The 72089-nt window shown below is 43.6% G+C and overlaps 1 protein-coding gene across 1 annotated transcript; it reads right to left on the reverse strand.

Annotated features, from left to right (window-relative positions):
* Positions 1-8564: 8564 nt before the first annotated feature.
* On the reverse strand, positions 8565-40037 carry Apcdd1 (APC down-regulated 1). The gene is made up of 5 exons (XM_027402768.2): positions 39605-40037; positions 27733-27916; positions 24339-24870; positions 12310-12631; positions 8565-10791 (listed from the first exon to the last, which is right to left on the reverse strand). Exons 1-5 carry the CDS (start codon positions 39660-39662, stop codon positions 10346-10348), a joined length of 1542 nt encoding a protein of 513 aa, XP_027258569.1. The 5' UTR covers positions 39663-40037; the 3' UTR covers positions 8565-10345.
* Between the last annotated feature and the right edge of the window lie 32052 nt (positions 40038-72089).

The raw sequence follows: 72089 nt of genomic DNA on the forward strand, positions 1-72089 counted from the left end.
GATAGCAAACATCTTTCCTTGCCATCTAGTTCTTCCACTATAGTAAGTACCTTCTGTGAACTTCCATAAGGGCTGAGCCTTCCAAAGGTAATACAGTTTAGTAAATGCCATCATGAAGTGTGCTCTTATTTTGTGGATTATGAACAATGCATCCCACAGATGGTAGGCACGAAGAGAAAAACTGGCATTGTCTTCAAGTAGCTGTCACAGCTACATATATGACATCATAACTACATGCATGACTTTTTTCCTTATTCAAAAAGATGGAAACTTCCCAAATTCTTTTTAAGCAAGGAGTGGGGATATGGATTTGCTGGGATGGAATGTAAAACTTTGTACATGCTATGTGCGCATTCTGCCACTGAGCCACCTCCCTAGCTGAACCTTCTCAGTTTTATACTGAGGGCAAACCCTCACATTTCTATATCATGTTGCATCAAAAAGACAGCCCCACTCTTGAAGCATTAAGGAAAAACGATTTCAAAATGTAATGTCTTGTTTTGGAAGCAGCCACTTTTTATTCCAGTTATTATTCAGAATTGATCCAGTTCAGGAAAAATGTGTGTGTGGATCAGCTTCCTATTACTCCAACTGACATAACCAACTTAGAAAGAGAATTTTCTGTTGCTTACAGCTTTCAAGATTTCAGCCCATGGTCAGTGGCCTGTTGCTTTGGCCCTGCAGCAATCCAGCATTAGCAATGGCACCTGGTTCAACTTGCTAATTTGCCATCAGGGGGCAAAAGAGATAGAGGAATATCCTGGGTCCCCCCACCAAGCCTGTCCTTTAAGAACTCTGATGACCTAGCTTTGCTCCTACTCATCCCCATTCCTCAAGATTCTACCACCTCCAAATAGCTTCCCCCTGAGGACCAAGGCTTTGCTACACAGACTTTTGGGTTATACTTAACAACTGGACTATACAGGGAAGCAGCGTTGCCAGTCTACAGTTTTTAAACTGCCTCCTGCACAGTAATGGTGGGTCATGCGGCAATGTCAGAGAAAACTGGAACTTTAGTGAAAAACACAAACGGAGCAGGGATTTGAAGCACTGGTGTGCAGGCAGGATTGGGAAAGCATGAAAGAATGCTGAAGCTCCACTTTCAAAAGGATGGGAATGGGGAGGACAGTCAGTTACTTGAAAGCTAACCAAGTGGAAGAAGAGGCTAATATTTGGACAGAACTAGGGCCATGGGTAAAAACAAACTGATTTCAGCCCATGAGAAGAAAGAATTTCTTAATAACCCCAAGTTTCTAAGTGGAATAAGATGCCTTAGAGAGTTGAGTAATGTCCCTGGAAGTTTTCAGCTGGCACTGGCCACCCTTCATCAGTTACAGTGTCAGAGAATCACTACATTAGGTATCGGTAGAAACTGATGGAATCCGAGCTTTCTTTGCATGTACCATCCTTTTTTGTTCCTACACATCTTCTGCCCTTTGGAAGTGAAAGGGTTAAGCCTCCTTGATCAGGTTACTTCACATTGGTCCTATAAAAATGAGTGAATAATTGCCAGGATAGATGTTTAAACTTTAGAATATTTGGCTTAAGTCTCGGCATCTGGGACTCACTTACCTGAACCTTAGTATGTCCTCTGGTAAAACGCCAGCTGGATGACAGCATGAAGGAAAACAGTGGGATCTCACAGACTTAACAGGTAAGGAGGGAAAAGGAGTAGCTGCTTTTGCACTTGTGTGTTAAGAAAGTTTTGAAATGAGTATTCCCCACAGAGCTGTGGAACAAAGTTGTAGATTTGCAGCTTGTGACAACATGTTCCTTCCCATGTATCAAAAGTAATCTAATGACCATAAAGAGTGGTGCTCTGTTCCCAGAAGTTGTCATTTTGTGACAGATAAACTGACAGAATATGATCAAGTAGAATTAATTAAAGAAAAAGATCCTAAAATTCATTCAAACCCCAAAACTCAAGTTTTTAAGACTGGGTTAAGTGGGCGAGGCACCCAAGGATATTCATAAACAGAGGGAACAGACCACACTTCTGCACATGTAATGAAATGTTTACGAAAATTAATTCAGAGGGTTAGCAAGGCCTCAAGTTTCAGGCCAAGGTAGTTTCTGCATCAGGGATTTTTTTCTGAGATCAACCCAAGTTTTGTTATTCCATACAAAAGAGGATAAGAGTTCTAGACAAGATGAAATAATCTAAAACAGGCAAATTCAGAGACAGAAGGCAGATTGGTGGTTGCTGATTTGCGTGTGTGTGTGTGTGTGTGTGTGTGTGTGTGTGTGTGTGTGTGTGTGTGTGTGTGTGTTAACACCATTGTACTTCACAGGAGCCAGTAGGTTCTCTCTTTCTACCATGAAGGTAGGGGAGTAGAACTCAGGAAGGTTGACAGGCTCAACTGCAAGTGTCTTAACTAGTTGGCCCAAGCTTGCCTCTACTTCTTGTCTAAAAGCTAAATGTACTGAGCATGAAAGATGCACTACATAAATAGAGGAAATGGGCCCACCTCCTCCAGATCTTTACAGAGACCAGCCAGGGGAAAACCATTTCCAGGGCAAGGCCTGGGATGCTCCTTCCTCCTTATACATCGTGAGTTCAGCGGAAGACAGGCGCCTTCTGTTGTCCTTAGATGTATTGTCTTGGGCTCCCAACTTTCAATTTCAGTCCTAATTATTTCAATCACTACCCTTTCCTCAAAAATCCTGGTGTTTCTCAAGTGAATTGAAACTGAAAAGCTAAAATATTGGCTCACCGTGGTCTGAAAAAATGACCAGAAACAAAGACCATTTAAGAGAAAAATTTGGACTAGTGTAAGGCCTAATTTTTGTCTGTTGTTGTTCCCTTGGAGAGAGCTTGCTTGGGAGCAGGAAGGATTGCTGGGTTTAAATTTGGCTGATCATTTAAATTCATATGCCCTGCTAATTTATGCCGAAAATGCACACAACTTCCTTGGATTTTTGGCTCAAAATTCACTTTGATGTTTTATTTATTGATGCCAAAAAACCCTGCTTGCCTTTCAAGTGTGTTATCTCTCATTTCAATGGAATTTTTCAAAGTATTAAGAAATGAACTTCACAGTTCTGTCTACTCAGTTTTAAACTGGCACGAGATTCTGAAGTGTTATTGGTGCCCCTGGGTGTTTCCTGCCATTTAGTTTCAGGCTAATAAGGAAACACAGAGGTTGGCAAACTTTGCTATGAACACTGGAGTGTGCTGGAATACACTCAAGACAGCTCTTTTGAGAATGCATTTTATCATACCAGGGACTTTGTTTTCTTGGCTATTGAAAGTCCTTGGATGAAAAATCAGAATGATCTCTCATCTTTCAGCAAATCTGTCATGGAGTCTAAACTTCCATGTTTATAAAAACCCTCTGTGACATCATTAAGTGGTTTTCATGATAAATAAATAATAGTCAGGGAAGGGACCAATATAAAATGGCATATATTTTGGAAAGAAAAGACTTTAAAAAGTCCTTTATTTATTTTTCTATTATTTGTGCCTTTTACTGAGCTCCAAGACATCCCTATTTGTTTGTATAATCCAGAATCCGTTACTGCTGCTGAGTAACTCAGATCAACTCATTTCTGTCTACATGGTTCTTTTTTCAGAAACAGAGACATCATCCAAAGCATTTTAGTATCTCCTTGTCTTTAAGTGCTTCGGCTTGCTGAATCAGATGCTGACTTTTAAACAAGTTCAAGATAATTTCTTTGAAGGAGTCATTCTTCCTTTTGGGCTAGAGGAACAGAGCAAGCAACACCTGTCCCCCTCTAAACCCTGGGCAGGGGTGTACTTTTCACCCAGGAAATTTCAGATTTCAACAATGGAGCCCAGAGTCATGCTCTTGACTGTGGTCCAGGACTGGCTACACAGAGCACACACATAAAAAAGGAACAGTAGTCGATTCCTTTCCATTTTCCCACTAGCCTCCTTTTCTTTCTGAGGAGATGGTGTTTTGGTCTCTGTCCCTGATCCGAGGGAAATTTCTGTTATACCACTCTCAGCCTGTGAGCGTCTGACCTGCTTGCTTAGAAGATGAGAAGACAATTTGTAAAGAAACACTAGGCCTACACCTGTTCACCACAACTTTGGTTTTCTGAAGACCCACGTTTAATTGTCTTACTCATTTTGTCCCATTACCTGCAGAAAGACGAGGCCTTCTGTGCCTAAAGTCTTTGGAAAATACAAATTCCTGGTTAACTCTGTCATTGACTTGAAAATAAGTATTACTTTTATTACTTCTTGTGTGTGGGGGGTGTGCATAACTTGGAACATGTGTGGAGGTCATTTGGTTCTCTCCTTCTACCATGTGGGTCCCAGGATCAAATTCAGGTCATTAGGCTTGGAAGCAGGCCCCTTATAACTAAGCCATCTCCCTGGTCCCTCAAGTATTGCCAATGCACCCTCAACTTAATGGGCGCCACTGGATTTATTTTTCCTGCTACTGGGGATTGAACCCAGAAGGACTTTATACATGCTGGTCAAGCACACTGCTACTGAGCTAGATCCCTCAACAATTCTTTCCCTTCCCTTCCCTTCCCTTCCCTTCCCTTCCCTTCCCTTCCCTTCCCTTCCCTTCCCTTCCCTTCCCTTTCCCTTCCCTTCCCTTCCCTTCCTCCCTTCCCTTCCCTTCCCCTCCCTTCCCTTCCCTTCCCTCCCTCCCACCCCCTCTCTTGTTTATTGTTTTTGATTTTCAAGACAAGGTTTCTTGTGTAGTCCTGACTGTTCTGGAACTTGCTCTGCAGACCAGATTGACCTCAAACTCATAGAAACCTACCTGCCTCTGCCTCCCAAGTGCACGGATTAAAGGCGTGCGCCACCACTGTCTGCTGCTTTATTCCTTGACTGGATAAGAAGAAATCTGAAGAAATTTCCTATTTGTTGGCATGGGCAAAAGTGTCCACAGCCCCTACAGTTCAGGAAGTGAATGCTAAGCTGGTGTAGTGGGTGGCAAAGCCAGGGAAGCCAGGATGCCCTCTGCTCACAAACTCCCTTGGGGCCAAATCATACTTCTGTGGCTTAACATAAGGGGTCAAAATCCCCCCAGTGGTGTTTCACAGAGTGTAGGGCTATGGAGTCCATGTACAATAGAGATCAGAAACAGAGACTAGACAGAGTCATGGAAACTGTAGGTTTGATTTGGGAAAGAGAAGCCAGTAGCCAGGTCCTCCAACCGCTTTTAAAGAAAAGAACAGATTGGAGAACAGATGTGCAGGTGTGTGTGCTGCATAGCTTTATGGCAACTTGACATAAGCTAAAGTCATCCGAGACACATAATCCTCAATTGAGAAAATGTCTCCATAGTATTGACTGGAGGCAAACCAGTTAGTTATTGATAGGGAAGGTAGCGCATGGTGGGTAGTGACATCCCTGAGCTAGTGGTCCTGGGTTCTATAAGAAAGCAGGCTGAGCAAGCCAGTAAGAAAGCATCCCTCCATGGTTCCTGCATCAGCTCCTACATCCATGTTCCTTTCCTATTTGAGTTCCTCTCCTGACTTCCTTCAGTGATGAACAGCAACATGGAAGTGTAAGCCAAATAAGCCCTTTCGTCCCCGACTTGCTTTTTAGTCTTGGTGTTTCATCCCAGCAATAGACGCCATAAATAAAACAGTGTGTCCGGGTCTCTGCCTTTGGTGGTACCCCACATCCTCTATTAGGTTCTTTGGAATTGAACTCAGTATAAAATGCCAATCTGATCACATCCCAGTGATGGAGAAGTCAGAAGCCACAGTTTCCCTTATGTTTTTTCTTTCTAAGATAGTATTATTTCTTCCAGATGAAGCTTCAAGTAAGAGGATAATGAGTGAAAAAGGAGCTACCCTTATAATCAGTGACAGACCTGCAAGCCAGCTACACTCTTAGCCCCCTGCAGGGGTTTTTGGACATGTGGTTTTATAGGTAAAGAAAGAATGCTCCTGAATTTCCTCTAGAATCTAGATGTGTGTAGGTAGCATTTGCCCAAACTGCCTTCATTTGTCTTGGTTCCCACCTAGTCTTATGGGAGCTGTTTGGATTTGTGAAAGCTCGGGTGTCTACCTAAAGGCTGGGGGTCCTACATGGGCTCTGCTCCCTCTGTCTCCATCCAACCCTCCTCTCCATTTTCCTTTGGGATGGCTCCCTACGTCTGACTAGATTCCTTTGTGGTTTTCTGAGTCCCAGTGCTATGTGCCTAGAAACTTGTAGGGATTTGATGTATAATTCAAAATAAAAACATTGCAAGGTCCGTGTGGACTACCATGATTCATGCATTCAGGATATGATGAAAGAGATGATGCGGTACCAGCCGTTTCTTTAACTGAAGCTTCTCCCTCAACCAGAAGCCACACCGGCTGTTTCTGCAGGCCATCATGGACATTCAGGAATGCCAACAAGACTAGTTGTATCTCTTTATGTTGGCCCCTGCTGAGTTGCCCCATGTCTGAGAAAACAGACCCTTCGATCTGTGGTGCATGAAAGGGAGACTCCAACAGTTTCCTTTTTGAGCTGGGGTGGGGGCAATTTAAATTTTAGAGTTTGAAATCTTGATTACATCCAAATTATACTGTCAACTCAAGGGGCTGTTTTCTGACACTTCCCAGCATGCTCCACAGTAAGCAAAAAAGCCTGGTGCCATGCTTGGATTGTGTCTTGCTGAATTTATGATTGGCAACCCCAATTCCTCAGTGTGGCAGGGTTGGGGTGTAGGGGTCAACGGTGGAGACATAATGAATGGACTGACCCTGTTTTTGTCAGGTCTCAATCTCATGGAACCGGATTTGTTGCTAGGAGAACAGGTTGGATAAAGCAAGCCCACCCTCATGCTTTGTCTTGAATGCTGCTTGCTGCCAAGTTGGAGCTGCAGGGGGCCCTCTAAGATTCAGCTGTCTGATCTCAGACTTCCCATTCCCCGGAAAGGCAAGCCAAAATAAACCTGCATTCTTTGCAAATCATCCAATCTCGTGTTCTATTACAGCAATGGCCTAAAGCCTAGTTGCAGCTGACCAGTGAGGTCTGCAAGAACCTTCCATGATTTATGACTTTCCCCAGATCTAGAATTTACAAGCAGAATTACCCGACACTGACTGAGAGGGAGACTTGCCAGGTCCTGAACACTTATCTATGGTGTACTTCAAACTTGCTATATAAATGGAATATTCTAGAGTCAGGTCATACCTTCCTCAGAAGGCATCTTGTTTGAAGCCAGGCACAACAGAACTGGCCTGTCATCCCAGCACTTAGAGGATGGAGGCTGAAGGAGCATGAATTCAAGGACAACCTGGGATACATAGTATGGCCCTGTCTTAAACGAAATGGAAGCTGGAGGATAAAACCACAGCTCCAGGGAATCTCTCCACACTCTGCGGGCACCTGTACTCACATGCACACATATCTACCTGCTCCATCACATATACATTATTAAAACAAGGCAAAATCTAATAAAGAAGCAAACAGATGACCTTGGTCTTGACTTGTTATTTCTGACCCTTAAGCCTGGATGCCCTAGAAATCCATTACGGATTCAAGGTCACCGGAAATGGCATCAAGATCACTGTGGTCTGATAAGACACAGGGAGTTATTTCATTTTTTTTTTTTTTTTGTACCTGTTGAGGTTTGCTATGTTGCCAAGTATGTGGTTGATTTTATAGAAAGTTCCATGTGGTTCTGAGAAGAAGGTAAATTGTTTTGTATTTGGATGGAATGTTCTATAGATATCTGTTAAGTCTAATTGCGCCATAACTTCTATTAGTTCCCTTGTTTCTTTGTTAAGTTTCTGTCTTTGTTTAATGTCTGGAGATCTACACAGATGACACCTGCTAACAATCTAAGCAACAGAGGAGAGGCTACCTTAAATGCTCTCCCCCAATAATGAGATTGATGACTGACTTATATGCCACCCGATAGCCCTCATCCAGCAGCTGGTGGAAGTAGAAGCAGACACCCACAACTAATCATGGAACTGAACTGGAATCCAGTTGCAGAGAAGAATGAGTGATGGGCAAAGGGGTCCAGACCAGGCTGGTGAAACCCACAGAAACAGCTGACCTGAACATCAGAGAGTTCTTTGTCCCCAGATTGATAGCTGAGATACCAGCATGGGACTGATTCAGACCCCAGGAATATGGGTTTCAGTGAGGAAACCTTGGAAATCTACAGGACCTCCAGTAGTGGTTCAGTACTTATCCCTAGCAAAGGTGTGGACCTTGGGAGCCCAATCAACATAGAGGGATACTCCCTGAGCCAAAACACATGGGTGTGGGCCTAGGCCCAATCCCAAAGGATACTATAGACTCTGATGACACCCTATGGAAGGCCTCCCTGGGGAGAAGAAAGGATATGTGATAGGTAGGATGTTATTTGAGGGGGGTAGTAGGGGAGGAGGGGAGGGAGTGGGAACTGGGATTGACATGTAAAACAATCTTGTTTCTAATTCAAATTTAAAAAAAAAAGGAAAAAGAAAAAGATCACTGTGGATCACATACCTTAGTCTAGAGATACTATTGAAGCGAATATGATATAACCAATCTGAGATAAATGCACATGGGAAACATAGCGACACACTTTAGTGTGCTGGTGAATCATGAATAAATGGCTATTATTTCTCTGTAAAGATTATATTACATCAGAAAGTGATCACACAAACTTCATCATGAGTACACTGCATATGTGCTAATATCTATGCATCTGGGGTGGTATATGGAGCATACTGTTAAGAAGTAGAAATAGGTTGGGTCTAGAAGGAAGGCAATGAACCAAATGGCTGTAAACCCAAACCCTGGTCAATCCGTCAAGTGTGTCTTAGAGTCAGTACAGGTTTTCACTTTGAGAACAGTATCAATATTAATTAAATCAACAAATAAGACATATTTCTTCGCGGGATTCCTTCCAAATTCTTTGTTTATTAAACTTAGTAGACATTAAGTTAGTATTTTCCTTTTGGATAACCCCCCTCAAGTATGCACCATGACTTAAAATATAATCTAATTATAAAGCACTCTGGTACTCCATGCCATCACTATAACTTAACACCACACGGAACATTACTGCTTCATAAACTGGATTCTTAAATACATGACAGGTGCTTCTCCTGGATTGTGGTCTCTGTGTCTGCTTTCAGTCACAACTAGGTTTCTTGTTTCTCACGGCTTGCCTGCATGGGTCTGTGAGAGCAAGAGCATGTGGTGTTTCTAACACCGGTTGCAAGAACACAAAGGAATGGGCAGCCATCCCCTCCTCCTTCCTAAGGACTGTGAAGCAGCTAGCCCTGAATAAGATGGCTCTGGAACTCACAGCTGGGGCAGAACCAAGTAAATGCAGAGAGGAAGCCACATCAAGCCAGTATCACAGAGTGACTTCTCACAAGGACTCTGTTGCACGGAGATGGCCTCTAGCAGAGTGGGTCCCCAGTGTGCATGAGTCCCACCCAGGCCTCTCTCACCAGGAAGCCACTGGAGCACTGAAAAGCTCTGTCTCTGTGTATATGAAGATGGCAGGGTAGAGGTGGGGTTCTTCTCCCCACCCCAACCACAGTGTGAGCCAGGACACGGGTGCCTCACGTGGAGAAAACTGCCACAGATCTCCTTATCGCTCCTGTAGCTCTTACCACACCATAGCTGCCGTCAGCACTGCTGCTCCTGACTGCCTAGAATAACAGGCCTTTCTGAATTTCCCAACTGGACCAGTCAACTCTGAGGGTTAAGCAGTAGGCTATAACCTGTATCACCAAACCAAGTATACAGCACACATCTTTGCTCAACAAGTGAAAACCAGTGCTAGGAAACCCAATTTAAATTTCTTTGAGGCATTACAGATACACCTTTCAACCCAACATTTCTGAAAGTGTGGATTGGCATTAAGGCGGGAACAATGACTTAGCTGAACCTTGCGTCTTCTCTTAGGTACATATCAATACCCATATCATTTCTGTATTAATATACTACAGGGTCTTGATGGTGGTCCCAAGCCAACTCTTCACTGGATTCCAGTGTGGAAAACTTGGGGTACGAAAGGGGTTTGGAGAAATAAGAGAAGTGATGGCAGAGAAAGCTGGAGCTTGACATTTTTATCTTCAAAGCTCAGCCCAGAGATACATACAGGACTGGGAGGACAGAGGTAAGAAGCCAGCTGCCACCCTTGCTGCCACCCCTAAAGCCACTAGCTCCAACTCTCTGCAGACTTAAAGTGCAATCACTGCTATGAAGTTCTCAGGCCAGGGATCAGGCTGGAAGAAATTCAAAGCTGAAACTTCAAACACACTGCTCATGACTCAGAGGCTGGAAGAGGGGACAAGGGAAAGGCAATGGCAGATGTCAGGCATTCAAGTGCATCAAAAGAATCAATGTCCTTTCTCTGTGGGAAGAAGAGTCATAAATGGTAAAGAGTCTTGGTTTAGCAAATGTCTTCTATCGGAGGATACTCCAATGTGGTAGAGTCCAAAGGCAGGCAAAGGCAGTAAGCAATAGGGGCCCAGCTGTCCTCCCTGCTGCCCTGCCAAACAGATGGGCTCGACTGTCTTCCAAGTCTTCAGCTCTTGGTGAGGAAGAGGCACACTGGACCAAGGGCATCTGGTAGGATGTTGCCCTCTTCTCAGGCCTGTCTGGGCTGGAGCCATCACTGGGCCTCTGGCCATTGAACAGTAGGTAGCGGCCCCGGGCATCTTGCTCCATTTTGAAGATCTCATATTCCGTGTGAGGTAGTTTGATGCCCAGAGCCACACAGCCATTGGTGTGTGTCACGTCCTGTTGGATCCCCACTTGCCAGGAGCCCTCAGCCCCACACTCGTTCCCACTGAAGACATTGAGGAGGGAAGCTGTGGCAGCATCCATGGGAGTGACCTTCATGTGATTCACTGTGGAAAAAAGAGATGTCCATGACTCTAGGGAGACAACTTGGGGGAGGGGACAGAAACTTCCAGCAAACAAAGCTTTCTTTTTAAAACACAACCTGATTGCTTGCCTAGCTGACCACAGTAATCACAAGAACAGGCTCTGGTAGGAAGTTTCATATGCTGATCTGAATGGTGGTCATACTGAATAGAGCCAGTCAGCTCATGGTATCACACATTCTGCAGCCACAACTTAACTACACATCTTCATGGTCCTACACTAGGTATCAGGAGTGATCTAGAAATGGTGTAAAGTACAAGGAGTGTGTACACAGGTTTTGTCATCATTTTACAGAAAGGGCTAGAGCAACTTTGGATTTTGGTGTCTTCAAGGAGTCCTGGAATTAATTCCCCATGAATACGAAGTGATGGCAGTATACTGCAGTTGTGGTCAGAAAACATGGGTGACATTTGGTGAGCCCAGTTTGCAGCTGATCACATCCGTGAGTGTGAAATACAACTATCCCAGCTTTCCTCCAAAGTGCTCTTTGGGACAAATGACTCCCCTAAAATGTTCAATAAAACTCAAATTTTATTTTTATGAAAAAGATCTTGAAGTACCCAAAAGATTTCACATCAAATATGTATATGAATTAACATTTTCACAGATTAATATGGGTCTATCAGCTGGGCATCTAAATGCAATTAGGTTAATTAGGTTGCAAACAAAAAAAATATGAAGAAAATACAAGCCCCAGACTTGGGGGATCCTTGGGGTCCTCCTAAAGTCTACACTTTGCATATAACAAGGTGGAATTTGGGGTCAGCAGATGGAATTTTCTTGGTTAAGTTTACAAGGCCCATGTATAAGAGCATAGTTCCTTAGTCAAAGGAGGGTGGCTATGATCAGGGCTTCCTTGAGGCAAACACAGACATCTCATACTAACTGAACTCCAATGCTACACTGGAGTGGCCAACCAGTGACCCAGCTACTCTCATTATTTGGTATTATTTGGTATTACACAGGGTTGATAACCACCTACTGACATTCAAGCTCCAGATCCCAGCTTCTTTACTTGGGTGAGTGGTGCACAGCATGAACTTTCCCCCATGATGCTCTTGGATTTAAGCCTGGGGCAAGCTCTTGTGTGCAGCCCCAGCTCATATTGTAAGTAACAACTCTGAGCATCAGGAGATAATCAGACACCTGCTCCATATTCCTTGTTTACGAAAAATAACCAGTACACAGTAAGCCTGATGCTACTAGAGAGGTTAGGTTTCATTGCAGTAGCATTCTTGACTTACATTACAGTGCCCATGTGATGCCTTGGTCCCATTGTTCCTGAGTGTCATATGGATGGCAGGTACTAGCCTGTTCTGAGCAGAAAGGAGCTCAAATGTTATTTACAAGGATGCTTTGAGGAAGTCCTAATTCTAACTTCATCCCCAGCATCTCAAGCAGTCTCTGAGGTTCTGCCCTAACTGAAATGTTCCAGAGATGCTCTTGAGCTGTGCTGTGAAAAGTAGAGGCAGTAGACTTACCTTTAAACACAAACTCCGTGCCACCCATGACCCTTGAGGAGAGCACACCGCGGCTGTAGCGGCCTCGAGCATAGATGGTGAATGTCGGGTGTTTGCAGACAGGGTCCGAGTAGTGGTAGTAGTGCCCTTCCCAGGTGTTGTTGTTGTCATGGAAGATGAAGTGGCGGGTGAGAAAGAGGACTTCGGGGCGTACCTCACAGCGCTGGCTCACCCATTCCCCATGTAGGCCAATGGTCAGGTCAGCCTTGGGGGGCAGGATAGGAGGGTGGTGTTCGTCGGAGCGATAAATGATCCGGCAGGCTATGCAGGCATGGTTGTGGTTCTGAAGCAAAGAAACAACGACATTTGGAGACTTTAGTTTTCCCATGAGCTCAGTATGCATGTATATCCCTCAAAATGGGAGGTTCACCAAGGTTAGACTGGACACTCAGGACACCATCACTTAACCCCCAAAACAAATGGAGCCAGAGAGTGGAGCATGGGGTGTATCCGAATATATACTCACCCCAGTCCAGCTGTCATAGGACAGCCTGCCTTAATGTCTGTTATGGCATGGACTCTTTAGATCCTGTTTGGGTTTCAGACCATAGGCTGGTGCTCAATTTTGAAAAGGAAGGAAGGTAATGCCTCACATTCCAGAGGATTTGTGTGGGTGAGGATGTGGAGAAACCCCAATTATTTACCCTGTCTGCAGGAATGGTACAGTCTTCATTGACAAAGTGGTTTGGTTCCTCAAAAGCTTAAACCTAGTATTGCTGTGTGAATCCAGCTTTTGCCATGCTAAATACACATCCAGAAGAATTCAAAGCAAGGGCTTTGACCCACAATAGCCAAAAGGAAAGCAATCTGACTGCACAGCCACAAATGAATGGTGAAGCATATATGATGGCAGAAAATTCGGCTTTGAGAGAGAGGGTGCTGTGCACAGAATACAACACGATGAACCTTGAGGACATGGTGCTAAATGAAAGAAGCCAGTCATGCAGACATACACAGTGTTCAATTCCATTCACTTGGGAGACATGGACTAGTGAAATCTAGAGACGGGAGGTAGCAGGGTGACTTTGAGGGACGAGAAGGGAGGTAGAGATGGAGAGGCCAGGTATAATCGGCAGAACTTCAGTTTTTTTATAGTCTAGCATTCTAGATATGAACAGTGGTGAAGGCTGTTCAATATTATGCATGTTACTCATGCAATTTAACTGTACCCTTAAAATGGGTACCCATGAAGCAGATTTATGAGTATATTTCAGCACAATTATATTTTTAAATAATTTTAAAACATTTTTATTTATTGATATTTTATCTCTGAGGGCTCTGCATGTAGGCCTGCATGCCAGAAGAGGACATCAGATCCTATTGTAGATGGTTGTGAGCCACCACGTGTGTTTGCTGGGAATTGAACTCAGGACCTCTGGAAGAGCAGCCAGTGCTCTTAACCACTGAGCCATCTCTCCAACCCCACAATTAAAATTTTAAAGGAAGAAACTGCAAAATACACTAAGGAAAACAGAGCTGTGACTGTAGATGAGAGGAATCGCTGGGTCCCTTTGATAAAGTGAATGCAGGAGGTAGAGGAAGCAGATAGAAGGGGGTGGGGAGAACTCTGGGGTGTGTGCACAGGCTGTCCATGAGTGCCCAGAACCCAAGGTTCAGAGATTCTTAGCTCTTGAAATGCTTTCTTTTCCAACTTTCTGCAGCCTGAGGTCCACAGTAAAGCATGCTCTTACTTTCAGGAGGCACACCTTGTGGAGTGTTTTTGCTTGGTGCCCATATCATAGATGTCAACTCTGATTACCCTGCTTGTCTTTAGAGCTGGCAACCAAAACCTCTGGTTGTCAGTCAGTATTGGCCCTAGGCACAGCACCATGAGCCTGGCACCTACTGACCCACAGGATAACTTTAACCCAGGGTCTTCTCCATGTTTGTATTCCTCCAAGTCAGTACAAGGCCCAAGGGGTGAACAGAGCATGGACTACAGCCTTTGATCTCAGCCCTCTAATCATGGAGGCACACCTCACTAGGACCTGCAGCCCCACTCTCCCAGCCTATATGTGTCCTGGTCCACAGTCACACCTTCACCCCTCCCAGGGAAGGGAAATACTTCTCAGCATTTTTCTTGAAGTCAAAAATTCACCTCCTTCACCAACGTATGCTTGTTGCCCTCATACAAGTGACTTGGCAATGGTGACAAGCTTGCCTTTCTGGAAGACTGTGGTAAGGGTTGGAGGCCAGGTGGCTGCCACCTGCCTCTTCCACATCCCCATTAAGGGAGAACCCTGTCTTCACTTGATCCTCTTTAACCATTAATGACCTTAGTTACAACTTATAGTAGAGAATGCTTACTTTGTCCCTGTGATGTGTGGCTTGTACATCGTGAGATAACTAGGGGTGCAGAGTTAAGGAGAAGGCCAAGTGGTCCCTGACTCAGGGTCCAGGTGCATTTGCTGGCCTGGGCTTCCTGCAGAGGACCTTTAGGCACACGGGAGAATACAAACTGAGTTCCAGCCTGTGACCAGCTGACCAGAGGGAGACAACAAGTAAGTACACAGCCCATTGGAACCAGTGTTGATTTAGAGCAGATAAGGGCGGCTCTCACCAGATCCTGAAGGCTTAAGCCAGCCCCACTGCCTGCCTCACAGCTGGTGGCCATGACAAGTTACTCATTTCCCTCTGCTTCAACTTCCTCACTTATATAGTGGTCACTGTTGTACACACTTGCATAACTGCTGCAGGAGAGAACTGGTAGAGCAAGGCGGTTCCCACTCAGTGCCCACACTTGAGGAGACCAAGGCAATTATGTCTCCCTGCATGTGACACAGTCCTCTGGTAGGGAGGAAAGTACAAACTGAAGTGAAGGAGAAACCCCGTCCTGATCTCTGACAGGCTGTGTCCTCTCAGTAAGCTGCCAGTAGGTAAAGGTTCCACAGCTTTCACCCTCATTGGGTTGTTCTAATTTTTAAAGGCCAGGATGGAATGTTCACTTGGTGTCTATAACAAGGTACACCCTGGGGCTCCTACACAGAGCAGAGTATGCTAGAATTAGCATGAAGCTGATTCGTAATAATACCGAGGCCCTGTCCAAGCATGATGGTCCAAAGCACCTGCAGGTGGCCTGCCACATTCCAGAAAGAGGAGGAATCAGAAGCTGATGTTCAGTCAGGGTCAGAATACGGACCCACAGTGTCCTCAGTGGTCCACAGGGAGCTGGGTCCCCTCCCTGCTGACAACTCCACAGCAAAGGTGCTCGCTGCTGTGGAGGTCCTACAAGGTTCTGAATCACTGTCTTTCATCCATCCCAACCTCCACTGCTTCTCCATCCCACCTTGCACAACATGAATTTCTATATCTACTGGAAATTTAGGAACATCCACTGTGCCTCCTTTCATTTCTGGCCTTTCTAGGAAGTTAAGTCTCAATCTCCGAAAAGATACGCTTTCTGCTTCGGCAGCAGTGTTGGTTCAGGGAAAGCACAATGCTGATTGAAAAATATTAAAGACCAATGCTTTTTAGTTCAAAAGGAAAAGGCTGGGTGAGAGGAGGGCACAGCTGTCACCCAGGCTGTTCCATTGTGGCGCCATAAGTGGTAGGTTGGATGTTAATGAGGAGCACTTCTTTAAGAAGAGGAGGCAGGAGTCCAGAACTCCAAAAGGATTCAGCTGGCCTATGGTCCCTCAGATGAATGGTGCCTCTGAGATAAAGGGTTTCAATTAGGCAGAAGGAAAAAGCAGGCTGTGCAAGCGGGCCTATGGGATCCAGGTTCATATGCAGTGACTGGAAGGAACCTGGCTCTTAGGCACTAGTATTACCAACTTCGTATACTGGTTGTTTTTGTTTGATTGTGCCTTTTTTAAAAAGGCTACAGAACCAATCATCCTAGTAAATTTTAAGTGCAAAGTTCTGCGGCATTAAGTCACATGGTTAGGTGGCCATTACCACTGTCTATCTCTAGAACCTTCTCATCTGCCCTAACTGAAATGAACTTCCATCTACACTCCCTCCTTTCTTAGTCCCTGGCAATCATCCTTCTACTCTCTGTCTTTGAGTATGACTAAGAACCTCCTAGAAGGAGACTCATGCACTATTTGCCATTTTGTGACATTAGCAAATGTAATCTAGGTCCACCCATGTTGTAGCATGTTTCAGAAAGCCCTTCCGTTTTAAGGCCTAATAACTTCATTCAGAGACACACTCTGCAGATCAGTTACTCTGTTTGTAGACACTTAGACTGCTTCCCACCTTTTCACTGCTGGGAATAATGCCATGAGCAAGGCTGAATGACAATGTATTTGCATTTCTCTTCCAATATTTTCGAGTATACACCTAGATGTAAAATAGCTCCAGCATTTGGTGATCCAGTGTTTACTTTTCGGAGGAACAAGCCTGTGTCCCACAGTAGTTGCACCATGGACATTTCTATCAGCAAACTACAAGAGTTCCAATTCCCCACATCCTTGCCAACATTTATTTTCCACTTTTTACCCCCCTTTGCTAACAGCTGTCCCAATGGACGATTTGGTATCCTATTGTGGTTTAAATTTATACTTCCTTAAGGATTTGAAAAAGTGCATACCTGTTATTTGTATGATTTCTTTAGAGGAAGGTCTGTTTTGCCCACCCCCATCCTTTTTGGAACAACTTTGCAGTTACCATTAAGCAACCAAAGATGTCATAAGCAGAGGGTGTTTTTGGCCTCCGTAGACAAGGTCAACAAGGTGCCAGTGTTAGTCATGGGTGTGTTAGGAGATACTCCTGTTTGTGAATTAAGCTTTAAAACTTGTTTTCTTACATTCTTATACTCTTTGGAATGACTAAAAATTAGAGGGACCTATAGCAATAACTTCACAGAATCAGGGCACAAAGCCTGCATGTTGTATTGCTCTACAGCTCCTTTTCTAGGGCAGTTTAATGAGAGAGCTTTTATAGATGAGCGGATGAGAACTGCATATGGAGATTTTCCAATGAAAGTTGATTTGCTCCACTGAATAGCATTTGCTCTACACTTGACAAATGTCCTCTCCTCAGCTCACCAACTGGGCTGTGTACAGCTCCATTTCCCTCCATGTTAGAAAGGGCTATTTAAAGTCAGGGTTTCTGGATACACGTGATTTGAAGGTTTAAATCAGAGGAGCCAGGAGGTGTTTACTTGCTGCAGTTCTTTACACCCACTATAAAAAGCTTTAATCTGGGGATCCAGGGTGCAGTGGAGAGGCAGAGTACTTGTCTGGCATGTAAGTGACTCTGGGTTCCACTCTGTATCAGGCCTGGGGTATAGACTTAGCTCAAGAGCATTGGAGCTAGAAATAAGCATCATACAAGTGTCCTCTGAAGAGAAGAACTGGTGTTAAAAATGGAAATTGACCTTGCAGTTCCCAAGTACACAAACACAGCATTGCTGTTAGGGAGGGAGCAGGATGTGCCTGGTCAGCACACTGTTCCTGGGCAGCAGGTTCAAGAACTGCAGCAGCCCTTAAGGAGATGGGATTCGGAGGCCTTCAAGCACATCTTCTTAAGCTTTCTACCCTCCCAGTGAGAACATCGGCATAGCTCCCAGCCTAGGTAACCAAGGTGCAGAGAGGAAATAACCTAGGCCAAATGACCTTACGAACTTGGGCCTCTAATTTGGTTGTGAGGCTTGTGGAATGCTGCCTTCATCTTCTCTTAGGCTTAAGCTTCTGCAAGCAGCAAATGTCCCCTCAACAAGGACTACAACCCCATGGAAAAGGGCTCTAGGGCTGATGACTGATAGGGGCTCTTCAGGCTTCTCCTGTTTCCTGCCAACATTTATTTCGGGAGGGTTGGTCAACAGCATCTGCTGACAGTGCCCACTTGTTTCCATGGACTTCCCAGAATGGAAGAAATTACTTGAGAAGATCTTGTGAAAGATCAATTAAAGTAGCAGACTGGACAAAGCACAAGTCTTCAAAGCAGCAGTTTGGCTAAATGTTTTGTTCAACGAGAGAAATGGGAGTAGATGATGGAAACTTCCTTTCCTAGGGCTCTGCTCCATTGGATAAAAGAAAAAAGTATTCATGGTTCTCATACAGAATAGCCATAAATAAGCCACAGTAGCCATAAGCCTACGATTCTGCTAACAATGGCAATTTGCAGTGTGCTGGGTAACATTTCTGTTGCAGACAAGAGAATGTGAGCATCTGTCCAGGCATTAGTCCTTTCAGGCCAAGGCCAGAGAGCTCCCCCTCACCCAGCAGAATACTACTGGGCCTGATAAGGCTCCCGATGGACAGACTGATAGACAAAGCTGTCACAAGATATGTAAGGAGCTGAATAATGGAAGTCACATTTATCCATGTGGAGAGATGCTACCTGTGTGTGTGTGTGTGTGGGGGCATTTGTAATATGCTTCCTGGGTCTAGATTAAGAGTCAGGGATATGATATGGTCAGGTGATAAGGACACTTACCACCCAGCTCTGAAATTCTGTATGTGTGCACACACATGAAATAAATAAATGTAAGGAATAAATTTAGATCCAGACTCAGGTAACATAAGTCCCCTGGTTCGTTTCGATCCCTTAAAGGGGCCAAGATGAAGCCATTGTCCACAGAGGAAGCTTCTTCGCCTGCTCCCCCTCCTCTCTCTCTTAGCTGCTCAGACATACTTTTCAAATGGCCAATTTCCTGCTTCTTGGGGGTTTCACTCTGGCCTCTCTGTGTTCTTGCCTTTTAAGGGATGAAATGTTTACCGCTTGCATTGTCCCTGACAACAAATCTTTCCTAGCCTGCTAACTCCTTAAATAACGCAACAACCCTGCATGCCTGTTTGTCTGCCAAAAATCTTCCGGAGGAGTCAAGAAATAACAAGATCATATCGGCAATCGGGGCACAGCAACCGTGCTGCAGCACAGCCACGGTGTGACATGTCAAACCAAGCAAGGAACCCCAACGGCCAGCTCTCTGTCTGCATATCCCATGAAGCATCTGCTGCCTAGTGAACACCTTGGCCCAGCAGTGGGAAGAACTTTCTTTAGGAAAATCTACCTAAGAATGGCCTGGGGAACTATCTCAGGTCATGATTCTCCAAATCTGAGGCCTTGTACCACCACATCCATCTCCCATCATCCCTGCGATGCCCTTCCCTTTCCTTTTCCAACTCTGGCAGAAGAGAAAGCACACTGGGTCCCCTTCCACAAGCACCTGGCTCCTTCGCTGAGCCAGTGTCCTGTCTTCTTACCCAGGAATCTCACAGCATATATTCAAGGAGCTTACAACCAACCTAGCCTGCAGCAGCAATGGGCCGAAAAAGCCTACTGCCCACAGAGCATGCTCTGGGCCCTCTGATGTCATCAATACCAGGAAGTTCCACAGACCACCTACCTGTCCTTTTCACACACAGTCAGCTCACTCCATGCATGGGCTTTTATCTGAGGATCCATCCAAATACTGACCAAAATACCGATGGGGGAAACACTGCACTCGCACTAAACTTACAAGTGTGTCTGCTTGCTGAATCCAGAGGGATACAGCTTACCATCCGTTTACAAAGAATCACATTGTCTCAGATACTATAAGTCCGATAGTGATGGTTTCAAAGCTTCCATGCACACACTACACCATGTCACAGGATTTGAGCTGTCTTCTGATGTCTGTGGGGGGGTCTTGAAACCAATGCCATGTAGACAAAAGCCAACACCTTGTAGAAAGCCACTATTCTCGAATGAAGCTGAATTACAAACAGATACTGTTTTCCCAGTCTGGTTTCTGTAGAACTGGAGAGTGTGTCAGGGATCTGGCCTTTTTCTTCTACTGTGGGGGTCAGGTGTTGTGAAGGCCTGATGTTGTCCTCCCTCCCACCCCCAGGCAGCAGTGTGGTCAGAATATTTAAGACACACAATGCCTGTGGGTTGCTTTTAGACAGCCCCTTAGATTTACAATCCTGTGGATGAATCATGGAGGATTCTGGAGAATGATCAATCCCACCTGCTTCAAACTCTTACCATTTCTAAGGCTTCTGGTGATTATTTGCTTTTAATAACCACATGAGTCTATCAATGCACTTGAACTTGGGTGTACACACCAACTACATGGCTCTAGTGAGTCAAGGCAGAGGGTGGCGCTGTGCTGGGGTTAAACTCCCACTCAGAGCATCTTTGTAGGGGTTATTTTAGGCCATCTTGATTTTTCTTAATGAAGAGTAGCCAATTTCCAGCTGAAAGAACTCCCCGCACACCTGAGTCTGCAAACAGCACTTATTTGCCAGAGGACTCAGAGCCTCACAGCAAAGCTGTTTAAAGCCTAGAAAAACAAGTTGACTTGAAGTTTCTATTTTTACATGGTATCCTGTTTCCACAGGGGCTAAGACTAGTGGTTTCAAACTCAATTTAGCATTAAACTAATTTTCAGGCAGGTCTCCATGGACCAGCAATTAGGGGGAGGCAAAGAGTTCAAAGCTAGAGATTCTAGGCCCCCCTGCATAGACATGTGTATACTCTTTGAAGACACTCATTCCGGGTTGCTTCCTGTCCTGGGCCAGACAGCCACAACCAGCCCAGACAACCTGCTGCTGGAATGTCCCTTGGGCACAAGCAACTGGGCTTTACCATGTCCAGCGTCTAGAAAGATTCTGGCCAAGTCCATTCACTCTTTCTCCTAGCTGTCTTAGGGAAGGATGTAAAAACTTCCTGAGGGGCATCTCACTGTGCACAGAGGCCAAGAGGCCCAAGGCAAGAGACAACAAGAGAAGAATGGGTCCTTTCAGCAGCTCAAGCCTGAGGCTTTTCACAGCCTTGCAACCTTCCTTACAGCCACAGTGGTCCCACAGCATATAAGTCTCTGGGCCCAGGGAAGCCTAAGCCTTCCCTCTCAGTGCACTACAGCTTTATCCACAACTTCACCACTCCTGAGACTCCTAGCAGGGCTTTATCTTGAATTATAATTTTGTGTGGCAATGGTGTTTAGGTTCTACAAGACCATGGTACAAATTACAGAAGGCACCTAAAGGAAACCTCAGTCTCAACACCTCCATCTTTCTTCAGAATTCATTGCTATTTTCCCCTAACTCACACCCTCTGCTCCTCCCTTTCTCCAATTATGAGTCTCATACAAATGAGATGACCTTAAACATGCCAGTTTCCTCCTTCCTTAGCCCTTTTATGAAGTATATTCTGGATAAACATCACTTCCTCAATTCTTTCCACCCTTCATGTTTCTAGAATCTTGGACCCAGACCTGGGGTTTGGAGAGTCTGATTCTTGAGAATTTGGACAAATTCTCTCACAACTGCCTCATCAGAGAAGAGAGGAGAAGACAGGAGGAAACATCTCATGGCAGGCATCAGAGAGTGCTTATACATTCTCAGGCCTGGCCAGCAATCCTAATTTCTCCAGGAGCTGTCAGCCAGCAGGACTCCTTTCTCCAGCCCAAGGAGACAGGATAGACAGCATCCTTACAGTTCCTCCACTGCACAGGAGAGAAGTGTCAGGGCTCTAAGGGGTCAGGTAAAGCGTGCTTGACCCCAGCTGATGCCAGCAAGACAGCTGTGTTCTAGGACTGACTCCCATTTCCAAATTCCACATGCTTGCCAACTTATCCAGAGTTCAAGAAAAATCTTTTAACTCTTTAGAAATAAAGACTCCCCTAGAGAAGGTCAGTATCATGCCTGTCATTCTGAAATCCCATGCCAGGGCTGGATACCTGCTCTGAAGACACTCCTCCCCACCCCACTCCCAGGAGCCACAAGCCAGACAAGCCCTGACCAGGGAGGAGCACTGATTGAGGGAAGAGTCCTCTCCCAGCCTAGACTGTGGCCAGTAGGTAAGAGATTCATCCAGAGACTCCCACATGCTCTAGGCACAGCAGAGAAGGTAGGGGGAAGAGATTCAGGTAAGAAAGGTGGGGGAGGGGGACAGGAAACAAGAAACAATTCTCCTTCTTCTGGCATTTAAAAGGAGCTTAAGACATCAAAGAGCCTAAGTGGGCACATGCTGGCAAGGAAACAGAAGCGGGCCCTGGGCGTGCAAACAGTGGCATGAAGTCAGATGGGGGGCAGACACTCTACCCCTGATTCTACTCCTCACTACAGATGGGATAGGCTTTGTTCTTTGCGTCTGTCATTGTAAACTCATGTAATGGACCTTTATTGAATAATCATCTTTACAGAAACTGAAAAATCTGCCCTGGGTGCAAGGTGATGTCTTCTGGTGGGTCAGAGTCCCCAAGCCCATGTTTGGATTTCTATCATTCTCAAGATAATGCCTTATACTGTAGCTTAGGCTGGCCCTGGTACTCACTATCTGGCCACATAGCTGAGGAAGATCTCTCAGCTATCCTACCTCAGCCTCTTGAGGGCTAGGATTAGTCATGAGCCTACACATTCAGCACACAGCTGTTTTTCTGCTCATTGGTAAGTCCATGGAAGGGATGAAAAGGGTAACAATGGCTCTGCCTGCTTGGCAGATTGCCATTATGGTTTGGGGTAACAGAACGGGCACATGTTCCTGGTTAAGGTGGTGTTATGGACAACCAGGACCACTTACAGTCATGATAAATGGAAAGCCAGTTAGTTTTCACTCAAAGGACACCTCACATGTAGGTGTGAAATCCCCTTCCCTGCCTCCATGTCTGATCCAATTCTAAGCAAGATGCTGAGGACCTGTGACACTCAGTGCAGAGTATAGGTGATGCTACCAGCCAGCCAGGACTCAGAACTGGAAGCCGGCAGCTTCACTTTTCTAAAAGACCTACTGAAGCCTGGCCTAGAAGCATACACTCAGCAGCAGGCAATGTCTTTACTACAGTGGCTCCAACACACTGAAGGAAAGGGCAGAGCTTCAGGCCCCTTGCTCATCACACTAAGAGGATAGCAACCTTTCCTCAACTGCAGGCTTCCCTTACCTCTTGGGTGCTTCTGAACACTAAGGGTGGAGCACAATGGAGCAGTCTCCTCTTCTGTATGGGAAGGAAGCTCAGGAAACCTGCTGAATCCTGCCAGTAAGTTGTCCATGCCAGTGTAGCATGACCTCCTGGACTTGGGGGCTCTGGTCCTCCCTGAGGCATCACCTTGCTCACAGGGCAGAGTGCTCAGTTTCAGTAAAGATGATTATTTAATAAAAGTCCATTATATGAGCTTACAATGACAGGTGAGAAGAAAGGTGGCACTGTGCCACCTCCAGCAGAGAAGTACCTGACACTTGATTAGTGATGAGTAAACTCAAATGAGTGCTATCAAGAAGACTTTAAACAATGAATAAAAATCAACTGGAGCTCAGTGTTTAGACCCACTGTTCCTTGCTCTGCCCCACCAAGGCCAACTGGCATGGCTGGCAGACACTTTAGAGTAAATCCCCTGACCACTCCAACAGGCTTGAATCTGTCTGCTCCTCCCAGCTCAGAGCTTCACAAATGTCTGAGTGGAAATGAATGAGTTATACACTGACTGACATGATTTGGAGCTTGGGGGAGGAGATACTTGTGAATTCCAAATATTACTAGAATATAACTCTAATAAAGAATGTTCTAAGGTTTAATTGCTGCATGCCCTCCTCAACCCCTCTTCTAATAACAGTGGCTTTCCAAGTCATTTAAGAAAATAGTAAGAACTCAGGTCTGGAAGGAAGAGATTTGGATTGAGTGTTGGCATTAAAACCATCAAGTGTATGGTGAAGGTACCTGTCTCCTGAGAACATTAGAGGGTCATGATGGCATGTCACAGGAGGTTTCCAGTGTGCTGCTGATGGGAGTCAGTTCCCAGCATGGTTGTCACGGTACCCCTTATGTTCCTCATGCTGTCCTCTAAGTTGTGAGGAGTTTCTGAGATGTGGGGAGTTATTTTTCACCAGCACTACAACTATTCCCCAGAACACAAAACAAGGGGGTGGCAACCCCAATTCCCAGCTACATGTCACTTCCCAGCTTTCCACACTTCTTTTGCTTTCCAGAAACACCTCCTCTATGAGGTAGAACTCTACATTCCTCAGGTCCCCTGGGATCTCTCTGACATGCCTCATGGGCCACCTGGTTTAGTTAAACAAGGAGATGCAGACTCTGTAAGACTCTGTGGCTAGGTGGGTACCTTAGCATTCTGCAGGGGAGGCTGGTAACTGGATGGCCGGTAGAACACCCTCTGGGTAGCATCAGTGTGGATGTCGCCCAGGAAGAGCTCCTCTACTAGATGGTCCAGGCTGTGGTGGGGATATTGCTTCTCTACACGGATGAGCTGCAGTTCATGCATGGCAAAGTTCACAGCCTTGGTACACTCATGGCTACTCTCCTCTTGCCACAGGTCATAGGCTATGTCCTGTACCCAGAGACTACCAGGAGCCAGGAAGCCTGGGCAAGTTCGATTCACCAGTCGGCTGAGTTGTTCAGCCACTGTCTCTGTATGGCAGATGACTTGGACGCCATGAAGCTGGTAGTCGGCCTCTGTGCCCCCACGGATGATCCAGGATGCTTGGCGCAGGCGGATCTTGCCTCGGATAATAAGTGTGTAGGTGGGATTTGTACAGCGGTTGCTGCCATAGTAAAACTGGTAGGCCTTGAAGGTGTTATTGTTGTAGAATCTATAAGATCTTGTGATGAACTCTGGCCCCGACCTCACTTCACAACTGTTGAAGAAAAGAGCAGGTAAATCTTGAGTGAATTCAATGGCATGTGGAAGAGAGTAAGGGTATGAAAAGTCATTGCAGTAAGAAGAACAATGCTGACCATGTCCTTTACAACTGTTCATCTATTGAAAGTTCACAACCTAGGCATCATGTATGATGACGATCCACATCTGACAAAACTGAGGCACAAGAAACACATACAAGTTACCAAAAGAAGCAAGTTCTAGAGCTTAACCATGAATCTAGGCTATGTAGCCTCCCCAACTGGCCTTAATAAATCTAATCTAAGACTTTGTCACTCTTTGTATGTGAGGAGAAACAGAGGCCTCACAGGGAAGTTACCTTCTCTCTGATAAGAGGGGACAAGTGTGCTGCTGGTCTATACAAGGAACGGCCACCTTGTAGACCAAAAAGATTTGTGAACACTTCAAATGATGGACCTTGTCTACGGTGGTATGAGATTTCCTTTGTTCTGAAATGGAATCTTGGAATAGCAGAAATGGAAGTTTGCCCTTCTAGTCATTCAAAATTACTATTCTCTTGGTGGGGAAAAATAAGAGGCAATTAAGTGGGTGCAAAGCTAACAGAGATACCAGGATTCCTTTGGTTTATGTTGGTTGACAAAGAGGAATTGTCCTTAGGTAAACGCTAGGCTCCCAAGCCAGAAACTTGTGACTACAGAGCTCGGTCTACAGAACACAATGATAACTATTATGGGGTCAGGGATATTTTCACATTGTTTGCCATCAATCCATATAGACATAGCAGAGCCTGTACCGGCGGAGAGAAGAGGTTCCTAGAATCACTCTGCCCAGAGTTTGTCTATGAAGCTGGTTAGACCCTGGCCTTTTCAGTTATAATTCTTAGCTCAACAGAATTCTACCTTTGCTCATAAAGAACTCTGAGATGTGCTGACAGTATGGCTAAATCAAGCAAGTGGGCACAGGTGCTTCTTAAAATTGTCAACAATTTAGATTTTGAGTTGGCAGACTGATGAGAAATAACCACTATTTAATATGGGTGATTTTGTTATGTAGATACATTCATTGATGTTGAATGATTCCTTGTAGGTATAAAACACATGGTTCCCTGAGCACTAGTCACTGGAGGCAGAAGAAAGAGGAAAAGGATTTTGGCCCAAAGCAACTGGAGTTTAGTGTGAGCTGTGACAGAGGTCAGTGGAGACAAATGTGGGAAGATCTCTTTCATTTTTTTCTCTTAATCTCAACATCAACAGCCTGTAGATTCTACCTCCTGAACTCAGTGTATCTCAGACCCAGCCATTTTTCCATTGCTCTCCCTCTCCCATCCTTTTCACTTAAGCCAACATCAGCTCAAGCCAAATGCGTGCAAAGGCTCTCAACAGTCACTCCCAGCTCATGGTTGCTCCCATACATTTGCCACAAAACAGCTGGAGTGCCCTTTAATGAAGCATGGTCCAGGCATGACACCATTCCATCACTTTTAAGTTTTCCTAGATTAGAAGACCTATTAGCCGGACACATACCTGTAGTCCCAGCTACTTCAGAGGCATAAGTAAGAGGATCACTTGAGCTTAGGAGTTCAAAGTTAGCCTGGGCAACACAATGAAATACTGTCTAAAAAAAAAAAAAAAAAACACAACAATAAGAAAAAGCCTTCGCCAGATCAACAACAATAACAAACTAACAAACCAACAAAAAATATTCTACAAGATAACTCAGAGCCACCGTGGGGGAGCTAGGTTGCTCTCCGTGGTGTGAGGGAATACCTCACCGTGGGGTGAGGTATTCAGGCTGGTCAGGTCATACTCTATATCTAACCACAACTTTGCTAGTTTCTCTACACAGATAACTCTTCTTTTAGGAAGAAATTAGACATTCAGGGCCCATCCTCACCCTAAAGTAAGGATCTCTCACATTCTCCTTCTGTGCCTGCTGTCATCCCATCCCTGCCTCTCTATATCCTTCTGAAAAAAATCTCTGTCAATAGGAACCAAGTCTGTTTGAGTCACCGATATATACACAAAATATACACACAACTTCTTGACCCATAGCAGCCACCTAATAAATGACCATTTTCAGGTTATAATTTTAGATTTTAAATTCATATGCAAAGAATTTATCACAGCTATATTAAGAGACCCATTTTTAGAAACAAAATCTCAATGTCATTATTTTATAGAATTTGTTTTGTCCTACATCCATACGTGTTTGGTTATTTCCCCCACAGTCTCTGGAGGCTGCTATCCATATCCCAGGAATCGTGTGTAGGGTGGAATCATCAGATCCTAGTTAGTCTTGTAAATGCTCAACAATTTAATGGGTAGAAAAAAAAAATCACTGATCTGCCTCTAGGCTATTTTTAAAAGCTCTAATGGAAGATAAGCCAGAGCTCAAACTGGGATTAATCTCAGCTTCACAACACAGCAAAGAATCTAAGAACTGGCTAGTGGAGGCAGCTCTTAACTTACTCCCAGCACCCTGAAGCCCTAGATTAAGTTACCAGAAGATGGCGAGAATATTTAGACCATAAGAAGCTTTGCAGTCATGTTTCAGGATAGGTGAAACACAGACGCTTAGTTTCACTTGCTAATGGTTTCTCTTTATACGTAAGTGGTCCCATAGAGTTCAGTAAACAAGGATCTATTCACTCATACTGTGTAGCTAGCAGTGCTATGATACCATTGCTGCTTTTGGTGAAAGATTTCTATAGCTCTTAGCTCTATTTGCTTAACCAACCACAATTTCCAAGAATTGCCTGATTCTCAGTCACTGTATGTTACACAAAGCCAGCAACTAAACCCACCAGACCAGAGGGTCTTCCTAAGAACCCCACTCCCAGACTGCTCTCTCCCCTTCCTGTCTCAAGTCCAGTTCTTACCCTGTGGACACCCAGTGGCCTTCGATGGTTGGGGGCATCTGCACAGTGATCCGTGCACCATTGTGGAGATGCTTGAGCATATGATGGCACTGTGACTCCTTGAAAGCCCTCCAGGCACTTTTCTCTAAGGACCGAGGATGTGATCTGCTGTCTGGATGAAGGAGGGCAGAACCCTCTCCCAGCCCTGAAAAACAAGAGCAGGAAGTAAACAAAAGAGACAGCAGCAGGTGCTAGTTAGGTGGACAGTTGGGTCTCTATCTGGGAGTGGCTGTAGTGGCAAAAGCATGCTTACTCCAGCAGGCTGAACACAGTGCTCACTCTCTCAGAATTCCCATGCCAAAGTGGGGGACACTCTTGGAGATAATTTCCCAGGTGGAAAACAGAGGCCTGTGAGAATCAGAGCCTAGCTTGCTTGGGGCCACCCAGCTAGTTCCCTGAAAAGTCAGACAGAGTTCAGGTACATTTACCTCTGTTTTCTTGCATTTTCACAAGCACCTGGGTGGTAGAGCCTTAAATGGACCTTACAAGGTCAATTCTGAGAGGCATGATCTAGTGGTTCTCAACCTTCCTAATGCTGCAACCCTTTAATACAGTTGCTCATGCTGTGGCGATCCCAACCACAAAATTATTTTTGTGGCCACTTTATAACTGTGATTTTGCTACTGTTATGAATTATAATGTAAATATCTGTTTCCTGATGGTCTTAGGCAACCCCTGTGAAAGGGTTGTTCCACCCTCCAAAGGAGTCTTGACCCACAGGTTGAGAAACACTGTTCCAGAGGCACTGAAAAAGAAGATGTGGAGTTGAAGGGGGTACATATCAAGAAGGATGCCTTTACAAGCTGACATATTTAGGTGAGTTGAAAAAGCAACGACATTAACATCAGTGAAAACATAGCCTGGAAGATGTGGAAAAAGAAGGGGCCAGGGGACAGCTCTGAAACTCCTGTCTGGGATCTGCTCCTTGGCTAGCCTCCCATATGCTTATACTGAGTCACATATTTTCTGGCCACCACAGACTCCAAATGCATGCCCTTGTTATAGTTTGTCTAAAAGTTTATGATTTAGAATCTTGGCTTTCAGATTTTATGTTAAGAGATGGCTTTTAAGAGGTAAAGTCCAATAGGTGGTATCAAGGCCATTATGGGTGCCACCATTAAAACCTGCAAGCTGTGCATATTCAGATATCGGTGGGGATGGGATGAATTCTCAGTGTATATTCCCAGAAGTTAGAAGACGTATGTCTCTATATGAGCTCTAGGGTTCCCTCCGTAAAACGCAGCACTGTTGGCAGAGCAACTGCTTCTACTCATTAGCACTATTCACAGTTGGGAGACCACAGGCAGAGGGACCTGTGGGCACGATTCAACTAACAAAAACCTGAGTGAGAGATTCTTGACCTAAGTTGATGGTGATATGTCATGCTTTCAATGTGGAATTTCTCCTTGCAGGCTTATCGATTGATATGATTGTTCCCTAGCTGGTGGCATTATTTTGGGAAGTTGTGGAACCTTCAGGAGGTAGAGCTTAGCAGGGAAAAGTAAGTCACTGGGGACAGGCATTGCAAGGCTATAGCCTGATCCCTGGTGCCATTGCCCTCTCTGCTCTCTGGCCCCTGTCACATGCTCCCACCACTATGAACTGCATTACTCTACCCTGCCTTCCCCGCCATGATTGAGGGAAACTCTCTGAAGGAAGGAGACAGAATAAAAGTATTCTCCATTGCTGTTGTCAGATATTGTGGTCACAGTGAGGCAAAAGTTACTAGTACATGTGGTATTCAATCTAAGGCCCAGACCACTCTTTTGGCCTGAACTGCTTGCAGGCAATAATAAAAATGGGTAACTGTTGTCTATTTACAGTCATAGTTATGAAGCAAGGGCTTCCATTTCTAGGTTTTCCTGGAGGGAAGGTGTTTCCTCCAGTGATGCAGCAATGCTCCTAGCATCACTTCCCAACTCACATGTACTCTCCCAGATGGATGACCTGGGCAACAGAGGAAGAAGCAAGCTTGCTGAACTCAAGACATTGCTTTCTTTCCCAAATCAGCCCATTAACAAAATAGCACACACACACACACACACACACACACACACACACACACACACACACACAGAGAGAGAGAGAGAGAGAGAGAGGGGGGGGGAGGGAGAGAGGGAGGGAGAGAGAGCAGAGACAGATTAAGGACCCTGCCCCCCTACTGTTGTTCAGATGTGGCACTGGGCCAGGTAGGAAACCTGACCAGTCAGTAGTGAACTGCTGGCAACTCTGTGATAGACACCATCTACACTATGTGTGCTCAGGGAGTATTTATCACAATTCTGATCATTCAGTCCCTATTTGTCTGACATCCACATTGATCTGTCATTTGGTTGTGAACTAATATAGAGGACAAAAGTGCCATTCATCATACTTCCATCAACTCTAACAGTTATAATTATTCTAAGGACACTGAACATTCCTGCATGTCCCTTGTTAGGCAATCAAAGAACGAAATGTAATACAATCTGCTATCTGGTGGATCAATAATATGATCAATTATAACATGGCTAGCTTCAAATAGATCTTAGTTAAAGTCCTAAGGCATGAGAGCTGGAGAGGATTCTATTTGAAATGTGACTCTAGCATTCAATAAAAATGTCAACATCTCGGTGATGACCAAATTATGTTCTAAAATTTGATTTGCAAACTACTTTGCACTCTATGAATGCTTTCTCTTAAACTCCTGGCTAATAAAAGCCAGGAGTGCAAGAGATGGGGGCCAAGTCGCCTGAGCTGGGCACTTTGAGTTTAAAACTAGATTTGCTGCTTGCAGGATTTTATTCAACCCAAGACTTCAATGGTGGTTGAGATGCATCATTATTTTATTACCAGCAACAAAACACTTGCATTTAACAATGACATATGCTTCAACAATGACCCTGAATCATTCACAAGTAGCCTCAGATGGCTTCGACATTCATCTGTACAAAGAGATTTGGAACTTCCCTGGCCTTTGGTGGCAAATATTTGTTCTTCATGCATCTTGGTCACAAAACACAAACACAGCGTTATGTTTTTGTGGGTATCCTCACTTTGAAGCCACCAAGACATGTTGGGTGAGAAAATATGGAATTGCAGTTATTCTTCCCACGATAAATATTTGCTCCACTGAGGGACAAACTAACACCCCTTTCCTCTCTTGTAAGACCTGTTTACCCTTTACAGTGGTTTTCTTCTCAGGCTCAGAGAGTCATTTATCAGCAGGGTATAGAGACAAAGCATGCATGCTGACTCAATAGTTTTCTCTGTTGATTTTCAAAACCAACCTACTTACAACTAAACTCAAAACAAGGAGTACAAGACACACACACACACACACACACACACACACACACACACACACACACACAGGAAACAAGGGTGGGAGAAAGAGGAATACTTCTCTCTAAGTCACCACAGTCAAAAACAATGTCATGGATCAGGACTCTAGTTCAGTGGCAGAGCCCACCACTCTTCCTGACAAATACCTATGGACAAAAGACAATGTGACTCTCATCAGTGGTAAGATGCACACTCACCACAAAGATCTTAAAGTAGAAAAAAGGCACGGAATGCATCTTACAATTGGTGAAATATACTTTATGTTGATGAACTCACAGAAATGATTCAACCTCTCTAAGCTTCACCCCACTTGTGTGTAATGAGCAGACAATGCTGCTCCTCTTTGGCTTGGTCTAATTTTAACACAGTGCATTTCATGCACTGTTAGCACTACTATTCCAGGTAATAATAACACTCTTAAGCCAATCTCAAAATCTTTCTCCTAACAAAACAGTTAAAACAATGGTGGTTTAGAGCTGGCCTCCCTAGGAGCTCTGAGGAGGACCAAATACTCAGACTCAAGCCTGTGCTGGCAGCCATCGTCCTATGATGATCCTGAAAAAGAAGAGAGAAAACCCTGGGGCTGGCAGCCAGCATCTTATAATGATTCCAAAGAAGAGAACAGGGAGTGCAACACATAGCACCAGGCACATGGTTGTTGACAAGTTCTGCTCAGCTTAACAAAAACTTATTAACTGTTCGAGTGCTTTAGAGTGAGGAAATACAAGTATGAATTAAGGTAAGTTTTGTTGACTTGGAGGTCTGAATAGGAAATGGGCAGAGATGACTTTAGGGGGGTCTGGGAATAAAGACAGGGGCTCAAAGGTAGAGGCAGGAGTGATGGTTAGTAATTAGATGGGTCATTTAAAAGAATGGACTCATGCAGGGAAAGAAAGCTATAGTTGTATTTTTAGTCAGTGGTGAAAGAAGTAAAATCCATTATGCAAATATTTGGAAAGTAGGAAACAATTTCCAGCCTACTATGCGTTTGGTTCTTGGTCATGAACACAGCTTAGCAACCTGGTCCTGAGTTTAGCCAGAGAACAGATGATCAGCAGGTGAAGACTCAACAGGTGTGACAGTGAATTTATAGGATGTGTGTGCCTGTGCGTTAATAGCTGTATAAATTTATTTCCCAATGTTATAACAAGCTACCTGAGGCTAGAAAAAATTAATTAAGTTTATTTTTGAATATAGAGTATAGCATTGACTTTTGCTTGGCTCCGCTGGGGGCTGTGGCTGTGCTGGCTCATAGCATGCTTGATGGCATTGTGATGGGAATACACTCAAGAACAGGTAGGGGGGCTGGAGAGATGGCTCAGAGGTTAAGAGCAGTGGCTGCTGTTCCAGAGGTCCTGAGTTCAATTCCCAGCAACCACATGACAGCTCACAACCATCTGTAATGGGATCTAGTGCCCTCTTCTGGCCTGCAGAGATACATGCAGACAGAACACTGTAAACATAATAAATAAATCTAAAAAAAAAAACAACAACAAACAAACAAACAAAAAAACAAAAAAAAAAAGAACAGGTAGGAGGTCCAAGAGATCTGTTACAGCTACTTGCTTTTGAAAGAATGTGACTCACTCCCTGAGACCAGCATTAATTCTCTCCAAGGGCAATGCCTCTAGTGACTTAATCCCTTCCCATTAGACCTCACCTACAGGTCCACCCAGGGTGGGCAATCCTAGGGACAGATCAAACTCAGAGCTTTGTACATGCTAAGCAAGTACTTGATTACTGAGCATCCCATCCTCAGCCCTCTTCTCACTTTTTTTACACAGTCTCACTAAGTTGCTCATCTGTCCTTGAACTCACTCCATAGTTCAAGTTGCCTTGATCTTTGGAGCCTTCAAGAAACTGTGATTATAGACATGTACCAACACAGCCTGGCTTAGGCTTCATCTTTTAAAGGTCCACTACCTGACATAGCCACACAGCTTCCTACACATGAACCTTTCAGGGGCAGACCATGTCTTAAGTCTACTATTGTCTGTCTTCTTTCTCCTTGTAGGTTGGTAAAATCATCTCCAGCTTATGTGAAAAACATGGACAGCCTTCTTTCTAGTGTTATTTCTATTTAAGGTCTAGGATCAGAAGAAGTACATCTGATGTACCCATTTCAGTTTTGGGAGAAGCTAAAGCCAATATCCTTACACCTTACCACTTCTTTTTCAAGGGGTAGCCTTGAGGGGTCAGTCAAGGAGACCAGCCTTAGACTTCTGGTCAACCCAGGGGTATTCATGGTCACATACCATTTGACTTCTCATGTTGTCTCATTTGGCCAATCACTAGTTACCACTTAGGCATGGGGACACTGAGGGAAATTTCTGAACAGTTGGCCAGAGTGACCAGTGACAGGGAAACTCCCGTTACTATTCCCAGTCCAGGAGAAATCTGAGTTAGTCAGTCACCCAACAACTTCTCCAGAAAATGATCTCAAGCATGGCCTGGACCCAAATAAAATCATTATGGCAAAAGGGTGTTTTCTTTTGAGGGAATATGAGGGCAGGAGTAATGTGGAAGTCTGTAAGGAAACTGTTCACCTATGGAAAACAAATTAAGTTCTGTGAGGCTAAGCATTTATAGATTACCACTTTCTGAATATTACACAGATCCTGGAATCCTGTAAGGACTTCTCAGATGTGTGTATGGGGGCAGATGCATTCGTGACAACACTCCCAAAGGTGGGTGAGTTACTGCACCCAGGAATCTTGGATTCTGCTGTGATTGTATCCACCAGCATACTCACGGCCATCTGCTACTCAGTAAGAATACCCAACACCAGCAACTGAGACCCAGATTTGCTTGGATAAGAGGAAAGCATAAGGTCTACTTTTACACTGAAGTTTGTGTTCCAAATAATGAGCCTAAGTGCCCAGCTGTTTACATCACTTGACAGCCTAGGTAATGCTCTTGGAAAGTGGTACCCAGCAGAGTTTTCAAAAGGATGAAGGTGGGACTTCTACACACACACACACACACACACACACACACACACACACACCTTCCTTCCTAGATCCATGGTGCTCTCAGGAGAAAGCCAGGCTACTGAGAAACCAAAGAAGACCTATGAAGAGATGGGAAGGGAAGGAGGCAGTGTTCACCTTCTGAGAGACAACATTCATTTACTCAACAAAGGGCTAAATAACAACCATGTGTTTGGTTCTTATGCAAAGTCTACTGTTGAATTGTGGAAGGTATATGGGTCCAAATCCTTGAGTTCTCAATAACATTTAAAGAACTAAATTATCTAGACAGGTTTATTATGTAGACTGACTGGGAAGTAGAATCCTCTAAACTATTTTTTTAAAGATAAGACAATGCAAAATTCACCAGAAAACAATACTTTTCAAGCACACTTGGGACTGAACTAATTTTTGGTCAGACCAGTCTCCTGAGACGTATCCTTAATACTTACAATGTAATTTTAAAAAGTAAATAAATGCAATATCAACACATTAGCAATATTGTCACTGAGCGGAGGGTTTTTTGAAGGATCCTTTTCTCAAAACTCATTTTGCAGCTTTCCCTACTTTACATAATGTGTGTGCCTAGATAATCAGAGGGGTGCAGTATCTCAAGTCAGCACTAGCACTGATATAGAAAATGAGACTGATTAGCTTAACTACAGGTAATTACTTAGCCATGAAATCGCCCTGCCCAATTAAACGAGCAGTCATTACTGTAAAGCACGCTTTGAAGTGGATACGGGGAGATAAGCTCCAGCACAGCTCTCTGGTCCTGGAATAAGAGCTTGCATGCTGCAGATGGTAGCATGGCTGAACACCATTCAGGCCCTGGTGCACACCACACACTTGCTTTTAGTTCCAAGTTTCTCTCCAATGACAAACAAAAATAGAAAGAAATGCTTATACTACACGTTGAACTGAGATGGCTCAAGTCCTCTTTATGTATATGGTGTGTGTGTGTGTGTGTGTGTGTGTGTGTGTGTTTGTGTGTGTTTGTGTACCACATATAAATGATATATGCTTGTGCAGCATATATGTATGTGTATGACATATGGGTATGACATGTTTGGTATGTATTTATAATACATGTTTGTGTGTGGTGTTTGTGGTGTAGATGGGTGATGTTTGTGTGTATATCATAGACAGCTATATCTGTATCACCTATACATGTGTGGGTATGTGTGTCTATTTGTGTATGATATGAACTTTGTGCTGTATATGGTGTGTGTGTACAATATATATGTGTTTTATATGAATGAAGCATGTTTGTGGGGGCACGTATGCATACTATATATGGTGTACATATGCATGTGATACTTGTGGTGTGTGTGTATTTGTGTGGGACATGTGTAGGATTCCCAAAAGCAGACTAGTACAATGACTCACAGCAGGTCACCCTCCTGGATCTGGGTTCTCTGAGTCATTTCTTCATACCACTAGATATTCCTCAGGAATTCTCAAGAAAAGGGGAAGCCCCTCCTCAGCCCTTGCACCCAGTAAACAGTGACACACACACACACACACAGGCAGTGGACTCACAGATAAACCTTTTGAACAATGGCTAGCTGAATGAATAAAACTGGAGGGCACTTACAGAACAGAATACACTTACTGGTGTCTCACACAGATCCTTTCTCATAATTAGATATCTACCACTCCATGTTCCAGAATAATTAACCCTGAAGCTGGGGAGAATCCAGGAATAGCCTTCATGCATACACTCACGACACAGTGTATGCACTGCACCGGGTCCTGGCAGATGGTGGCAGGGCTTTTCCTAAGTGTCCTGTGTGATCTCTGCAGACCTGCTGAAGGCACATCTGCTCCATGTGCCCCGTACGTCTACACATCATCACCGCCATGCCAGCTCCTGTCCCTGCTCTTAAATGTTTAATGTTTCACTTTGACGGTATCAGTTGTCATGTGTTCCCTAAACAGTATGCAGCCGCATGGTCGCGTCACCCACCAGTGTTGAGTGCTTTTATCTTTTAGGGGGAAAGGATGCGCACGACCATCATACAACTCCTCAGCCACATGTGGTGCAAGTCAGTCTATTTAGCGAAAGCATATTAAACATCTGTCCAAGGTCCTTGCCCCCTACTGTGTACAAATAAGTTATGATCCTTTTCAAGATTCTATCTGATGACAAAGAGGGGAGAGGACAGGGAAGAAAATGTTTTGTTAGTGAAATGGCATTTTGAATGGAGCATTTGTGCTCCATTTAAATGTTTTCGTGAAGTTCATTGTTTAAGCACTGATTTGGCAATTGGCAGTTTTTAAAAGTGCACTCCCCTCCCTGTCTGTGTATGTGTGTAAGTTCACGTGGGTATATTCTGGCGTGTGAATGCCAGAGAACAACCTCAAGTGTCAAGCCTCAGACACAATCTACCACTTTTTTTTTCTTCTCTTAGACAGGCTCTCACTGGCCCACTACTCCAGGAGACTAGCCAGGCTGATCAGGAATATGTCTGCTTCCACTGTCCCAGCACTGGGATTGTAAGTATGCTTATGCAGGTTCTGGGGATCAAATGCAGGTCAGAATGCTTGTAAGGCAATCCCTTTACCAACTGAGCCTTTGCCTCAGCCCCTAAACATCTGATAGAATAAGCTAAATCAAAGGGAGGAATTACAAAGGTCTCTGAGAAGTCAAAGGAGCCTACCAAGGTAAACAGTGTTTGAGAAGCAACCACCATCTCCCATCATCTGCTCCCCTGCGGAAGCGTGCTGGCTGTACTATCTGTCAGTGTGGCCCACTTATTCTCCACACCTTTGTTCATCTGTGTCTAGGGCTGTGTCTGTGTCTGTGTCTCTAAAATTCGACATGTGAACCTAACTGCCTTTTCATCTAAGCAAAGAACACGGTGATAATGGATAGCTGCCAGCTGTGCACCTTTGTGACACTCAAGAGGTTTTATTTGGATTACGGAGTGCAGTTGTTTGCAGAATCTGAGGGGGAGGAAAGCAGACTGACGGGCACACTCCTATGCACACTTTGAACTTGGGTCTCAGCTACATTTATAGTTGTATAAAAGAGTAAAAGCCAAAAGCCCCGGGTCCCGTGAGAGCTAATTTACTCTCTGATAGGATTTGGGGGTGATTTATGACTTCTAATGAATTGAAATCGAAGTGGCTACAGAACTGAACAAACACTGTGTTTTTCTCATTGACCTCACTTATCCATGCAGCAAATCTATACACACAGTCTAAAATGTATTAAAGTTTCTATAAGTACATTTACAGTCATTCAACACTTGCTTTTATCTACAAAAATTGCTTTCATAATCAAATGGTATCACATGGTTAGCAAATCATGCCTACATATCAGGAAAGAAATAATTAACCCATTCGAAGTATACTTGAGCAGGCTCTAGCTTTTGCTACAGAACTTTCTAGAAGCCTATAAAACCCCTACCTCTTAAATGGTACAGCTCACCAAGCCACTGTCTTGGGTTAAGTTGATTAATACCTCTTGTCTGTTAAAATTCTTCGATCACGTAAAAATTGGGGCAGGGAAGGATTTCAAATCTTTTCTGGTGCCTTATACTATCCGTACTAGTTATGGCCAACCTTTCTTAGGCCATAAGCATTTGCAACTTGAATAACTACTCCTTGCCTTTGCTTCTTGTGCCAAATCTCCCCCCGCCCCCCTGCGCCCTCCCCACCAAGCAAATCTTTGGGCAATGTTGCTTAAGTAATTGCATCACTGCAATCAAAATGTGAAGCTGCATTACTTTCTTTTGTGATGGTTTATCCAGGTTGTCCAATTAAGCTTTTCAAATTTCCCTTTTTCTCTTCAGTTTCCGTCATAAACACACATGCATGCTCTCTGGCCCTGATCCCATTCACAGCTCATGCTGCCTCTTGCAGTTACTCCCTCTGTCTTGTTCATCTCCTGGCACCACTTGGGAGACTTCCCCAGATCCCAAGGAGTAATCAGACTCCTGACTTAAATGTGGGAGATTTCTGGCTACATTGAACCAAATGATACACTTGAACACACGAGCTCTTGATATCTACCAGCTATTCCTACCCCAGTTGGATTGCTAAGTAGGCATATCATTACAGCCTGTTTCTCAAGAGGGAAAGGGGGCTCAGAGTGGGGCCACAGTGTATTTGTGAAGATGGTCCCTGAAGCTCAACCGGCAATGATTTCATGCAAAGTGGCCTATGGATGTGAAACTTTTAAGTAACTCTTCATTTGACAGTACTACTATCTTTTTCCACAGACATTACAACAGATTTTTTTCTAAACAACAGGGCAATTTTGTCTGTTTCATCCTGTCTTTTTTCTTGTGTGTGTGGCAGCTGCTGTTTGATCTGCTCATTGGCTCTGATTTGTTTCATGTTTCAGCCAAAGATTAAAACTGCTCTGTAATTCTAAGCAGATGGGCCTAGAAGTCCAACCCTATAATTATACCTTCTCTCTTTTGCCCTGGAACTGCAAGCGTTCCATACTGACTTTTAAGACTCTGGGATGGCTGGGGCTCAGTATACACCTTGGCAATCAGTTGGGCAGGCAGGTTCACAAAGCCTTAGGGGGAACTTCGAAAGCTGTAGCCGCAGGACTGAAAAGAAAATAGCACCCCAGAAGCCTGTAGCTCCCTTCCCTTCCCTAGATTCTCGGGGCTGGGGGCGTCCCCACAGTCCTGGCCCCCACAAGGCCAGCTGCAAGTTTGGGTGTCTTCAGTTGTTGTTAAGAAAGGAGCGCAGTGAAGTCACTTGGCTGAAATTTCAGGTGTCTGACCACTGCCCTGGACAACAGAACAACCAAACCACTGCCAGTCACAATTATCAACCACCTGTCATAAAGCATGCCTTGTCCACCCCAATGCAATTGTCATATTTTGCACTGTGCAGTTTCTCGAACTCCTTTCAAGCGCAGATGTCTGGCTTAGGTTTTTCTACAGCCTGGAGAACCAGCGCAAAGCAGCAACACAGGAATGCTCGATCCCACACCCCCACAAGGGATCCAGGCTTGCAGTTCCTTCAGTCTGGCTTTCAGGACACCCGCTACTAAGAATCCCCTAGCGCCCAGAGAACTCAGCAGCACACTAAGCTTCAATGAGGAGCCAACGTACAGGCAGACTACAAACACTGGTCCTCAGACGGCAGACAAACACCCGTGAGACGTGTCCTCACTATAAACTACTACAGCTTTCTCTTTACAGTCTCATAAAGGCCAGGACCTCACCGAGAGCCCCTGCTGCGCTCTGACAGCGGTGGAAAAGGGACCGCAACGCCTGCGATTTCATGACAGTTTACAGCTGGAAAGGCCCACAGAGTGGATAAAAAAGTTTTCCCTCAGCCGTGCAGCTACGGATGTGAGAGATAAAATATGTCTGGGTGAGGTTCGCATCCTTCCAGAAAGAACACTGCAGTAGCAAAATCCACTGTAGGCGCCACTGGGGGAAGGGGCTCTACGCACCCACTGGATTGGGCAAACGGGCACACTGTGTCCTCAGCGACGGAACGCAACTCCCTTCGTAGTCTGCGGCCGTTGGGAAGACGCGATCCCCCCAACCCAACCCAGTACTCACCATGCAACAGGAGGGCTGGGAATAGATATCCAAGCAGGATGCGGAGCACACGAGACATCTCCGGGCTCCTCCAGGCCTCGCTGTCGTCCGTCTCGGTCCCCTCCGCGCGCGCTCGCAGACCGCTCCGGTACCGGGCGCGCTCGGCTCCTCGGCCGTAGCCCCCGGCGGGCGCCCGCCAGGCCCGGCCTCAAGCGGCGGCGCGCCCCATACCCGGTGGGCGCAGCGCGGGACTGCGGGGCGCGCGCTCCCTCGGCGCCGTCGGGCCCGGGTCCGCGCGGGGTTCCGGACCTCAGCCCGGCCTCTCCGCGTTCCGCCCCGGTCCCTTGGCTTCCAGCCCCACTCCCGAGGCCCGCCCCGGCGTGCACAGCTCGGAGATGCAGTGGCTGCTACTGCCGCCGCGGCAGAGTCTCTTCATATTTGCAGAGCGCCGCGAAAGTCTCGGAGGCGGGCCCGGAGAGGGGCGGGGTAGTGGTGCGACCACGCCCCACATCCCGCCCTTTCGCCTGCTCTTCTAGGCCTCCCGCCCTCCTGCGGGCTCCTAGCCTCTCCTCCGCCTACTTGCTATCTCCTCCCACTCATTTCCCACTTCCTCCGGGGCTCCTGCCCTTTAACCTCCACTCTCCTCCCTCAAGAGCCCGCCTTTCCCCTCTGCCTGGGCGCACCTCCACCTCTTCACCCCCCTTTCTTCTTTTCTGCTCCCTTACTGCCCACTCTGTGAATGCTGGGACCCTTGAACTAGGGACGGGAATTTCACCTTATAACTAGGAAGGCAATACAGTGTACCACTCATCCTCATGGCCTCCAACCTGGACAGCTCTGGTCCATTCCCTTCCATATAACTTGTAGAAGGCATCTGTAAAGGAGTGATGAGGAGGGTCTTTAGGTCTTAGGTTTTCAGTGGATTCTCAGAGAGGCGGGCTTTAAAACATTGGGGGCTGGGTGTGATCTTGAATGCGAACTTAACGAAACAGAGAGGAGAGGAGACTGGAGAACTTGAGTTCTGAAAAACTGTTGCAGCTCTAGGCTATCTGGAGGACACAGTGTTCTCTGCAAACTACCGCCAATATACGCCTAGGCGCCTCTGGGAAACACCAAAGCCTTGTAGCTGGCCCCTACTTGTCCGGCACAAGGTTTAGACTGCAGGAGTCCGTTCTTTTTGTCACCCCTTTTCTGTTAGGCTTGTTGAAACCGGAGAAATTTCATTAAAAACTTGCATAGCCCTTTCTGCGTTGTTTTCTCTCCCAGCGCAAATAACCACTACTACAAAGAAGCTGCTTTTATTCGTGGTCTGTGGTCTGCTCAAGTTGACATTGAACTTTATATCCCAGGACAGAACTGCTTCCTCTCTTTTAGTCCTCCCATACGGGGCAGTCCTGTAGCTGACTTACCTGGGAAGTGTTTACCCTGCAAAGGTCTTGCCTGGGACTCCTCTTCTGCCTGGAAAAATGTTTTACCAGACCCCAAAGATGACCATCAGTCAGGTCACCTCCTCCTCAAATTGGGATAAAGAGCAGACATGAGACCAGATGGAGTGGGAAACATTTCTTTACTCAACTCCGCTGGTGTTTTTCCTAAATAAAACACTTGAGCTAAATGCTTGATTTCCCAAGAGGGTTTTCTGCCCCTTTGAACAATGCAATAATTCAACTCCTTAGGCATTAGACTTTCAAAACTAGCTGGATCTTAGCATTAGCAGAACAGAAAACAGATGAAGATGCATCGGACAGTTCCCACTCTTCCAGGCTCTTTTCCCTGGGCTGGCCATGAATGTTTTAATGTGATGCTACTGATAGCCTTTGATGTGTTTTCCTTCTTGTCATCATTATCTTTCCATTATTAATACGGGATCATAATACATAGCAGCTGCCTAGTGCACAAGGATCTTGAGAGAATTATCAGTGCCACTCTTTGCAGATTTTGAATATGAAAGAATCTCCTTGTGGGCAAAAATGAAGATCTCAGAAATGGAGAGCAAATTGTATTTTGTCTTTCCTGCTTTACTCAGTTTTTCCAGGCTTTGTCCTGGCCATTGATCACCCTAGTTGCTAGTCTTGAGTAGCTGATAATGGCTTTGGAAATATGAATGTTTCCCAAGGATCAATCAAATTTTCATCTTAAACCTTGACCTTGATTCCTTCACAGATGTTGGACAGTTGGAAATGGCATGAACAGTGCACTTAAGAAGAATAATGGCCTTGTCACCAGGAACACATATTAGGTAGTGTTGAATTAGTCTTCATCTTTTAATCATTTGATGCCGTTTAGTATATTAGAGAATATTTGAAACAAGCAGGGGTGGTGATGTGTTTTATGTAAGCAAAACTGTGGAGATCATTCAACACCTATCAGCAGAAAAATTAGGTAATGCACTGTACTTCCGTAATGATTTGATTATATTATTTAAATAAAAAAGAATAAAACCAAGAGGCCAGTTGTAATTTGGCATCATTCTTACAGTCAAGTTCTTTCAACTTTTGTTTTCCTAGCTGGTCTTACTGATGTGGCATAAACAAAGTCTGAATGATGTCAGCAGTTGGAAATTTGTTTTGTCAGTTGATTTTTTCCCCATGCACTCTCATAGATCTTAGTGCTGGACCATCTCAACATGATTATACCCAGAAGTGTCCCAATGGACTCTGCCTACTGAGATCTAGGTCCATCCCAACAATGGAGCTCATTGTCTGCATTATCCTCCCTCCTTCCTTCTTTTCTCCCTCCTTCTCCCCTCCCCCTTCTTCTTCCCGTTCTTCTGCTTATTCTTCTTACTCTTCCCTCCCCTTCTCCTCTTCCTCATTCCTTCCCGAGATTCTATTGAACATATTCAATATGTAGTCCAAGCTGACCTTGGATTCCTGTAGGCAAATGATCCTCTGGCCTCATCCTCCCAAGTAACTGGTACTGCAGTTATGCTACCAGTACTTTGGGTACGGAGTAGCTTCTAACTTTTGTTGTTAGTGTACCTAATTCTAGAGAATAGTAATGAAAAAGCACAGAGTAAACCTGTCCTGGAGTGGTTGTGGTGGGCTCTGTGCCTAGAGGAACAGAATTGGGAAGAGCATTGCTAAGGAGATGAAAGAACAATTGTTGAATCCAGACTCTCCAGAGAAATAAGTGACAGCTAGGAGGTTCAGGTCTTAGTAATAATGGAAGGGGCCCTGAAACAGGTAGCTGGACAGGATTCTCTAAGTAGCATCAGCAAGTGTGGTAGAATATTTTATCTCCTCACAAATCCTTTGAGTCTGTTGATGGAGAAGAAGTCGTGTAAAGAGTTACGTTCTCAGCCATATGGCACACTCCAAATTCCCAGAATTTGTGCAATTCTCAACACACCAGTCTGTTCTTGTATCTCCCATCTGTTGAGGATTATGGGTAGGAATCAGTGTTGTCATGGATGTGGTATAGCCCACAGCATTTAGGGATCAATTTAGCTTGATTTGCAGTGGTTGTTTGAATGAGATATTCTCCATAAGTCTCTGGCATTTGAGTGCTTGGTCCATAGTTGGTAGCTGTATGGCGAGGATTAGGATAGGTGGCTTTGGCTAGAGGGAGTATGTCGCCGAGGACAAGATTTGAAGCTTCAAAGACTCAAATCATTTCTCCTGTTTGTGTTCTGCTTCCTGTCTGTAGTTTGAGATGTGAGCTTTCAGCTGCTCCAGCCACCTGCCACCTGTTAAGTCCACTCTGCCATCATGGACTCTAACTCTCTGAACTGTAAGCACCAAATAAACCACTCCTTCTAGAAAGTTTTGTTGCTCATGGTGTTTTATTACAGCAATGGAAAAGTAAATAATACATTTGCACACGATGTGTTACAGCTTTTAGGCATCATGAAACAGTAATCACAAGCCCAATGTCACTGTTGCTCAAAAGTGAGACCCTCCACCCCGTGCCACCGTTTGGTTTTCTAATATAGTTCTTAGAAAAATCAAGAGAACAATGTATAACCATGTGAACTACTGGATGTTCCAAGGATTCTGGGCTCTCTATTCTGGAAAGAAACTGATGTATTTAAGTGAGGACAAAGCAATGAAAAGCACACATTCCAAAACCTGCTCAGTAATAGACATATTTGAAAGCAGTTTGTAACCTCTGATATCCTCACAACATGCTGCATGACTGAGGCAGGCCTTTGACTTGAGCAGGTTCCTAAAGACTGGAAGCAGGGAAGGTTGGAAACTACTGTTTTGGCTATTCTCAGCTCAGGGCCAGGGTATCCTTACGAAGGATTACATTATTGTATTTTTAAAGCTTCACTAACTAGATCAAACTCTATTTAAAGTAATAAAAAACACAGCTTAGATGTAACTCTGGGTGGCACAAACTCAGACCTTAAATAATTACAAGTCACATCACATTTCGGATTTGGGGGTCTTCCAGAGGAAATGGATGAAGGGCATGAGAGGGCAGTCTTCATCTGGCCAGAAGTTCATTTATGGTGTGCACATCCAAGGATTCTGACCAGCTGTCAAGGGCCAACTACATCCAAAAGCATGTATATGCGAGGATGCTACAGGCTAGCCAGCCATTCACCTTCTGTCACAAGTTTGTTTGGTGACTCATGGGAAGATGCAGACCTTGAACACTTGGGGTCATGTCACAATGCCCATCTTTGGGAGATTTGTAACTCTGTGACTCCTAAAATTATCATTCTTGTAGACTGATTGTCTGACTGTCTAAAAGCTCAGTCTGCTCAACTACAGCTTTTGGTTCTTTGAGGGTAGGAAGAGAGTGAGTTTGTTTTGTTTGGTTTGGTTTCTCCTCCTATGATGTCTTCATAAGTCCTTCATAATGTGGACTGCCAGCTGGGTACATGAAACAGGATAAGCTCAGACAATCAGTGCTGAGTCTTAGTAAGGCCAATAGTACCCTAACCCTCTGAAAAGCCACATTATGACAGCTATGGGGAGACACAAGAACACTGGCATTCACCAGGACCTGCCAGAAGGTGTTATGACATACCTAGTAACACTCAGATATGGCTGGACCAGCAATATTGTCCAGTGGTTAAGCAGTGGTTAACAACCACAATGACAACAACCTATGGAGACTAAGAACATCCCAAATGCTAAGGAGCCAGGTCATTTGGCTTCGACCTCTTGGCTGTGTGACTTTGGACATGCTACTCTGACCAGGCTCTAATATTCATATTTGACTAGATGCCTGCACATGGCAAAGCATTAGATTAATGGATTGTAAAACATAACTCACTGACAAGAATGAATTTAGACTACACTGTGCATTCTCAACCATGGCAAAATTTCCCCCCAGAGGGTGAAATACTGCTTTGCTATTCATTGCTATTTATAGCTCTTGAAGAGTATTTTATTTGCAACTGTGGGTCACATTATACCAACAATTCAATATGAACTATACTTACGGCATGACCCAGAACCCATTGTTTTAGTTTGGCATTATATAAATTTTCATCAGCACAGGCTTGACTGGAAAAGGACGTAATTCTGAAGTTTGTAAAGCCATCTAGGTGATGCGCATTATTTATATTTGTATTTATTCCTAATATGATCCATATTTAATGAACAAGAAACTTAAGTTTATGGACAATTAAAATAATTTTATTATTCCTCCAGCTCAGCAACTGAAACTTGAGATCACTTGGCAGAATTTCAGCATATTTATTTGAAGATAAATTTAGAGAGCTGAATGTTGATATTCAGACAGAATAAATCCAATGACATGATGTATTCTTGATATATTAATTACACTGATTACTTATGTGATAACATGATTGATTCCCCATAATATCTGATTTTCAAGCATCTTTCCAACGTGTGAGTGCCATCCAAAGATGAAAGTCAAAGCCAAGGAGAAAATTCTGATCTGGATTGCATGGCCAGGACTAATGGAATGAACCCTTGGTGCCTTACACAGCAATCTCATGGTTTCCTGTCTCCTTGCATGTTCAGCAGCTCAATATGAGCTTGTTTGTCATTGTTTAGTTAGCTCAGCTATCACTGTCTGGATTTGAAGATGGGAAACAGAGGCCAAAGAGAGCAAATGGTCTACTCCAAAGTCACAATTTCATAGGATTTTTTTCCTTAATTTTTCCATTAGTTATATTCCACTTTTTAGCTCTAAATCTCTATCATGCATCTTCTTCCTGGCAGTCAAAAATGTTTGTTACCTGTTTGTAGACATGTACATATTTATTGCCAATGTTTGTATCATAGTTTATTGTGTGAAGAAGTATATGATTACCATCTGTAAAGTGGGCAGGTGGACTCACCTGATGATTAAAGCATTGCCTGCTGCTTTGAGACCCTGAATGTTAGTGATGCAAGTAGTCCACACCTTTGTGCAGCTGTGCTTTAAGTTGTGTAAATAAAGAGAAATGGACCATGTAGGAATGACCCTGCCCAATAACATTCCATTTCTCTGAAGCTTAGTTCTTTTAATAGAGGTGAGCATCAGCACCAGATTCAACATAGTCAATACTGATGCTCAATCGCAGCATTGTATGACACTTTTTAATTCTCAAAAGACTTCCAAATCTCTTGTTCTCCAATTTTGAGATGTCCAGAGGACATCAGGGCCATTCTAAGGGGAAGAGGAAGACCATCTCTAACCTAGAGGCTTCTCTGCAGAACCTGCGGATTCAGCTACTCTCATCTTATGGAGAAAACAAGAAACCTCCTTGAGTAGACACAAGCTCTGAAAACCAACAGTGTTCTGATCCATGTAAATTGAAAATGAACTAACCCTATAAACATAGGGAACTGTGCTTATAGTTCATTTTTCAGATTTCTCTTCAATTTTTTCACAGGCTATAGCTAGCACCTACATTATTAATTATTTGCAGATTCTCAGTGGATGAGATAAAACCAAATATTTAACTGCAATGGACATACTGAATCAAATGAAAAACATCAGAACCCTGGCAAATGAGGCTGTGAAAATAGACAGAGAAGTAAGAAACTCAGTCAAGTGCACTGCTGAGCCCTTAGGGAGTTCCTGAACCAACAGTCAGACATGATGACAAGTTCACCCAGAACAAGCCACAGGGCTGGCATAATAAGAAATAAGGGCTCTCTCTGAGTGCAGACTAACAGGGCCCAGATGGCTAGTCTTGCTTCAAAGGGGAGGCCACACAGCTATGAGGCCAGAATACCCCACCAAGGAGGATGGGTGTCCCAAAGCACACATTCTATCAGAGTACACATTCTATCCCATGAGACACAGCAGGGAGTCATACCACTTAGCTCACTGCCATCAATTCTTTTTCTCTTGGAGTTTGAGAATGCAAAGGAACTCTTAAAACAATCAGTAGACAGATAGAAGGAAATACTCCAGTGATAGCTTCAACCTAGGGAGGTAGCATCTTAGTTGGGGTGAATGCTGAGAGTGAGGACAGCCAGCCAGAGAGATGAAAGCCATGAGGACACCAAGGCCCTTAAGTCACTGTTCTAGATTACAGATCTGGGAATCAGCCCATCTTCCTCTTCCACCTTTTACCTCCATGTTTTCTCTTATGATGACCAAAAAATTGGAAACCATAAACCTACTCAAGTATTATTTGCTAAATTATTTGATCAGTTTTGTGTTTTCTTTTAATTGTGTGCTGTTGGCCTTGCTGTCATAGATTTAACCAACAGTCAATGGAATATGTAGGGGAAAGGTTGTAACTAAAATGAACAAGCACACAGGCCTTTTTAATTATCTTTATTCTATAGCACTAGGGTGTAGCAACTATTTACATATCATTTAGACTGTAAACTCATAATCATGTGAGATTTAATGTCTTACAAGGGGTGATATACAAATGGCATGTATATGTACTATGTTGTATGGAAAGCTGTATTATAGCAGGGCTTGAGCATCATATCAACAGAGGATCCTTAAACTACATCCCTTGTAAATACCAAAGGAGCCAAGTCTTTCCTTTACTACATCTATTATTGATTTGATACTTCTGGAACTAAGTTGGGCTCTCCTGTCCAAGCACCCAAGTACTGTTTTACTTTACCACAAGCTCCTGGTTTATAACCATTGGGTATATAAATAAGAGATGTATGTTTGTTTTGTTTTCATTGTTTGGACAAGGTCTGACTATATAACTCATGATGGCATAAGCTCACAGTCTTTCCTGCTCAGCTTTCTGAGTGTTAGGATTATAGGCACATGCCGCATACACGCTTCTCATTGTATGAGATTTTAACAGTGTGACTATCCATGGTACTCCTAGCTTTGCTCTGTCTTCACTGCAGTGCAGCTTCCAAGTCCCCTTTCTTGTGATGGGCCATTATACTTTTGTAAGGGGACTATGAAGAACATTACTTGGCAAGAGTCCATCCAGGTTATATAGAAACAAAAGGAGTAGTGAGAAAGAGAAGAGAGACGGAAGAAGCTGCCCTCCCAATAGGCCACCCACCCCTCCACAGCCTCTCACCCCCTTTCCAACATTTTAATGAAGAACAGAATCTAGAGACATTGTCCATGCTATTGCATAACTGTGATAATTTTGCTATGGCTTGGTGGTCTTCCAAGAATACAGGATGAGAGAGAAGAGGGTGGCGAGAGGGGAGAGATATCCATGATCTTTACTGTAGTCAGATCAAGTCAATTCTACTTCAAGCTGAAGTTGATATATTACACGTTGTCACCAATTCCATGAAAGCCACTGTTCCAATATGGCCTCTGGTACTTTTGATGCTTTGATTAAAGGTCATTGGAAGAACACTGGCCCAGCACATTATATTGAATAATGTAGCTTAAGTTTAAAAATTTGACTCAACAACTTGCCCAAACTTCACATAGAAGACTCCCCCTCTCTCCTTCTACATAGGTATCTACTCTGCCATAGAGAAATGTCCTGGCCAGGGAAGCCCATTGTGCCTGTAGGTCTGAGTCTGAGAGTGTAGAAGGTGCTGGAATGGATACCATAAGGCCCAATCCATTCAAAACTATTTATTGCAGCTCAACCAAGGCACATATCCACGTGTGACCAATTCCAATAGTGTTATCATCATCTGTTGGATAGAAAATTATATCAAATTAGACATGCCATCCTGCCCAGTTCTCATCAGGTTAGCTCAAATAAATAAGCTGGAGGTTAAAAATGTTTGTGGTCTTAGAATTCTGCATGTGCAACAACTAAAATAACATTGTAGTAAGATAACTTGAAAACATTAACTCTCCATACAGCTAAAGAGCATGACCAATATAAAAATAAAAAAGAATATAGAAAAAGAATCATTGTGGGACAGTGTGTTGGTTAGTTTTATGTCTACTTGATACAACTTGGAATCACTGGAGGGGAGGGAGCTTCAACTGAAACAATGCCTCTATAAAATCTGGGTATAGGCCAGACTGCAGGGTATTTTGTGATTGATGTGGGAGGGCCTAGCCAATTGTAGGTAATGCCATTATTGGGCTGGTGTGATGAGGGATGTCCTTCTGTGTATGTGTTTGTCTTATTGGTTGATAAATAAAGTAGGAAATTGGAAATAGGAAAGCAAGTTAGGCAGGACTAGGAGTAAAGGAGGATTCTGAGAAATGTAGTAAAGAGATTCAGGCAGGAAGTGACATAGCAGTCAGACTCAGAATATAAGCAGGGACAAGAAAGAAACCTTCCTCTTCCTTTTCCTCCTGCTCTCTGCTCTGGAACTGCCATGTGATCCCAGCAAGACAGGACATATTCCACCGGCATCCTCCATAAAATAAGTCTTATGATTACAGTTGATAATTAATACTGAGCTAGCAGATAAGAAATCCTAGTCATTGTCCAACAACATTGTAAATAATATAAGACTCTGTGTGTTATTTTGGGTGCCCATGTGGCAGCAGGATTCGGGCCACTGGTGGAAAGATTTATCGTTACACTGGTAGTCCTGGGTTCTGTAAGAAATCAGGCTGAGTAAACCATGATGAGCAAGCCCGTAAGCAGCACCTCTCTATGGTCTCTGCATCAGTCCCTGCCTCCAGGTTCCAGCCCTGGGTCTCCCTTTAGTGATGGACTACATTGTGAAACTATAAGCCAAGTAAGACCTTTCCTCCCCTATATGATTTTGGTCATGGTGTTTTCATCATAATAAAATCCTAACTAAGACAGTCTTAGAATAATGCTCTTGTGTAAGGAGAAGGAGATCTTTCTGATCTGACAAAAATTTACTGAGAATAGTGTTATTTCTCCTCTTACACATGTGTTTCTGAAATGTATACTTTTAACTGTGACAAGTAGAATCAAACGTGTATGGTGGGGGGTATTGCTAGCAGATACACTGCTCAGTTGAAAGCCACTGATTTTCTTGACTCTTCCATGAGCATTTATTGCACTATTTCTGCCTCTTTTCAAAGTACATGTGACAAGGGAAAGAATAATGACACACCAGGCAATTTACTTTCACTTTTCAAGAAGAAAGGCAATATCACCTGTGATAGGCATGTAGGTCTTGGGATCTGTCAGGTGGGACAAAATTTGGCTCCTGTGAGGTGCAATGGTAATTTTGTGATGATGTCACTCGTGAGGGTGGGCAGTGGGTTAAGAAGTGAGATTAGGCATTTGCTATAGTGCTAGACCCCTGCAAGAAACTCAGCAATGGCAAACACTGAGCAACAAAAGAAAGGGCACCCAGGAGGCCACAGCTCTCAGTTCTGCCCCCACCCTACCCCATGCTCATATCCTGATCTTTGTGTTAATGGCCATTTCTTGGAAAATAACAAGAACCTTTTATGTTTGTGGTTTAAGTCATTCATTTGGTGCATAGTCAACACCACCCTGTTTCAAACATGGTCTACGTACATATGAGGTCAGTTTCATCAGAAGACTACAGAAGAATATCAGGCTTAGATATGGTTTCTTAGTGATATATCTTCCTTCTTTTCTCCTGATGGTACTCTGCTGTCCACTTTCCCATGCTCAAGATGCAGTTCTTCGATTTTTCCTTTAAGTAAGAGGTACCAAGCAGAGTGATTTCATGGTCTTTGCCTTTCCTTTTACAAGGTTATGAACTGAGTTTGTTTTTAGTTACTTGTCCTGTTGCTGCAACACGATCCTGACGGAAGCAACCCCAGGAAGGAAGAGACTGTGTTGCTCATAGTTGAGGATACAGCCCACCATGGCAGAGAAGTTCTACTGATCGAAGCCTGAGGCACCTGATCATTTTGCATCTCTAGTCAGGAGGTGGGTTGAGAAAATGCTTGTGCTTAGCTTCCTTTCTCCTTTTTAAGCAGTACAGGACCAAGCCCATAGGATGGTACCCCCTACCTTTAGGATTAATCTTCTCACCACAATGAATATAATCTAGATAACCTCTCACAGATATACATAGAGATCTGTTTCCATGGTGATTATAACTCCCATTAAGGTTAGCCATGCCCAGCTCATGTATTTGTATGCTAAAATATAAACAAGCCATAAATCCTAAGCTATCAGCCCTCATCAAAGTTCTTCCATTTGAAATTATAATGAAGCTTTGAGTCTGATCTGTGAAGATAGAATTGGATGGTATTCACACAAGGCCCTATCTGGAATACACCCCACCCCCAAGCATCTTATCAGTGCTGAACTCTTGGTCTGAGGAGACTCTGCTTGCCTTTCTCTTTGGGGGAGAGTGGAGATGTGTGGAGGAGGTTTGCATTTGCTGTGTTTGTTTTGGGCTTAGAGGAAGACAAGATTTTTCTTTCCTTTGCATTATACAGCTGCGGTCCTTTTATTTATTATTTTTAGCTGGAGGATTTGGTAATGCCATTGGGTGTTGACTTTTGGTTCTGTTCTGACTTGTAAATGTTATCTAGTTCTCGTGTGTTTTCCACCTTGTGTAATATAGATCCCATATCTCAATGATCTGAGAACTCAGTTAAGTTCCAAAGCTTTTTCTCACAGAACATGAAGAGAAAGAGAGACTAGCTACAGGTGGTCATTTTTCTCATTTCAGTAGATTTCAGAGTTTTTTTCTCATCTGTTGTTCCTTGCCCTCATCCTCAGGGTCGTAGTGCCAGTGACTATATCTTCAAAGTCTATGGGATTACTGACAAAGTATAGAAGTCTCTGCCTGCTTTTCATTCTAAGCCTGACTAAGATGCCATGTTTCCTTGCTTTTCAGTTTTTGCTGATGATTCTCCACTATCAACCAGCTAAGGGGCTGCGCCTCTCCATCTTTCTCCTCTGTGAGCCAGTAGCCGTCTTGTCCCTCAGCTCCTCCACAGCAAACAGGCTGGATGCATTGAAGAGCTGGAGATATCTCATCATTAAACAATATGTTTATCATGCATCATACAAGAATACTACCCAATGTGAAGATGCCAAAAGACACATGGAAGTAGCAGCATATACCATGATGGTCTTCGCAAACTCCAGATGAATCTCGAGGTGGATCAAAGAACCCCACAGTGATGATAGTGGTGTGAGGCTGGGTGGAGTGAGTTATGGCTGGTTAAAGACCCAAGAAAATGGCTTTGGCATTTCAGTATCACCCGAGAAAAAGTGAAGTTATCCATCTTTATATTTGCATAATGGACACACATATAGTTCATTATGAAAATTAACCTCTTGATATATAAATATGCAGGCAGAGTGCTGGGTACCTTAGGATGTCAGTTTGTATGGCAAGAAAGAGCCTTGTTGTTCTAACAGATGCAAGCAGAGGTATTTTCTTACCAGACTTCTGAAGAAATTTTCCCTCTTTGCATTCCATCGGATTCCAAAGGCTTTGAAGTTAAAATTAATAGAAACAAAGAGACAGAAAAGAAATAGTAAACTTCAAAACATCACTCTGCCCACAGTAAGCTCAGCAGTCTCCTTAGAGTTGGGAAATGCAGAGAAAAGCTTCCTTCTGGTCTACAGAGTGCACTGTCTGTGTTTATTTAAAAGTTCTCCTTTGTGTATTTTCTCTTTCCCAACTAGAACAACTTCTTTTGGAAATATGAAAACATGGCATCTTCAAACTATTAAGTTAATTTCATTTCAAGTGGAGAAGTTGTTACAAAAGCAGAAATGGATGGCTTAGCCTTAATTCGTTTGCTGTTTGGGATGCTTTTTAACTCACAATTCATAAAACAGCCAAGGTTGTGCCTGAGTCTACCAACAATGAAAAACAATAGTATTACATGATTTTATATTTTATCTTATTATCCACATGAAGCCATCTTTAGGTGGCTGCAAAACAACCAAGTGCACTTACTCTGTCTCTTCCTCTCTCCCTCACTCTCTGTGGTGCCTTCTTCATGTTTACAAAATACACATGGTAATAGAATACAGTGGAGAAAAACAAAGCAGAATAGACAAAGTTAATACTACCAGATGGATTAGTCTCCTTGGAGCATTTTAACATGAATGTTCATACAAAGAAGGAACATATTAAAACCATAGAGCTCAAACTAACTTCTTTTATGTATGAAGTGTAGAGGGTGTCACCAGATTACAAAATGTTACTTTGTCAAGCTAAAACAAACCATCTGTTCAAGAAGACCAGAACACAGGGAGTCAGCACTGGGCCTTCTAGCTACAATGAATGGACATTTGGTACCCTGATTTACTCTTGTCCCCAGCACCATGACGACTTGCTCCAATCCTAACAAACAACAGGACATTGGACTATGTAGCACTGATGTACTAAGTTCTGACAGGGATGAGAAGAAATGCCAATAGCACTTTGAGCAAGTATGTGATGTGGTCCATCCAGCTGCTTGCTTAGTGAAAAATAACTGGTCTCAGAAACAGCCATCTACATCAGGTTCCCATGGGTGGGTACCACAGCTTGCCAAGGGATGGAAGCCATTGTCCATTCTCTCTATTCTCTTCCTTAATACTAGGGACTTGACATTGCTTCAATAACGTTTTATTTTTTATTCTTTTTTGCTTTGTTTTATTTATACTGAAGCAACAGCCAAGTATGACTTATTTGACTTATTCATTTTGGTAGCCATTTTAAAGTTTGCTCTGTTGGCAGCTAAGACTTGAAGGCCTAGGTTAAAAACTGTTTTCTCTGTGAAAACTGGATTATAGTGGATTTAGAATGAGCTCCTGTAAGGCATGGGAACAAACGTCTGAACATCTGTGTATGGGCGTTGGAGGGTACAGAAGGTAGGACTGAAGAGTTCCAGTAGTGAAGGGTGCAGATGGCAGCTGACTGGCCTCATTTCAAAACTTGAATATGTCATGTGCCATCAACACATTGCTCAAATCTCCCTAAACCTTGTGTGTGTCTTTGTGAAATGGTAGAAAAGGTGAGGGACACCATAAAGGTCTGAAGAGAAACGCTTTGCTGCCCTGTGCCAGTGTCTAGTGAACATCAACCATTAGCTAAGGCAGTACCTAGTGATAGCCAGTACCTAGTGATAGCCAACAGGCCTTGAATCCACCTATGAGAGTGGGCAAGCTTGAGAGACCTTGGTAGCAAACCTGCAGACCAGCCTGGATTGATTAAAACAAAGCGATGAGCTCATATTGGTGAATAGAAAACTGCATGGCCTTTGGGGCAAACCACACAGACAGATGAGTAGACACTGCACACTAGACCCTGAAGAGGGCCAGTAAACCTCTTGTCTTCTGCCGTATAAGATGGTTCCTGGCTGCCTCTGTTGCTCCACTTCAATCAGAATAGACTTCTAAAGATCCTTCCTCCTTGTCACCAGCAACTTCTGGCCTAGATTTCAGTGAGTTGATTTGGCCATGTCTTTGTCACATGTCTACACCTCTGACTTTCAAAGAGGTTGGCATTCCTGGCTTCTCAGAGGAGGTGGGTTCCACCAGTAGACATATGAATGATATTTGTGTTCTGGGGGTCCATCAAAAATGACAAGTGCCCATTACAAGGTCCCCAGCAGATGTCTTTAGGGTTTCCTCTATTGCTTTACTATTTAGCACCCTTAAACTGAAATGTTCCAAAACCTAAAACATTTCTGAGTGCTGAGAACAGTGCCACAAGTAGGAAAAAAAATCCCATAAATTGAAGAATTCCATGCACAAGATTATTAAGCATTTTATATAAGTAACTTCAGACTCTGTATAAAGTACACATGAGACACAAATTAATTTTGTTAGTTTAATTCACTTCCCTCTCCAAGATAACTCAGTTTTTTTATATAGATATTTTAACATCTGAACAACTCCACAATCCTTATTATCCCTAGCATTTTTTTCTTTTGGACAAGGATTACTTAAGTCTGTAATAACGAACTGGTTTCCTACAGGCTAATGGCAGATGGAAAACAGGCTTTATGAGTAGTGAACAGGGCAGGACATTTTCTTTTATACCCTGGATTATGTTAACTGCTTTCTCGTTCAGAAAGGAAGATCACTTATCACGGCCTCAATACTGAACTTGAGCTCCCTTAGCAGAAGGTCTTCTGCACATAAGAACATCCATACTCTCATGAGTAGGAAGAGGGACCTACAGTCAGAATACTTGGAATAATTTTGTTTTTCTATGTCAGGAGATGGAACCCAGGGACTTCACATTTTAGGAAAACAACTCTGCCACAGGACGACAAGCCAGTGCTTTGAAAGGCCTTGACAATCACTTATTAGCTTTGTGACTTGGGATTAGTCACAGCACATCCTGGGATGTCAGTGTCTTAATTGGAAAAACAGGCAGAGGCAACAGGATAACTATCTAATGGGGATGTGAAGAAATAAAACCAGTGAACTCCGTGATGGATCCTGGAATGCCAACCGTGTTTGATGCCCTGAGTGATCTGGTCCTTGCTCTCTGACCACTCCAAAGTCTGTGGTGGTAGCCACCCTCTGTACCTTAAAGCCCTCAATGTCTTTTCTTAGATTTTAAGTAGCACTGAACAATAGATCTTGCATGGGAGCTTGGTGACCTGAGTCTGGGCTTGTAGTGTCAAACAAGAACCCAGAGTTTCTTTGATCATGAGAAAACACACATCTTGAGTCTGGCAAGAAGCCAAGGACAGAAGACAAAGGCAATGAGAGGCACAGGAGTGGGAACAGAAGCATCAGTGCTGGGCATGGGCTCAGGCATGGGCAAGTCTCCACTACCACTTCAGGCAATACTCCAACAAAACTTCTATCCCCGAGATTCACCCAGGGAACTGATTCTGTCATGAGTACTATGCACCCTGGGGTACTTTCTGCACTGCTGCCTTGTGGGCCTGCCTAATCCTACTGGTAAAGCCCATAGGCAGTAACCTAGTCCTGTGTGGTACAGATTCAAAAACCACCATGCGCTGGGTAGAACCAGTAGCATATGCCTGTACCTTCAGCTACAAAAGCAGGAAGATTACAACGCCAAGGTCTATCTGGGTTCCAGAGTAGTTCAAAGCTGACCTGGATCCCTTGGCAAGGACCCTGTCCCAAAATGAAAAACAAAAGCTGGGCTAGGGGTGTTTACCAGTGACAATGACTGCCTGGAATGCAGAAAAGGTCTTAGGTTCATCCCAAAGAATTGCCAAGAAAAGAAGGGAAACTTCAGTGGGTAAGGGTAATCTGGCACCCAGCCCATCAAAACCCCCAAGCTCTCCCCAGGCCTCTCCCCAAAAACCTTCCTGGGTCTTCTGTGAAGCTCAGAAGGTGGCTGCATTCTCCTTAGAGAAAGCGGGAGTTTGTGGGAGAAAGACCGATGGAGAGGACAGGGAGAGTGCCTGAGGAAGAGGTCCTTGGTCTGTAGTGAGGCAAACCCAGAGAACTACCCTGAGTCCTAGGCACCTTGATCCCAAGGCCTCTCAGGTGGCTGGGAGGAAAAGTCAGCATCTCCCCTGGGAGTCCTGAACCCTTACTTCACTGAGGCCCAACCCTGGCTAATGTGAGGTAAGAGAGCTCTCTGGCCTATCCTCATTGCTTAAGGAGCTCTGATCCCCAGGGACATTTGGGAGACCTAGCTACTCTTCCTGCAGCACTATGTCCCTCTCTAGGGAGAGGTCAGGCTACCTTCTCAGCATATCTCCGGCTCATGTAGATTTTGTACCAGTCGATATGGGTGCATGGTGGCCTCTGCCCCGGCCATGGACTAGAGAACGGAGGTCAGATTACCACAAGCAAGCAAACACAACTGGGAAAGATGAGGATAGAGGTTGGTATCCAAAGCAGCAGGAGTGTGTACCTCTCAGCTCTCAGGAGGCAGGAGACAGGAAGAGCACAGTAGAATGTCTTCTTACTGCTACTCTGGCAATAGTAATAACAATGATAACTAAATTTAACAAAATGCAAATAAATAAACATTTCTTTTTAATTCATATGGTAGCTGGTCTGTGTGTCAGGAAGTCCCAAGTTGCAAATCACACGCTAGCTCCCATGGGGTTTCCAAAGCTTTGGAGGACTGAGGCTTCTCCAACTCCCTGCTTCCTGTGCTCTGGCTCAGCCATTGGCTCTTGCCATGGCTACAAGCTTTGCAACAAGACTGTGAGTCATGAGAATCTGTTGTACCATTCAGAGTTTCCTGATCTCTTATGGGAAACACTCTGAAGAGTTGCCCAATGTGTATACTAGGAGTATATATTTATTAATGAGTAAGGAGGAGAGTGGAAGGGAGAAGGCTGATCACTAAGCTACAGTTGGCTTGGAGAAAGTTCTGGGTATGTATGGTGACTCCAGTGATCATATGCTTTAGTTTTCATCATGCTGAAATAAAGAGTGTAGTTATTGTCAAGAAACAATATGTGTTTAAGGACATAATTCAAACAGGCAATGTGTATATTTTCTGAAATGTCACTGTGGTACTTATAAACATGCATATTTTGATATTTTATATATTAGCTCAAATAAATTTAATTTAGAAAATTAAAATCCTCTCTTTTAAAAAATAAAAGCAACATACTTCAGAAATTCTGATTTATTTTTCTGTAGCAATAATCCCATGCTAGTGGAGAACTCCATAGCAGGGCTTTGGGGATGGGGAAGGCTGTGGCTAGAAGCTGTACCTTGGGGAGAAAACTATACTGAATGTATAATATACCAACCATGACCTTAGTATTTTAGCAAATGGATAAATGAATCAGTGAATATGCTCCACAGATCCTTCATAGGTATGGAATTTCCCCAAGAGTAACAGCATTGTAGTTAATGTCACAGTTGTGTGGGCTTTTACTTTGTGACTGTTCAGCAATATTGGGAACGTTCAGTGGTTTTAACCAACATGGGTGATGTAGACAAATTACAAACAAAACCCCAACTTTGCTATTAACAGCTGTCAGATAATTTTAAATAAATTTCCCAAGTTGCTGCAATAATGACTGTTTGCTTAATGTTGGACCTTTGGTTCTCTAAGTTATTCAGAAAATTGAGACCCTGGATAGGACTTGCTTCCTATTGAATAGGAGGGATTTCTGTCCCTAATTGCTTGCAGGTGTCTCTCAAGAGCCCCTCCCAGCTCTTCCAGAACGTGTGCCTTCACTCAAGGATGGCAGCTTCCTCCTGAGTTACAGTTTGCGTTTGCAGTGCTAGTGCGCGAAGCTGGACTGCTAAAAGTCAGGCGTTTGATGTGGTCAACATCCCATTTCTTCTCGTGTGTTTGATGGATGTTAATTAGTCGTTTCAGGTTCCTTCCTAATGATTTCCTTTTAAAAGTCTCACCGATCGTATACTCTTTCAAGACAATACCATAGAAAGCGCACATCTGAAGTGTCACATGTGGCTTGTTGAAAACAATTATGTTTCTTCATCTCGTGGTTCCCCCCCTTCTTTTTCATTAGTTTCACTGACTTTAAATGCCAAGTAAAAATGTTGAGGGGGGCAGTTAAATTATATTCACATGAACAAGTTTCCTCAAAGGGAAAACTATTTGTTTGACCCAAACATATAAATATCAATCCCAATAGTCCTAGACATATGTGTGAGCATATGCATACATATGGGTATGTTTAGATCCATATCTTCAGACACCAAATGGCAATCATAAGCTTTGAAGATTAACTCCATTTTAAAAAACAAAAAGAGGGCCGTGCAAAGAGAAGGAAGCTTTGAAAGGCGTCTGTATGCCATGTGAGATGCATTTAGGTTTTTCAAAGTGCATCAAAGGCTTTCAATTTCAGCAGAAGTAAATTGCTGTCATTATTAATAGCAGACATGTGGCAGTGTTTTTAATTGAGACCAAAAAGTGGGGGTTCTTCCCAGTACAGACAGTACAAACCGGGAGTTAGTTAGATGTCCAGTAATGACTTTGAATCCTTGGAGTTACTGTTCTCTTTTTCTTTTTGAAATGCCTAAAAACTTCCATGTCAAGCCTTAGAGTTCAAGGTGTAAGCTGGTTTGAAAAGTAGGGCCATGCTTAGATCAAGAAATGATACCTCCATCCTGTCACCCCAATATTAGGTGAGGGCAGCCAAGATGGTAGCTTTGACCCACAGAGATACTCAGAGGCAGTCTCAGAGAGCCTTCCTTTCCTCTCTGACATTCTTTTTCCTCGGGTTACGTATTTTTCTCCAACATGGTTCAACTTATGAAGCTAAATATAGCCTAATAAGTCTGTTCTCTTTATAAAAGGCCCAATAAAATTGCCACAGCAGTATAAACATAGATTGATCTTACCTGAACAATTGCATCACATAGCCATGTGGCCTTCAAAGAATTTATCTTCAGATTGTGGAGAGACCTGTCTGCAACTGTGTGTGGTGGCAGGAAGACAATAATGGCAATAGGAAACAAACCAGGGTACAAAAAAAAAATTCTGGGGGAAAATCTGGGAGGAGGTGGGCAAGGGGAACTGTGATCAGAATATACTGTATGAAAAAAATTCTTTTAAAAATAAATGGCTATAGGAAGTAGCACCCTTTGTTATGTATAAAGGGGCTAGAGAGCTGGCTGTGGTAGGGGGTCATGGCTCTGGTGCTCTGGGATTAGTGGTTCAGAGCAAAAGAAGGCATCACTGTTGAAAGCACAAAGTTCTGGGTCCCACTCCTCAGAGTCTGATTGTGCAAAGTTTGAGGTTACATGGAAAGATTTCTAGATGTCCTTTGGTTGGGAGCTGACTGTTCTGTCCAGTGCTCTAGAAAGTTCCCCAGGGGATGTTGATGTCCTACAAAAGGACATGGTTGGCTGAGTTTTGTAGGAAAATAAAGAAGAGGGCCACTCTAGGCATGCAAAGCACTAGTGGGGGCCACATAGGGAGCTTTGTGGAACAAGGAATACCCTTAGGGCTGGAGAGGAGGGCCATGGGAGGGAGTTACATCCTTTGATTTGCCAGGGACTGGGAGGTTTAGTCCAGAACCTGAATTAAAACCAGAACAGCCCTGGACAAAACACAACACTGAACACTGGTCTTCTGAGAGTGACAGGGTGATCAAGTCCAACAGATAGACATAACTCATTCCTCTCTCTCTCTCTCTCTCTCTCTCTCTCTCTCTCTCTCTCTCTCTGTCTATCTCTCTGTCTGTCTCTCTCTGTCTCTGTCTGTCTCTGTCTGTCTCTGTCTGTCTCTGTCTCTCTGTCTCTGTCTCTGTCTCTGTCTCTGTCTCTCTCTCTCTCTCTCTCTCTCTCTCTGTGTGTGTGTGTGTGTGTGTGTGTGTGTGTGTGTGTGTGTGTGTGTGTGTGTGTGTGTGTCTGGCCCAAGTTTGAGTCAAGGTACTCCGACTGGAGTAGGAAAGCCACACAAGCCTGAACAGAGTCTGAAGCCGAAAACATCGGAAGATGGCTGAAAGTTCTGTGGAAGGTGGATTAAAGTCTGAGACTTAGCCAGTGAGGAAGCCCTGGGAGACTTTGGTAGGAGACAGCAGGAGTCATGTTGTGCAGAGTGAGACCTGGAAAGATGTAAACGTAGTTAGCATAGGTTTCATGGCCTTGGTCATGACAATTCAAATGGAGTAAAAATCTAGGTTTTAGGGTCTGGGTTCTGGGCTCAAGGGCTAGGACTGAGCTGATGACACTGACTAGCACTTTCATAGAGGGTGAAATCAGACCTGATATGTGAGTGATGAGTGGGCTAAGGCAAAGCAGTGGAGGAGCTGTGACCACAGGGTCCCCGGATGGCCAGTCTTGTGATTGATTGCCTTTTTCATTCATTAGAGCATGCCCTGTCATTCTCTACTGTCACCCAGTTGTTGCCTAGGCATGGCATTCACCCAACTCTTCCAGTAGTGGCTGTGCATTGTTTGGTTCTCAGAGAATCTTCTTAGGCCCTTACTTTCCTTGAGGGATTGTCAAGTCTTTCCACTAGAGAGTCACCCTTGACTTCACTGTAGTTGCGGCCTTTTGTTCCTGGTCCACTTTCTGCATGCCTGTTTTTCTAGTCTTTGTCCCAAGATTCCCATTAGCAGCATGCATTCTTGGCCTTTTGTCAACCTTTGGGTGTACTCACATTGTCTTTAAAGTGACTCACATTGGTTGTTAAGTGAATTTCTGTGGCTCAAACTCAATCCTCTCTTGAGTTTTGGCCCATGATATGTGGGTGCTGCCAACACAATCTTTGAACCCTGTTGACACAGTGGGAATGTTGCAGGGCTGCCTAAGAAGCACCTTCTACCAAACAGCATTACCAATTGGAAGTAAATCCAGGTTTCAGCGTGAGTCAACTGGCCTCAAAGAGCTTCATGCAATTGCGACAATGCTGCTGAGCAATAGACTAGCCAGCTTTCTGCCTTTGGTGAGGCTCACCCAGTTTAGAGCTTAGAATCAGGTAAACAGTTTGCAAGCTGCAGTTTGCAGAGTGAACAGCACAAGTATGGTCCTTATTCTGAGCAGAGAAAGAGAGCTGGTTGCGACCTGAACATAAGCCTTTTCAAAGGACTCTTAGGCACTGTCTCACCTTATTATAAGTGCTGTGTCCTGTAGCTTCAACTGGACTGAGGCCAGTTAGCTGAAAGGGAGCATGGGAAATGTGAAGTTGGCCACCTGTTACCCTTCTGAGAGTAAACCCTTTTCAAGGATGGAATTTGACTCTGAGGATAGTTAGGGAACTTATTCACAGTGCCCATTTGAGAACATTCCTGATGTTTTAGACTTATGATTGGACATTTCCAGTGCCCAAATCAACACATTGAACCAAGGATGCCCCCCCTCAAAGTCAGGAAGTCCCCCTTGTCCAAGTAAAAAATTTCTTTCTTCTTAATTTTAAAAATAAAAACAAATGTGTGCATGTGTGTGAACACATGTGTATATACATGTGTGCATGGTGTGTGTGTGTGTGTGTGTGTGTGTGTGTGTGTGTGTGTGTGTGTGTGTAAGCATATGCATTTGTACATCAAGAGGTCTGAGGAAGAAGCTGGGTATCCTGTTCTAGCACTTGCCATCTGATTTACTTGAGAAGGGATCTCTCATTGAATCTAGAGTTAGGCTGGTGACTTGCCATCCTCACCTCAATGATCCTCTTGTCTCTATAGCCCCCAGCACTGAGATTATAGTTGTACTGGCTTTTTATGTGGCTTCTGGGTACCCACTGCATCATCTCGTGGTCCTTCAAAGAAAAGCCTTCTTCTATGCTTCTATCTAAACATTGTTTGTCTAGTGCATCTTTCCCCTAGTTGCTGATTGATATAACTTCTCAAGCTGGCATCCTTCCCTGCTATGTTCTGTTCCAGAATCTCTGGTTAGTTATTCCTTATGCAGCATTGCTTATGACCATAATCTTTACTTCCTTCACCTTCAGTTTCCCTGTGTTTCAGGCATCCAGGCCATAACTATCTTCATCATTCAGTCACCAACAAGGAAGAGGTTCTGGTAAGTGAAGTGAATTCACTTTGATGTAACCATAATTGGTCATTGGAAAGAATAACTATTTGGGATGGCTGATGTCTTCTTGTGTACTTCAATTCACAGAGGGTGAATAGTGGGCATTCTGTGTCTGAGGGAGACCCTTCACAACTGACTGTGGCCGTGCATGGCCCTCTCTTCCCCCACCCACTAGCTTCCCATTCTCTGAGACCAAGTCATTTTCCCTTATTATTTTTCAAAACAAGTCATAGTTGTTATAAAAATTCAAAAATGCCAATAAATACAAAGAAAAAGCAAAAAGAATTGAATGTCAATAGCAAGTTGTGAGAAAATTCCTAGCCATCTTTCGATGAAGACACAGATGAAATAGCTGCTAGACTTACAATATGAAAGTTCTTAGTCTGGTGCCATGCTAGGCAACTTATTTCTTAGAAATTTAGGAAAAATTAACGAGATTTCATGACTGCAGATCAGTGTTTTTCTACCATGAAAGGCTTTTTCCATCCTTCTAAGATCAGTTCCCAAGTCCTGTGTTTTAACTCTAGATGGGATAAGTTTGCACTTGATGGGAAAATGGGACATTTGACCACTTTTGCTCATCTTTTGGCCTCCTTTCTTCTGTTATTATTTTTCCATTGAGTTTTACATTTCTATTTCATTTTGTAGCCACAGGCTATTTAGCTTTGGGCCTACTTGCAGATAATCTCTGTGTTGCTCTTTTACTGTAGTGGTTTCTTTATTTTGATTTATCACTTGCTTGGCTACATTTCATTCTTAAATGTCAGAAAGGAAAACTTGGCTGGATGTCAAGTTCCTGGATCTTCCTGCAGACTCTCTGGTTAGAAATATCAGCCCTCACTTTCTCCATTTGGCCCTTATTTGCTTGATGTCCATGTACACTTTTTTAAACAGGACTCTTCATGTTATATTTCTTGAGTTCTTTTACACTTGGGGTGTCAGACCTGTTGCCTTTGTACTTGAATGACATCTTGATTGGGTGTAACGTTCTTGGATTCTCTCTCTCTCTCTCTCTCTCTCTCTCTCTCTCTCTCTCTCTCTCTCTCTGTCATCACTTTGCTCCAGTGAATTTTGGCTATGAATATTGTTATGGACAAGTCTAAAGCTAGCCATCCATAGCCCACAGGCTTCTTTGTGTAGCTACTTAAGAACTCTTGATTGTCTGCCTTGAAGGTTAATAATGATAAAAAAAATCTCAATATTCATCATCTCTCTCCTTAGTTTCTGGGAATCATACCTCTATAAACTGGAAGTCCCTCTGCCTCTACATCTCAGGATATATATTTTTCCTGATGTATATTTGAATATTTCAGTATTTTTTGGCTGCCTTTTTCTTTTAAGTGCATTTTTAAGAGAAAATGAATATATATATATATATATATATATATATATATATATATCTTTACATTTAATCTGATTATTTGGAGCCATGCTTTTATGGTAGTGGTTGATTACTTACCCTGTTTTCTTCCTTGGTGTTTCTAATCTTTGTTTTCATTCTGTAATGATTTTACTTTGATGCTCAGTTTAACTCCTTCACTCTGCAATTTACTTCACCGTGTTTACTTACAACTCCTATTTCCCCCACAGTTTTATAGAACTATTTTTATTAAAGGCTGGGTCAATGATTTTTATATGCTGAAAATGTTATTTATGAGATATTTGGCTTCAAATGAATACTTCAGCAATTAAACTTGCAAATCTTAAAATCTAGTTTTAGGAGTTCAAGTTTAACTCACAATCCTTATTGTTCTATTTATAAATATAAATTTGGCTCGGATAATCACCCTTGTAAGTTTCAAGGACTTTATCTCCATATTTATGTTGAAGGACCCTGTTCAAGAGGGTTAAGGTTTCTCCAGCCAACATTTTAGGCATAGGTGGAGTTGTTTATCAACCAATGGATCTGAGCCCAGGATGAGGAATGGGGCTGCGTACTTGGAGAATGGCTCTATCCAACAAAAAAGTCAAATCCAGTTACATGGGTCATGTCCTGTACAAGGCATCTGCAAGAAGGCATTCTGGGAAACTGAACTCTAGTTGGCCTTGAGCCAAGACTGGGCCCTACCAAGGATGTGTGGGACCAGACAAAGGACACTTGTAATACTGGTTCTTCACAGAGAGACTGACTTTTAAAAAGTGCAGTATCTTTTCATATCTTTTCATATGCCAACTTACATCGCTACAGCTGCTGTCCATGTCTGATTTACACAAGGGCACCTCACAGTGTCCAAGTGCAGGTGATGGCTCTAAGCCATCAATGATTACTAACCTTCCCATCATCAGTACTGGCTGCTAAGGGCAAGCAGGGAGCCCATGCCCTCACTGACAGGGGAGATTCAGTGTTACCTGCCAGCCCATGGTGATGTCATGGGCAGGTTTATGGTTCTGTCCTCAGGGTGAAGATCTCTGATTTGCAAAGATTTATTATGCTATCCATGTCACTGCCATGATAAACTGTGATATGAGAGACTCAATGAACCTCTCTACTGTCTTTGCAAAATTTTATACTATTTTGATTTTTCTTAGCAAATATCAGCCACATTATAGTCTTTCATGAAGACGTATTTTTAAGAAAATTCTAGGCTATAAAGCCCTTGAGAGTTATTAATTTTTCTTAAGTTATATAAAAATTTCTTTCATTTTATAAGTAATTCATTTTTTTTCTAATTGGGTCTGTTGTCCTGGAATGTTCTCCTTAATTCCTTTTAGTCTTCATTTTATTGTTGCAGATTTGTATAGTGGCTAAGAAGTCCCATCCTCCTCTGCTAACTAATAGATTATTTAGAATGATAGAGCCAGGGAGCCTGGAAACCTGTGTCCCAAAGACATTGGGTGGTCAAGACAAGGTCAGAAAGTTCTGTCTCATCTGCAGTGCCCTACTAAAGACAGCTGTAATGAGGCTTCCTTTATACCTGTGGCTTCCTCACCCATCCACACGCGAATATGCCTGGGATGCCATAGCTCCATCTCCTGCAGAGGGTCACAGTTTCCCATTGCCAACTTCATTTATGCTTTTGCTCATTCAACAAAAATATATGAACACATAACATACCATGAATGTTGGAGCCAGAAAATGCTGGAAGGCCTTGTTTCCATCCACTGTTCCTGACCAGAAGATATACCTGTCTGTGCCACCATTGTCCTGATTGGAAAAAAATGGAGTCCAATAAAAGTTATCAGCTCTGAAAAGCAAAGTGTTTTCCTGATTTAAGACAAAAGAGAGACGTAAAATCATAGAAATGCAGGCAAGCTGCAAGGAGGCTCTAGGCCAGAGCTCTGGCTACAAGCTTGTTACTTCCTGTCACTCTAAAGTTGATTTTTGGAAGAGAACAACCATTTTCATATATCAAGCTGGTACATAGAATAAGCTCTGCTCACATAAAGTACTTTGTCATCAACCCTGTTTTTCAGATCTTATTCCTTAAATAAAAGAAGTATCATGAGGAATGTCGAATGCAATGACTCGGGTAAGTGCCTGAGCTTGACATCAGAGCATGTTGGACAGCCTCCTTGCTGTGTGTCAGGAGTTCTGGTGGAGGTCACAGCTAAGGAAGGAAGAAATCAAAACAGCAGCGTGGAGTTAGATAAGTTTGGAAATTCTGCCAAGATATAGCCTTCCAGCCACGTGCAACTGGAGCAGGCCAGTCAGTTTTCCTGGTCATGAAATCCACACTGCTTCTGAAGCATGCCGACTTCTCTAGGACATTTACGAGCTCTGCATTCATGTGCTTGTTTGTGAGTTGACTGTTCCAGAGTATGTTCCTCCTTGTTTGTGACTGACCTGTGTATTTTCTAATCTGCTGTATGTATATGTAAGAAGACTGATTTAAAAAATTAGTTTTTACCCATGGACAGTTGTCACAGATCTAGACCCTACTGTAGAAATATTGCAGAAGATATCATGTGCACGGGTTGCAGGACATAGAGAAAGCTAACTGAGCTGCAGGCCAGCCCTTGGCAGTCCTAGTTGGCTGTGGACTTTGTATACAACAATCTAGGAAAGATGCGCCAGCTGTTTCAATAGTGGCAAGTTTGATTTAAGGTCAATGCCACTGGAGGAAATTCACATCTAGTGCATCCAGTAAATTTGGCCAAAAGCCTGTGTCTGGAGTGTTCATGGGCCCTGGTGAGGTAGCTATAGCAGTTGCTTTGATAAATAGACATAATGTGCTCATCAAATCACTTTCTGAATAATTGTGTTTATGACTATAGACTGTTGTTGCCGGATTTGATCAAGAACTTTTTTATTTTTATTTTTTGCAGTGGTCAGTGTTAACTATTAGAGACTCATAACTGGTCAAAGTGCTGACAGGAAGTGACTACTGAATCCTCAGCCCCAACTAAAACATGTACATCACCCCCTCCAAGGCACAACTGACATCTCAGAAAAGTGACCAGAAAGACTGTAAGAGCCACAACAACCTTTTTTTTTCTCCCCACAAGTGAGGCAGAAAGATGTAACAGGACAGTGAGAGACATTTTGAACAAGAGAATAAGAGTTCAGGCTAAACAGGACATTCCCAGTTTCCACTGTGGCCAGCGAGAGTTTTAGCGTGCAGGGAAAAAAAGAGAACAGACAAGTAAAAAAGTGTAGAGGCCGCATTCCTAATCATGGATCACTGGCAGAATGTAAGCAGACACATGGTTTGATATGGGGAGCCCAGCTTGCATGAGAGGCAGGAAAGATCCCACGCCTATATCTCCAGCATCCCAGAGGCCAAGGGAGGATCAGACAAAAGGCATCAACTGATTTCGTGTAAGAGATTGAGAATTTGATGCCCTTATTCCTTAATCTGCCACGTCTAACACCCTACTTTTTAAATAATAAGTAAAGGTGGGAATGAAAGGTTCAGGCATTATGCTGGCCTGCCCTGTTATCTGGCAGAATCCACTCAGGCAGTACCCTGGTCAGCCCAGGGTTCCATGGGAACTAAGTCTGCATGCAGGTTGTAGAGGACCCCTTTAAAAGACAGACCCCCGCCCACTTACTCTCTCTTCTCTTACACTCTTCTCCTACTCTCATGACCTCTTCTCTTTGCTTTCTTCTCTCTCTTGCCTTACTCTCTCTCCTGATTTCTTGTTCTCCCACCTGGAATAAACTTTTATATATATATATATATATATATATATATATATATATATATATATATAATATATATATATATATTATATATTTGTAAGAGCCAGAGAGGGGAGTGTTGGGGAATGCTTCCAGTGATGTGGCTTTTGTACTCATGAACTCATAACAACTATGATTATCCACACAAAATGGAGCCTGTCAACGCTCTGTCACAGAACAGGGAAGGACCCACAAAGCCACATCCCTGAATATCTATAGGCAGTTAATATTACTAGAAGAGGGAAAGACATTTTCTTCAGTGATGTCACTGGTAATGTGCCCATACTCCTGTAAGTGGTCCCTGACCCATGCCCCTGTAAATAACCCCAATGAAACTCATTGGCTCACCAAAATCAAAACAAAGCCATGAAAATAGAAGGAAGACTAGCTGAAAAGAAGGAAATTAGTGAAAATTGAAGGCTGACAAGAGATGACAATGGGGGTTGGATATGATCAAAATACATGTATATACATGTAGGAACATGTCATCATGAAACCAATTATTGTGTTTAATTAGCATGTATTAGTAAAAATTCAAAATATCTCTTAAAAGCAAAGGGACTTTTTGGTAACAAGAAAACTGGATTTAAAAAAAATCCATTTCCAAGCCCATGAAAAAAGCAAGCAAACGGTCAGAAGAAAAACACTGGCCGTAGATGGACACCCTGTTTAACTGCCAGATGTTTCTGAGGTTGAGGGAACAGTGGTGAGAACCTGGTTCAAAGCATGACTCCCGGTTTCTGAAGTAAGCAGCTCACCCAGTACCCTGAAGTCAGCCCCTTCAGTGTCTTCTTAGTCAACACTCTCACTTCCCTAATGCAAGGCGGGTCAGTGTATTGTCAACGATGGATGCAGTTACAGACATTTTCTTCACTGCTGTCAGACGGGTGCCGCTTCACAAATGCAAAGCTCTTGGGAATTCTGCCCCTGCCTTGTTTCTGGCCTCACACATCCACTTATGATGGGGTTCTCTGGGAGGTCTATGTCCAAATCTCAGGAGCCAGTGAACAAGTGAGGTATGTGACAATGGGGAACTAATCATCTAGGCTAGAGTTTCTTATATGCTGAGCTGAATATAGAGACACAATCTTGAACTTTCAGATGGGCACAGTTTCACCACAAAAGCCTGTGAGAGGGATATTGGAACCACTGGGCAGTATGAGACAGCCTCTTGTTGCCATCATTGACTTCAGTGGGAAAGGCAAACAGCTGCCTTTGTTACCTGGCAAAGAGGAAGGATGTGAGTTCTCTCCCTGCAGCACCTCAGAAGAACACCTAATTTTTATAATCCAGGGATTCTTCAAGTTCAACTTCCAAAGCTATAAAATAATAAGCTCCTGTCATTTTAAGGCACAAGTTTGTGGCAACTTGCTCTGACAGCAAGCAGCAATGAGTAGCTGGAGATCTGATAGCAAACTAACAGGAATGGTAACACGAAGACACCATCAGCCCTCCACATCGGTTCCCCCCCACAGATTCCATCCCACCCACTCAGCTGACCTGAGATTGAAAACATATGGGGGCAAAAACTTCATCTTCACTTACAGGGGCAAAAAAACTGCATCTTTACTGACCTCATAGTGACTTGCTTTTTGTCACAAGGGGTCCTGGAATCAGTTCTACTTTGGAGACCAGGGTGCAAGTGTGGTTTATTACAGCACCAATAGGAACTAGTATATATCTTAGTTCCCTGCTGTCTGCGATCTCTCTGGACCCTGTGAACTCATACCTGCCACTCAGAGCTTCTGGATCTTTTCAGACTGTGGACTGTCCTGTAGTTCCTGGTCAAATGTCACCTCCTTCATGAAACCCTTCCTTGCTCCCCTTCAACTGGGCACACGCTCCTAGAGCACATCTCAGTATCCCTTCATTCTAAGTTATAGTTTAGTATCTGCAGAAATATCTTCTCTGATGGACTGGAGATTACACAAGGAGAGGAGTGAACCCTGAGTTATTTTAGTCCCCACCCCCTACAGCTCAGAATTCGGAGATCTGAGCACTGCAACTTCCATTGCGGAAATAGCATGGATTCAATTCAAAGGACATTTCCCACAGTAGTTGCTATATTTGTCACAGTTCTGCAGAGATCAGAGCCAACAGCATACATGTGTAATGTGGAGCTGGCTTGTGCAACAATAGAGACTGAGAAATCCCACAGTCTATCATCTGCAAACTGGAGACCCAAGGAGCCAAAGGCAAAATTCAGTCCAAATCTAGAGGCTGTAGGGCCAGAACAGATAGGCAAACCTCGGTCTAAGACTAGAAAATATGAGATGAGATGCCTCAGCTCCAGGAGCTAGGCAGAGAGAAAAAGAGGGCTCTTGTCTCCGTGCTGTGCAGGCCCTGGAAGGCCTGGAGGACACCGCCCACACAGGGAGTCACTGGGCTTTGAAGCTGGGGAAGTCAGATGCTAATCTCATTGGAAACTGCCTCCACAGACACACTTCGGGATAACAGTTGAGATATGGCATAGAATTAATCATGGCAGCTCTTGGAGACCCCTCCCCACACTGACAAGAGTCAGGTGAGCCAGGAGGTCTGGAGAGTGCGTCTCCTGCATCCTTGCCATCATCCCCCTGCCTGGAATATAAACTCATTACTTTTTATCTTATGTTCTCTCCGTCATGGCTTGCATATCAGACTTCTTTTGTAGTTTTGAATGCCAGGTTCTTCCTTTGTTAAAGTCATTTGGTATATATTAGAAAGTCCTCAGCTAGGATACAGAAAGCCTCCAAATGATGGCATGATAGATCATTGTTAGAATTTTTTTCCATGTTAAATTTCTGTAATTCTAAAATTCTTTGAGGAGAGAGATTGAAATAGTTGGTCTGGCACAGAATGGCAGAAATTTATAAAGCTGCTTGGCTTCAGTAAATTTGTCCTCTCTGTGATGGTGCAAAAACAACAACAACAACAACAACAAAAATATCAACTAGAGGGACATGTGCTCTGGTCCTCTGGTCAGAGCCTACTCAGGAAGCATTCAGAGAAAACATTGACAGAGCAGGGTGTGGCATGGGAGCTGTGGCTATCACTGTTGCTGTGGGCCTTGCTCTCTAGAGCTTCTTACTGCAAGCTTTCATTGTCGGGGTGCAAAAATTTCATCAACATCAATAGATTTCTGAACAAAAATTAATTCAAAGCCCAAGATAAAATAAATTCAAGATATTTTGGTGTCACTCCCTCAGATTGCATTGCAGGACTTCACTGTGTTTATGCTCTGAACACCCAACATGTGCACTTTATTCACTGCGTGCCGTCACACCATAAGTGCCAATAAATACTGCTTATATTTGAGACTGTAGTATGTTATAAACTATAGTGTTTGGACTGTACATTCTTCTCTTAAGGAAACACAATGGTTTAATTATGGAAAACAAAGACTTAGTATTTTCTACCATCCTTCCCCAGCAAGAAGTGTCATACTAGCATCTTTTTGGATTGTGCTAGAATATTTGATTTTTTTTTAATGCTATTTTGGCTAGGCGGTGGTGGTGCATGCCTTTAATCCCAAAACTCAGAAGACAGAGGCAGGTGGATTTCTGTGAATTCGAGACCAGCCTGGTCTACAAGAGCTAGTTCCAGGACAGCCTCCAAAGCCACAGAAAAACCCTGCCACAAAAACAAAACAAAACAAAACAAAACAAAAAACAAGAAACAAAAAAATTTGCTATTTTGAATGAGATATAATAGAGGGAGACATTTTTGGTTTACAGAGAAATCAGGCACTAGAAAAATGTCTGGAGATCTACAAAGATGACACCAGCTAACAATCTAAGCAACAGAGGAGAGGCTACCTTAAATGCCCTCCCCTGATAATGAGATTGATAACTAACTTATATACCATCCTGTAGCCTTCATCCAGCAGCCAGTGGAAATAGAAGTAGACACCCACAACTGATTACCCAACTGAACTGAAACCCAGATGCAGAGAAGGACGAGTGAAGAGCACAGGGGTCCAGACCAGGCTGATGAAACCCACAGGAACAGCTGACCTGAACATCGGGGAACACTTGCTCCCCAATCTGATAGCTGGAATACCAGTATGGGACTGATCCAGACCCTAGGAACATGGGTTTCTGTGAGGAAACCTCAGAAATCTACAGGACCTCCTGTAGAAGTTCAGTACTTATCCCTAGCATAGGTGTGGACTTTGGGAGCCCATTCCATATAGAGGAATACTCCCTGAGCCAAGACACATGGGGGTGCGCCTAAGCCCTATCCCAAAGGATACAATAGACTCTGGTGACACCCTATGGAAGGCCTCACCATCCAAGAGGAGCAGAAAGGTTATGTGATAGGTAGGGTTTTAGTTGGGGGAGGGTAGGGGAGAACGGATGGGAGAAGGAAACTGGGATTGTCATGTAAAACAATCTTGTTTCTAATTCAAATTAAAAAAATGGAAAAAAATCCCAGTACCTAGAAGGTAGAGGTGGGTAGGTCTCTGTGAATTTCAGGCCAGCCAAGCTACCCAGTGAAACCTTGCCTCAAACAAAATAAGATGCCCTGATTGCTACTTGAGTTGCTGCCTCAAGTCTCATAAAATTAAAAAAATCATTAAATGAGTTTTATCTTGGGATTAGGAAAGGATTCCTAACAATGTCTGCAATAAACATACTTCTGCCATTTTGTATTTGGAGGCTAAGTGCCATTCCTAGCATTAATGACCATAAATCAGAATATCTGTCAATTATCATTTATCTATCTGTTCATCCTGAAGTTTCAAACTTTCTGGCAAGATTTAATTCTTTATGCAAAATAAACACTTTTTCATCTCATTGATGCGC

Source organism: Cricetulus griseus, chromosome 2, assembly GCF_003668045.3.
Source record: "Cricetulus griseus strain 17A/GY chromosome 2, alternate assembly CriGri-PICRH-1.0, whole genome shotgun sequence".
Taxonomy (NCBI): Eukaryota; Metazoa; Chordata; class Mammalia; order Rodentia; family Cricetidae; genus Cricetulus; species Cricetulus griseus.

What these genes read in the sequence shown, in the direction of transcription:
- Apcdd1 (XM_027402768.2), bottom strand. Translation starts at nt 39,662, where the DNA reads ATGTCTCGTGTGCTCCGCATCCTGCTTGGATATCTATTCCCAGCCCTC. An exon ending in CCCAGCCCTCCTGTTGCATG is followed by an intron (nt 27,917 to 39,604) that starts GTGAGTACTGGG and finishes CTTGTTTTTCAG; the next exon opens with GGCTGGGAGAGGGTTCTGCC. An exon ending in CACGGAGTTTGTGTTTAAAG is followed by an intron (nt 10,792 to 12,309) that starts GTAAGTCTACTG and finishes TTTTTTCCACAG; the next exon opens with TGAATCACATGAAGGTCACT.